Source organism: Magallana gigas, chromosome 1 (genome assembly GCF_963853765.1).
Source record: "Magallana gigas chromosome 1, xbMagGiga1.1, whole genome shotgun sequence".
Taxonomy (NCBI): Eukaryota; Metazoa; Mollusca; class Bivalvia; order Ostreida; family Ostreidae; genus Magallana; species Magallana gigas.
In genome coordinates, this window is record NC_088853.1 from 7,475,839 (window position 1) to 7,547,927 (window position 72,089).

General features: G+C 32.9%; 3 protein-coding genes and 2 long non-coding RNA genes across 6 annotated transcripts; 2 read left to right on the forward strand and 3 right to left on the reverse strand.

Annotated features, from left to right (window-relative positions):
- The first annotated feature begins 1,407 nt into the window (after positions 1–1,407).
- Positions 1,408–3,402, forward strand: LOC117685276 (uncharacterized). Its single transcript, XM_066077125.1, has 5 exons — positions 1,408–1,558; positions 1,884–2,036; positions 2,220–2,388; positions 2,682–2,978; positions 3,106–3,402. The coding sequence occupies exons 3-5, from the start codon at positions 2,288–2,290 to the stop codon at positions 3,380–3,382; spliced, it is 675 nt and encodes a 224-aa protein (XP_065933197.1). The 5' UTR covers positions 1,408–1,558; positions 1,884–2,036; positions 2,220–2,287; the 3' UTR covers positions 3,383–3,402.
- A 1,337-nt stretch (positions 3,403–4,739) lies between these two features.
- LOC136273120 (uncharacterized) lies at positions 4,740–5,338 on the reverse strand. The gene is made up of 3 exons (XR_010711310.1): positions 5,197–5,338; positions 4,982–5,056; positions 4,740–4,890 (listed from the first exon to the last, which is right to left on the reverse strand). It is a non-coding gene; the product is annotated as an uncharacterized lncRNA (long non-coding RNA).
- Positions 5,339–8,163: 2,825 nt separating this feature from the next.
- On the forward strand, positions 8,164–18,509 carry LOC105346810 (uncharacterized). 2 transcript variants are annotated; one of them, XM_066082016.1, is made up of 6 exons: positions 8,164–8,358; positions 8,784–8,837; positions 9,244–9,276; positions 9,643–9,829; positions 10,403–10,748; positions 18,374–18,509. In XM_066082016.1, the coding sequence occupies exons 1-5, from the start codon at positions 8,268–8,270 to the stop codon at positions 10,746–10,748; spliced, it is 711 nt and encodes a 236-aa protein (XP_065938088.1). In that variant the 5' UTR covers positions 8,164–8,267; the 3' UTR covers positions 18,374–18,509. The 2 variants fall into 2 exon arrangements, with proteins under 2 accessions (XP_065938088.1, XP_034302388.2); XM_034446497.2 differs by lacking the exon at positions 18,374–18,509 and adding an exon at positions 10,995–11,042 and having other exon boundaries at positions 8,165–8,358.
- Positions 18,510–45,635: 27,126 nt separating this feature from the next.
- Positions 45,636–47,127, reverse strand: LOC136269740 (cylicin-1-like). Its single transcript, XM_066084915.1, has 2 exons — positions 47,037–47,127; positions 45,636–46,333 (listed from the first exon to the last, which is right to left on the reverse strand). The coding sequence occupies exons 1-2, from the start codon at positions 47,125–47,127 to the stop codon at positions 45,636–45,638; spliced, it is 789 nt and encodes a 262-aa protein (XP_065940987.1).
- A 586-nt stretch (positions 47,128–47,713) lies between these two features.
- On the reverse strand, positions 47,714–55,650 carry LOC117687696 (uncharacterized). The gene is made up of 3 exons (XR_010711311.1): positions 55,397–55,650; positions 55,109–55,301; positions 47,714–47,905 (listed from the first exon to the last, which is right to left on the reverse strand). It is a non-coding gene; the product is annotated as an uncharacterized lncRNA (long non-coding RNA).
- Between the last annotated feature and the right edge of the window lie 16,439 nt (positions 55,651–72,089).

A 72,089-nucleotide genomic window follows, 5' to 3' on the forward strand; every position in this document is an offset into this window, starting at 1 on the left:
AAATGAAAAGACCTGCGTGGTATTATAAATTTCACTACTTTTATTTTGTTATTAATACAATTTATACAAAATATTTGCTATAATAAAATGATGATTATATGTGACGCGTCATGAGACTTTGGGTCCAAATGCGGCAATTGCAAAACAAAGAATTGACGTCATAAACATCGCACGTTTTAAACAAGCCGCCGATTGTTTACCCCCCAATTTATTTTTTCGCCGGAACAGAAATATATTGCTGTTTCTAAATTTTAGCCATGCGAAATAAAACCATTGCATATCGAGATGTAATTAATGCCTTTTTAGACCGCATTATATTGCTTAAATACAATGAAATGAAAGCGAAAGTAGCTGTCGATGTTATCTCCCTTTTCATAAACGTAACTTCCGCTGTCAATGTAAACTATCTCCTGCTCGTTATTTTACCCATCGTGAAATGTGTTCGTAATGTCATCATGCGTCAAAGCAGCGTGTTTTCGAGTGCCAGTACGATCCCCCATCAATTATAGACCAGGACGACGATTTCAACGACGAACTGTCGCATGTGAATGATTTGTTTTTCGGAAATGTGGAATTCAATGTCGGCGCCGAGTGCTCACCTGTAACTAGTGTTTCTGATGAAAGTGACTGTGATAGTGAAGATGTGTGTAATGATCTGAATTACAACGATAATATTGACTTTGAAATTTGATCCTGACAAAAGAGAGGCACAGTGTGTGCATGATTTCTATGGAAACACGTGTGGATGCAGTAGACTCTATGGTAAGCCATGTAGCTCCGTTGTTTACAGAAATGTGCTGAATGATTACAGAAATATGTGTTTAGAGACAGACAAATCAGAATTAGATATGCTGATAAAGGTGCAGCTCTTCTATTACAGGAATAATTCTTCAGAAACATCTGCCAAGAAAAAAAGACAAAGGAAAGGGAAAGGGTGAGACAAGTTTATCATTTTAGTGGAATCCAGGTGTGTCGAGAGACATTTGCTTTAGCCCATGGGATAATTAGGAAAACAATTGATTCCATTGCTAGATCCCTTGATCAAGATGGTTTTAGTGCTAGAATTCATGGTAACAAAGGTAAATCCCCTAAACATGCCTTAACAATGGAGGATGTGAAGAGAGTCAAACAGTTTCTTATTAGTTATGCCAACAAATATGGATTTCCCCTACCTGGCAGACTACCAAATTTCAGAAATGAGAAAACTAATTTACTGCTTTCTGACAAAACCAAAGCAGAAGTTCACCAGGAATATTTGACACTTCCTGATGAGATGTCATTGAGCAAAATATGTTTATCTCAATTCAAAAGAGTAGGGCTTGAGCAGTGCCCCCATATTTTGATCATGAAGCCTGCCACAGACCTCTGTCACACTTGCCAGTCCTTTTCGTCAACTCTTCATGCAGCGGCAATTTGAACGAAGAGGAAAAAGAGGATATTTTATCAAAATATCAAGAGCATGTTGGACATGTCAAAGAACAGAGGGACCATTACAGGGATCAGTGTGCTGAGGCCAAATCAACATTTGCCCAACTCGCTCCAGAGCAAAAAATAAGAGGTATTGCATATTCATTCTAAAGTAGGATCATGCATAATTAAATGTATGTGTGAAATCCCTAAATCATATTTGTAAAATATACACATGAATTATTAAGAATTAGTCAATATCACTATGTATGTATAATGACAATTTATATTATAAACTTATTTTAACTAAAATATAAGCTATATATAATTACAATGATTAATGTTGAAGTGTAATATGTTCATTTAAACTCTACAAATAAATTAACTCAATTTTTTATATTTGTTATTGAAACATTGCACAATGAGTTTAGTTCTGAAGAAAAACTAGCTTTTAATATTTTGTTTCTTTTTCTTAGGCCAGCCACCCTGCACATTGCAGTCTGGGTTTCATTATAGCTTTGACTATGCACAACAAGTGCATTATCCTCACTATGCACAACAAGTTGGGCCATTGTTTTTTAAAACACCTAGAAAATGTCAATGCTTTGGCATCTGCTGTGAGGGATCAGGTACATGACTAAAATTCTTATCAATTATCTTTAAAAATACACACTATGAGAATACATAATTATGTATTATGAGATAAAAGATATCTGCCGAGGTCTACTTTTTTGATTAGAATTATTGCAAATTACATAGTGAAATAATTACTTTTATTTTTTCTAAATTGAATGTAATGTTTATACGTTTAGGCACCCATATATTTTATCTTGTGGATGCAGCTCAGCACTCAAATAAAGGCGCAAACACTGTGACCAGTATGCTGCATCACCATTTCATGTACCATGGTCTTGGTGAAACAGATGTGAAGCTTCACATGGATAATTGTAGTAGGCAAAACAAGAATAACACAGTCATCGGGTAAATATCTCATAGAGAAATGTAAATTAAAAAAACTTACACTAGTTAAGTTTTGTGTCAAATATAAGTTTGGTTTAAGTTTCCATTAAATATATATGTACTGTATTTGATAATGTCAATAAAACTGATTATAAGCCCCCCCCCCCCCTTTCAATGGTAATTTTAAGGTTCAAATGAATAGATCAGAAACCTTTAACTTGGAAAGAAAATTTTCAGTTTTTGTTTATAATAATGCATTACGTGTCCTCTATACCTAGAATGATTTTGCATGCTTATGATATTTTTGGCAATAGATATGGTATGTGGAGAGTGATGACAGGTCTCCATGAGTCAGTGGAATTTTCTATGATGGAAGCTGGCCACGCCAAGTTTAACCCAGATTGGCATTTTGGGTTATGGAAAGTCACATGGAGGCATGTTGAAACCTTAGCCGAAATTGCTGCCAGCGTTTGGAAATCCTCCAGGAATAGCCACCATGTCCCGCAGTTGGTGGATGATCCTGTTGCTCCTCTCCTCTTTTATGACTGGGCAACCTTCTTCAAGAGGATCTTTAAACCAATGCCCAGTTTGAAATCATATCATCATTTTAGGTAATTTTATAAATTGATTAATCTAAAGTTAAACATAATATATATCATTAAATGATTTGTATCCAAAGAGGGTTTTTTCTATAACCTAATTTGTGGGTAATTGGAGGAATTGCTTTGAATGTTTTAGAATGGACAAAGATCATCCTGGTATGGTGTTTGTAAGGGAGTATGGAACAAGTCAGGAAGTGGAAGTCAACATCCTCAAAGCTGGTGCAGCAGTTGACCCTACTGTTCTCCCATTAGTGATTCCTCCATCAGGGCTTAATGCACACAGACTGTGGTACCTATTCAATGAGGTCGCTCCCTATTGTGTCAACAAGGAAAGCTGTCCAAAGCCAACTGTGCCAAAACCCCTCATCAAGATAGACTTACCATCACCGACCAGGAAATGCAGTAAAATGTAAACTGACTGGACACAAGAAAACATCGTGTAGAACATAAATTAAGCATAAATTACATGGGTAAATCCATGTAAATTGTGGTGATATTTCAATTTCACTTAAATTTGTATTTGTTCAACTTCTTTTCATATTTTTTACAATATTGATTGATGATTATTGATTGGATAATTGAATGGAATGATGGATGGATGGACGAATGATTGATTGATTGAATGAATGATTGTTTAATTGATTGATTGATTAAAACATGATATATAATTGTTACAAAGTTTTATTTCTTGATATATTTTTTAAAAGAGGTTTAAGTGAAAACCTGGCATTTTTAAAACCTGAATTTCTTTTTCCAGTGATATTCATTTTACTATGACCAGTTGTTTCATAGAATGCTAATAATAATAATAATATATTGCACACTGTACTGAATGTTTCTGGTTACAACTGGTTTAGATGGGTAAATGCATGATATAACTAACATAAAGACTGCAAAACAACAATGAATGCATTTTAAAATGTGTTTCACATGTAACTTTATGTGTTACATGTAATCAAACAGATGCAGAAATTATATACAGAAATGCACAATAAGCTCAAATCCCTAGATACTCCAGCAATCTTTGTGACGTCATATCTCAAAAGCTAGCTTGTATATGAGAGTAAAATTTCATAATATTAAATTTGGACATATAAGGTGTAAGAATAAGCAAAAATCTCATTTTTGAAAATTTCCTCATTTGGACCCAAAATGTCATGGCTGGTCACATATTTTAGCACTTCTTTTCATATATCAAGAGTTAACCAATTAATATTAACCTTTTTGTTGTAATTTAACCTGTTGATCATAAAAATGAAATAGGAATAGAGCATATCTGATATGTTTGTATCTACCCCCTCTTTACACAAATACACAGGGAATTTATGCACTTTCCCTTCTAGTGACCCTGAACTTGCCCAAATGAACTTGGTTTAGACTTACATTTTACTCTAAGGTAAGCTGCATACACAATTTTTGTTTTGTGTGAAGTGACTGATTTTGATACTCCATCATAAGAAAGAGCTATGGATGGGACACAATTGCACTGACAGAGTGACCCATAGACAAACAGACGGACAAGGTAGTTCTTATATACACACTCCCTCCCCCTTCCCATAAAAAGAGAACTTGGTAGGCGGTATAACTATTTGTCACATACAAGTATAATGGAGAGTTGTTTTTTTTTTAATTTTAATGCTAGAGAATTATACATACATTCACCTACTGTAAATCCTGAACAAATTTTTACACATACAGACTTTTAAGTTAACAACTCAAGTGAAATAAACATAAAGTGAACATGAAAAATTTGGACAACAGATAGCAGTCAAACACTATTTTTTATCAAATGATTACACACCTTTCTCCTAAATTGATTCCTGAGCTCTGTGAATTTGTGTAATGAATGGGAGACCATTTCCTGAAATGCTGCAGGATTGGTTCTCATGTCGTCCATGGCCAGACAAGTGTGAACTTCATTCTGAAATATTTACATTTATACCTACATAAATTAATCACAGATTACATTAAGCGAAAAGCCCCAGAAAACAATCAACCTCTAGAATTTTTACCTTGAAGTCATCACTTTTGACTTCCAGCCATGGGCGACATGAGAACCTACTTCTTAAAGATAGGTTGAACCTCCTCTAAAATACAAAGTCAATCAATTGCATGTAAACACACATCCATGTGTATATTACATAAAAATTATATTAAAAACTTTTATAATGGCATATCAGCAAATGTATTTTATGGTTTTGATATTGACAACAAATTAACTTTGAACCTTGCATGAAGCCGTGTTAATCTTGAATGCTTTACTGGTGGCAGACGCAGGTGACTTGCCCCTCAGCTCTGCCAATTCTCTTCGCAAAAGGGCCACATCACCTGTGAGCTTGTCTAATTTTCTAACTGCAAATATAATATGCTATATATGTATATATAATGAACAAAAATGGCATTTTTATTGAGTAACATGGCATGTTTTAGCTTCAATGTTTAGCAATATATATATATATATATATATATATATATATATATATATATATATATATATATATATATATATATATATATATATATATATATATATATACCTGCATTTGGTAGACCGATTGTATTATTTTATCTTTATTAGGGAGACCAGTAGATTAGGGAGACATATTTTGGTCTCCGTATTATTTTGACCTTGTCTAAAATGTAATTCGCTTATCTTTAAATGAATGAACGGTGTTTCTTTGCCTAAAATGCATCAATGTGTCTATTATTTGACATCAAATAGTTGCCTTTTGTCTATATTTTTTCGTAAAAAGGAATTCAATCTGCCTCCATCGTATAATTAGCAATGACTATTTTTCTGCATTTAGGAGACCAATGAAAACTTGCAATATTGCAAAAAATCTAACATATATAATTTGTTTAGCCTTTAATTATTCTAAATGAACTTGTTTTCAAAATACTTTTTCACTTTTTATGTATAAAGCCTAACTAGAAAAAAAGTCGTTAATTTCTTGACCATGTTTGAACATTTGGCAAGTGCTCTCCGCCATTTGTTCCGAGTACTCTCGGAACGTCTCGGGTTAAAACAATGGACCTTTTAACGCCAGCGTGTTGCCTTTTAGGAATCAAAGCCATTTTATGGTAAGTACTTTTGATAATCCTACTACAATTGAACAAAGTAATGTTTTTATGAAGTTTTTTTTTTAAATATTCAAATAAAATAGGGCGATAATGTGTGCAACTTGACTATTTTACACCAAATGTTGATTAATCTTCGAGGACATTCGAAACGAAGTTAACAATAAAAGCATGATTTTCATTTCCACTGTACGTTTGATGTAATATGTAATTCAAGGATTTATCAGTACCTTCTCCAGAGCAAAAGTCGTCCCCATTCCCAATTGGAAATAAGTTCACTTCAGCAGCTGTCCAAATTATGATCCCAATTAGTATAGCAGTATTTTTCCCCAACTGGTAAATAGTTCTTATGTTTATTTCTTATCAAAAAATACTTCGTAAAATAACCAGAATGTCCATAAATGTTCAGTATTAAAAAATGATTAAACCCATTTAGCAAAACTGCAGTCATAAAAGTTTCCAAACACGCTGTAAACATCGCCAACTTTTAATCCGATTTTCCTCTGTTTTTCTAAAACATCGTTATTTTGTGGTATACAGTACAGTACTGTAAATGGTACATGTTTTTTTTTACACACACTAGACTGATATAAAAGTAAAAGGTAAATGTTATGAAATATTTCAAACAGAAAAATACATTCTCAATTTAAAAGGGGATGTTGATAAATTCTTAATAATGTAATACTTTTATGACCAGTGTTGAAGGTGTTTATTTCAGGGAAAAAGACTTGTTCTAATAACTAAATATAGGAATATTATACATATATCTATATTGTGAAGTTAATTAGATTCTATTCAATTAAAGTCTAGCTCTTTGATTTTCCATTATGATAATAAATTCAGAAATCATGATGTATGCAACATATGATTTCTCCCAACTGCATGAAATTGTCGATACAATTTTCCCAATTCCAAAAAAATTGGCATTTTCGAAATAAAAAAAGGCTGAAAAATCCCTGTAATTATATAGCTAGTTTATTGAAAATGGACAGAAAAGTTAACCGAAGAATGTCGCTTTATGTAAATAGATCGACATGAAGAATTTTCTATATTACAGTTATATGTACCAGTAATATTGTTTTAAATTAATTATGTACGTAATGTAGATTACTGATATATGTACATGTACCCCTTGTTACCTAAATGAATTAAAAGCAAATTAAGATCAGTTGCTCTTTTTCACTTGTATAGTGGAAAGATAGCCGACTATTCTATGTACGAGTTGACTTATTATAGGTAAGATAGTCCGAGGCGTGTTCAACAGAGCGAACGCTCGCGATCGGATATGAATGCGAACGGAGTTGGTTAACTGAACGCACTGCAAGCGCTCGCTAAAATCCAAAATGGCTGACAATGCATAGGTTTTTGTTTTTGACATTTACAATTTTCGTTTTATAACACAGGTATTTGATAATCCGGAATATTCGATCGTTTAGGGTTTCATTATATATGCATTGTGTACATTTACGACAACAGGAAAAGCTGCATACGAAGTAGTAATCTCAGCGAGATTCGTCGAGACTGAAAAAATTTTGACGGACGTCTCTTCGGAAGAGACGTCCGTCAAAAATTTTTTAGTCTCGACGAATCTCGCTGAGATTAACGAAGTAGTAATGAAATTGTGGGAGAAAAACAGACTTTCGACAATCTGACCCATTAACTGTGATTCAAAAAGTTATTCAGTGCTACAAACAAGGGGTTTCCTTGTCGTAAGTCACTATCGTCTGCTACCGCATCATGAATAAGATGGATAAGTATTGTAATGAAACTTTATATCAATTTGCTGTTTGTGAAGGTCTTTTCTTCACACTTTCTGACTGCAAGAATCACAGCTGCACTAGGCCTAGTTCTCAACATAAACATGCAATAAACATTATAGAAGAGTCCTGGTTAATAAGTTTTTTGTTTTTTAAGAAATGATTCTCAATTATAAACAATGATTGACATTCTACAATTATAATAGCATAGTAAATATATTAAAGTTTTTGTTGTTTTTGCAAATATGTAAGGGTTGAAAAATAATGAAATGACAATAAACCTACCTAACTCATTTCATATTTATTGTTAATTATCACAAACCATTGAAAAAAATGACCAAAGAATATTTTTTATTTTAATAAAGCAAAGGCAGACATTCTGTCTGTTTTTTCTACAAGGTTACATTACTATATAATTATAGAACCAATTAATCTATTTCAATTTGATTTTTTTTTCAAAGGTATGTTAAATTTTAATACTGTGTTGATATGTTTCATATACCCATATAGAGATACATGTCCCAGTGAGTCAACTAAAACTTGTGAAGATCAAGGTAATGCTGAAACTATTAATGAATGCTAGGTGAAACATAACTGGTCTGGTAACTGAAAATGAAAAAAAACAATGATTCCCCCTCTTTTTTTAAAGATACTTGCCAGTGAATACATTTATTTTAATGAAATAACTCTTATTTATCATCTTTTATTTATACTAGCTGAATATATTACTGTTATATTTTTTTATTATTATTAAGACATGTTACAGCTAGTCATTTGCTTTAAAGAGGCATATATGGTCATAATCTGAGCTACAAATTTTCTTAATTATTTTATGATTATAAACAAGTTTAAAATGCTTTGCAGAAAAATTCTGCATTGTATATCGCTTGTAGCTGAAAAAAAATTTTGTAGCCCATTGTCATTTTTTTTTAGCTAAAAATGTGATCATATCCCTTTGAAATATCAGATCATTTTTCAGAATCCTCTGTAAATGACCACAACCAAGATGAAGTGTTAGCTGAAAAGCAAGGAGGTATTTTTAAAAGAAAAAGTTAACTGCAAACAAATTTATGAATGTTAATTGGATTGCACGGGACTGTGATAGATTAGGTAGTGGAAAATGATTGATATAAAGTAAACTTAAAATTTTGTTGTTATTAAAGATGTACATATTATGTATACATGTATTTTAAGAAAGTTTTGATAAATAATTATGATGATTATTTGAGGGTGATCCTTTTTTAAAAGTTGAATTATATTTTGTGTACCAGGTACATGTATTAAATGCATACCTTCATAACCAGCAATTCATTATATAATTATGTAATTGTCAAGTAATAATTGTATGGGGAGTGTGAGTAGCTCACTTTTTTTTCATTTTCTTTTAACCAAATACACTATGACTAATGTGAATGAATTATAAACACTCTTTTCAACAGCACAGCCACCAGAAGGATCTGAGAAACCTGAAGGTTGTTCACTTTTTGGTCTATATAATGTTTTCTTTTAAATAATTAAAATCTTTTGACTTTGATTTGTATTTAATTTTCTCTTTGTTTGAGTTGAAGTGATTGAAAAATATTAATATTTACATAAGTATTCTTTTGGATATTAGTCAATAAATAAATTTTTCGTCTAATTTTCACAAGTTATTATATTTGGGAAAAGAAATATTGAAAGATGATGGTATTTGTCAATAAATGAATGATAATAATACCCGGTATTGATTTTAGTATTAAGAATTATTTTTTAATCTAGTTTGAAAAGCAATATAATAAATTATTCTGAAAGATCAACAAGCTTAATTTTGAATTAATTGCAGACAATTCCTTTTTTAGATCCAAAATGGAGCCATGAGGCAGTGCTTTTATTAATAAGTTTAAAGACCGAGTTTTCGGGTATGTTTTCGTCAAACATAATAACACAAAAACAGGCATGGAAGAGGATTTCGGAGGAAATTTGCAACAAAGGATATCATTTCAGTGGAGATGTATGCGACCGGAAATTCAGATCATTGAAAATGAGGTTTACAGTTGAATATATTGCAATGCACCTTGAAAAAAGTTTTAAGGCGGGGGAGCATATGATCATTGCTCTGTCCAGGCCATATCCTGTCCTTATGCTATCTAATCATTTAGGGTCTTGTTTCATTAAGTGTTAAGTAGATTTATTTTTCAAATTGCACACATACAAAGACTCAAAGCCTATCATGGCTTTATGTCAAAAGTAAAAGCCAAGATCATTATTTATGGCTCAAATATTAGTCTGATATTTTCCCCATGAGCTATATAGGTGGTTTTACCCTACCTGTCAGTGTTAATTATGACATGCTGAATCCCAACATTTACAATTCACACACACACACACATGCCGGTATATAATAAGTTACATGGATTGAAGTTGACCTAATATGATTTATTCATGGTAGGTTAATTTCATATGGAGCTTACTAGGTTCGTTCTCACCCCATATGGAATTTATTGACCATGTACATGTATATATCATATTAAATCAACTACAAACCATGTAATGATTATATCTTTCTGACTACCTTACAGAGTATATAAATGTTTAGGTATAAATATATATTATTTTTAGGTATAAAATTATAAAAGAAAGAAATAATAAAACTGGAAACAGTCGCCAATCCTGGCAGTATTTTGACGAGATGGATAAAATGCTGCACGGCGATCCTGCTGTCCAACCGGTAACGGTAGCATCGAGCTTGACTATGGCAGCTTCTACCTCCAGCACAACACCAATGCCCCAGAAACCAACTCCTAAGAAACGAAAAAATGACAAAGAGCCAGCCTGGATGGAAAATTACAGAGGTGAATTGAAGAAAATGCACCAGGAGAGGATAGAGCTGGACAAAGAGAGATTAAATCTTGAGGAGAGAAGGGTGCAAGCTCTAGAACGTCTTGCTGATGCATTTAATAAATAGGTAAAATAATAGGCACTCAATTGTAGTTTAATTAACAAAAGATATTGTGTAATTTCAAAGTCAGAATGATTAAGAAATACCACTGTCTATTTGCTTTCATTAAGTTAATTATTTCATTACTTAATTCTCTTTCTCTCTCTCTCTCTATAAAGTTATAATTTATATCACTTACATAACAATAGGTACAATTAAAATGAATTGAGGAAATTCATTATGGTATTAAACTGTCCTACCTTTGTATTTTAGAATACAGTTGAAAATTCCCAGTCTAAATTGTGCTACCAAGATATGAACTACATGTATAATTAAACTGCATCTATAGTTTATTTTAAAATTCAGTTTCTCATATGTTAATTGTGATTTGACAGTTTGTTTCGATCATCATTCATTTTCTTCTATTTTAAGTACCTGAAATATTCAACTTGTACATTAAGAGCCTGTTTTACTTAATTCATTTATATTGTACAGAAAACTATATTTCTTATTTGTTTCATTGTAAAAGATGCAAAGTGTAATTGTATGTGAAAGATGATAGAAAGAGACTGAAAATTTGAACGCCGCGTATATAAATCTGATGTATTTGATTTATATTCAATTGAATGTTTTAAATATCTTATATACTGTTAAATAAATATACTGTAATGCATACAGTTAAGAAATATATTAAGCAATTGACACATTAATATTCAGGATGCCTGTACAGTGTATGTACTGAAGTTAAACTATGATGATATTGATAGAATTTAGAATTCAGAGTTTAGATAAAATAATTAATTTATAATAAACAATCATAAAACTTGTTTGTATTTCACATATGATTAATAATACTGACAGACATAGTTATCCAAATAATCGTTATGAACAAGTTGAAATATGGTAGATACTACATGTACATACCAGTAATTCTTGATGTAGTTCTTGTTATTACTGTAACAGTCAGTAACACATATATATATAATTGCCACAGTCAATAAAAATATATACAACTAGAGCCGAGCTCGTTGCAAAGCAACGAGTAGGTCTTCCGTCGCAACTCCATGTCGCGAAAGGATTGTCCATCAGTCTGATTAAAATACCTCCTTCTCCTGACACTTGTCAGAGCCTGACAGACCCTGTATTGATAAAAGGTCATCTTTACATGACAATTTCTTCTTACGAATTAGAGCTTTAGAAAATTGATTGGAACTCTTCAAATGGAGACCCAAATTTTTTTATTCATACCTGTTTTCTATGTAACCTTTAGATTGAGTACTGCACTACTCATTAAACAGATAAAGGCATATCTTTGCTAAGTAGGTGTTTATTTAATTTGTATGCAAATGTGGAGGTCAAGTGGGTATAGTCTGTTATTGATACAGGTCTATCAGAACCTGGCGAGTGTAAGGAGAAGGGAAATGGTTTTTAATTATACTGGATTATCAATATGATAATAGTAAGTTCAAGAAATCGAAAACGAGACTCAATTTCAAAGTATTATTTTCATACCAGGCAAGTTCTTCGTTTAACTTACTTCAAGTTTAGGATAACTTTAAAAAGTACATCATTTATGTACATGTATATAATTAATTTAATTATAATATAAGTGTGGATGTGGCGGTGGGGGAAATGACCCAAAAATCAATTTTCTAAGCGTTAACTTAAGGGAAATTTTGGTTGAGAGAAAGGGGGCATTGCTCCCACTGGACCATCTAAAAGGTACTGTTAGCAAGCTCACAAATGATATCCCCGCTAAGACAGAAGTCATTACTCACGTATTTCTCTATTAGAGAATAATGGATGGTTCGTTTTCTTTAAGTAGTGAGTCAGACAAGGCAGGGTATATTTACAGGTCACAAGTAATCTTTATGACAAACTCTAGCTTTTACTCATTTCCATTAATACAAGATATGACACATGTTTAATATGACTTTGAACTTGCGCAACTGACCGTGGGTCAAGTTCATGACACATCATCGGTCATCAGGAATCTTTACATGAAATAGAAACTCCCAATGTTTCTCCTTAAATGACTTAGGAACAAATCATCACACACTCTCAGGTCATAAGCAATCTTTGTGTGAAGTAAGAAATTCCAAAGTGGACCGGAAACAAATTTTGCACTTTTCCTGCCAGTGACCTTTACTTTGACAAATGACCTTGGGTTTAGGTCATGATGCTTCGTCAGGTTATGAGTATTATTGGTATGAAGTAAGAACACTTCCAATGTTTCTCCATCAGAAAGATATAGACCGGACACGACGTACGGACGGACAAGGTGATTTTAATTTAACCCCCCCCCCCCCTCAGTTTATTTTCGTGGGGTTTAAAAATCTTTTTCGTCCGTTTTGTGCGGCACAAAAAAGACCTATATTTTTCAATTATTTCTATCATATCTCATATAAATATACATGTAAATGTATGATTTGTATGCACATTTGAGTTCTTCTCATCATCGTCGGAAAGGATAAGAAACCCTTGGGGTCCAATAATGTTTTTTCATGGGCATTTGTCAATTTGCATCACTAAATGATTTCCAAGCGGTAATAAGCTATCAAAGCTATTGAGATGTTACATGTAGATATTGAATTTCTATAGATTTAAATTTAAGGTTAGGAAAAAAAAACACTTTTTTATACAGTAAAAAAAAAATCTTAAATAGCTTTATGTACGCGTACACATAAATAAGAAGATGTAGCAAAAGCTATAAAGACTTTATTTCTTCTGTTCTAGACTTTTTCAGAGTTAACAAGCTACAAGTTAACAATCTCCCATTTTGACAAGCTAGATTAGAAATAAAATATTCAGCTGAGTTTTAATCTGCATTACAACCTCATATTACACAGCTTCAATGATTTTTTTTATCAATGTGCATATAACAATAAGTAAAATCCCCAAGAACAACTATCTATCGCAATTAAATGCATACATTTTTGGGAGGCAGAAAAGTCGCTATATTATAGTCTGCAAGTCAATTGAACTACTACAATTATTTCAAAGAAATAAGAAACTGTCGACACTTGCAGTACTCTGATGATTTAATGACGATCGACCGACTTTATTGCTTAATGTAGTCGTATATCATTACTTCTAATCCTGAGAACACATTTTATTCAATATTTGACTTAAAACTGTTAACTTATAAAACCAGAGACATAAATAACTTATTAAGTTATTTAAGTCTCTGATAGTATATATTTTATTCTGTTCATAACTATAGAAGTTTAGCGTGTTCAACAGGTTAATTTTTTAGCCACATTCTCAGATTACGATATCGCACCTTTAATGTGAGGTTGATTGACATCGAATATTTAAAAACTTATTGTTTAACAATTGACCGCTGCATTGAAAGCATCCTTCCAAATGTTACTCAATTATTTATCAATTGCTGATCTGCAGCCCGGGGGCAATATTTTAGGCTATGAGCGCTGACGCGACACGAGATTTTCGGTCGCACGTGGAGCGGATTCATTTGACTTAGCATAGACTGACCGAATAAACACACGGGTGGGAAGGTGACATACATTGAGGAGAAAAATGTACACATGTTAAGTAGTCGCCAAAAATGGGTCTTCGCCACATTTTGAAAAAAAAAAATTCCTTGCACTGTGATAAAATCTAAACAAATCTTGTTTAAAAACACATGTGAACATTCTAAAAATAATCACTAAATCCCTCAGTTCTGGGCAATTCTTTTATCGTGTCAGCCTCTACCGCCAATTGCAACTTCTCGGGCCTTTCTGGCAAGCTCGGAAAAACACTTCGAATGTATTACCTAGGCGTCCATGACGACCCCCCTTTTTTAAAACTTGATATAATTACAACACATTTTATGATCTGTTGAGATGTGAGCTATACTTCATTAAAGGTATCAATATACACTAAAATATAACACAGAAACGACATACAAAACTTCTTGCCGATACTTATTTTAATGGGAAGCGACTCCATTTTGTATAATATTCTAACATCCGGTGATGTTAATACATTCGAGGTGTTTTTCCAAACTTGCCAGAAAGGCCAGAGAAGTTGCAATTGCCTCTACCGCATGTGTTAATTTGATATTTGATTTTTTTATCCTGCCTTGAACGCTTGGAGACTGTTTCATTTTCTTAATTCGGCTAAATAATGCTTCCAATTTTGAGCGCGCTCTCTCTCTCTCTCTCCCTCTCTCTCATTTTATGTGCAACCTTATGAAGACGTCAACTACTTTCTACGATATCTATAAAACCTCTCAGCAGTATTTAGCGGAAATATTCGTGGGTAAATAAAAACAATCTTAAATTGAAACACAAGTCAATCTTACATGTACCGGTCAAAATCTCGAATAAACAAATAGTTGGAATCGTACAAAATATCAATAAACATGCACGTGTGATAAAGTACATGCAGAAGAACACGAGCTACCGCGGATCACTTGTCCACTCGCGCGGGATCTCCTTGGCTATGTTCTAGGGGTGATCATTTGAAGGTTTAATCTTTGTGGTTTTTCGTTGTTTATCTATAACATTATTAGTACATGTATAGTTTTTAGAACATTTTAGAATTACAAATTCACTATTGATTTATGTCTGATGATGTTTCTGATTTGGAACAATATCGCTTTTATCAATTTTTAGAGGGGCTTCTCAATTCACATTCTAATGTTTCATTCAATAAATTGAAGGTGAACAAAAAGAACATAAAATTGAAACAGTTCTTGTATATATAGCTTGTTATTAGATAACCGCTGACCTCTAGGTAGTGCAGCCGCGACCGATTTCCTCGGCCGCGGATGAGGGATCGGATAACTTACGTAAAGTTAAAACACACATAAAGAGCTCAGAACCCAGGAAAATTTACAATGTTTGCAGTATGATGAATAAACTCTAATTAATATAAGTTTTTTCCCCCTTTAATCCCACAGTTGATCTATCTGTCTGATACTGCTTCAGTTCGAGTTTATGATTAAACAGAACGATTTCTTATTCTATCGTTTAATTCAAATTAAGAAGAGTAAGCTTTAATGTCATTGTGTTCGATTCTTGTGTTTGCTGCTAAGTAAAATCACATATGACAGACGCGATTCTTGTGTATTAGATAACCGCTGACCGCTAGGTAGTCCAGCCGCGACCTTGGCGATCCATTTTTATCGGCCGCGGGCGAGATGGATTATGTAATGACGCACACAACTAAGAATTTAGGTCGATTTGAAATGCTTGCAGTAAAATGACTCAAATCTATTTCATGGAAGTTATTTTTTTTCAAAATCTAGTTTATGTATCTCACTAGATAAGAAAAAGAACGTTTATATTTTCTCGTTTTTGTTTTTCTTAACGGTTGTCCACTATAGGACCTAAACAGAGGTTACTCCAAAAAAAAAGGCTGTAAGAAAAACATGTACACGTATACTTTTTAGACACTTTTTCAAATGAATCAAAGCATGGAACACTTTCAGCTGTTAATATATGTACGTTTTTCGCACGAAGACGATTCGCTTACTTGCCAAATGAATACAGGTACATGTTAACAAGACAATCTTTTTACACTCATAATACGCATTACCGGTACAAAATAGTTTTGTAACGACATTGATAACACAATAATAAACAACTTTTCTATCGACAGCTATAGCGAAATATTAACCATTTTTGAGTTATAAAGCGAAGACTTTTAAGGGCTCTAGACCCCTAATTTAAGGGGCCAGCCCTTTTTCAATGGTTCAAGTGAAAGCCCTTGACATTTTGCACATATTTTGTTCTATATGTGTTTAGAGAAAATTTTAAACTAAAGAGCTACATAACAAAAACACAACAAAAAATCAGCATTTTTTGAAACACAAATTCAAATTAATTTTTTGAAACTTTAAAGGAGGAAAATTGTAAAAACAAAACTCGGAGGACAACGTTCAAACTCTCTATTTTGAAGATTTGTGACTTTGTAACACAGGCTGTGAGCGGTTTCAGAGCCTTTGCGTGCACAAGAATGCCTATATTTTGGGGAAAAAGGGGAATAACTCGGTACCGGAAGTGTCGATATCAACGATGTTCCACAGATATTGAGAAATAGTAACTACGAATAAGCTCTGCAAATTTGAACTTTATAGGACAACAAACAAGCAAGATATTTGAGTTTTAAAAAACGTCTAGAAGAAAAAAAAGAATAAAAAGAATTACCAACAGAATCAGTACAAGGTCTTCCGTTGAAAACGGAAGACCTTAATTATTAATTAATATCTTGGTTTTGATATTGTAAAACAGATGTTAAATTTAATTAATTTAATTACAGGAACACTGTTCAACAAAAAACAAAGCGCATATAATACATACACCACAAATTTGTATCAATCCCTCTCTCTTTTTCTCTCTCTCTCTCATTATGGATATAAAGTATTTTAAAAGTCTCTCTCTCCTCTCATTCTCTCTCTCTTTCTCTCTCTCAATAAAAAGTATACTTTAAAAAGACCTTAAAACCTCTTCAACCTTACCATGAAATTCCATATGTTGATGTTCGAGATACTCGGTAGATTTAGGGTTAGTTATAAAAGCCATTACAGTTTTTTTAAAGATATGAGGCATAACTGAGAGACAGACAAACAAAAAAAGCGATGCATTTCTCTGCAGGTGACACTATATAAATAGTGCCTGTTTTGGAGGGTAACAGTTGAAATTTCAACTCTTACCCTCCTAAAAAGGCACTATTTATTTTATTATACTGAATGTCTTAATTTTAAAGAAAACTTAACAGCTTTTATATCTGTATGTCATGAATTCTATATGGCGAACCGTACGTGCATAGTGTACGCGCATGTAACAATTTGTTTTGTTATACTTTCATGTTAAATACTGAAATCTGATTGGTTAAGACGCAGTTCATAATACTTTCTATTACCCTCAGCGTTAGCAATGCACTTAGCAACGGGTAACATTAAAAATTGTTACATGCGCGAAAACTATGCGCGTACGGTTTTGCTGTAGAATTCACGTTATTCCTTTAAAAAAGCAGTAAAATTTTCTTTAAAATTAAGACATTCAGTATAACAAAAAAAATAGTGCCTGTTTGGGAGGATAACAGTTGAAATAGACACCCCTCAAAAACCATTGTCAACCTCCGCTTCGCGTCGGTTGACAATGGTTTTCTCGGGGTGTCAATTTCAACTGTTACCCTCCCAAACAGGCACTAATTATATAGTGTTACACGTTGCCAAGTGTGTTGCTAACGCTGAGGGTAATAGAACGGATTACCAACTGCGTCTTAACCAATCAGATTTCAGTATTTAACATGAAAGTATAATAAAATGTAATACGTACTATTTTTAAGGAATTATTTTTTGAGTACGGTATTATAATGAAGATCAAATATGGTTGGGGGTCAAATACAATAGATAAAGATATTTTACTTACCGGTAATACACTGTACTGTGTATGCATTCATTGAAATTTTACCGGTAGGTACATGTACAATATAAAAGAACTGTATGTAACTACAGTTAAACAAATGGAAGCTTGAATGTATGAGCATCTAGCTCTTGTTATTGTGCAAACACTGGTTGTACAGTAATTTCTATTAAATACAATTATAACACATAAATAAACTCAAACTGGTCTTTCAAGCTAATAAGTGCATAATCTCCTGTCGTTTACATTGACCAGACACACTTTCTGTTTCAGCAAGATCGTACTCAAAGGTGTCACCTACCTGATCTGTTTCAACTTCTACATCTGTGTCATCAATGTTCTCGTGCATAATGATGAAATTATGTAATGCACAACATGCAACAATTAAGTTGGGAATTTCCTCAACCTTATGCATATCTAAAAATTTCAGTTTTCTGAATTTGCCTTTCAATAACCCAAAACATCTTTCTATATCTACACGTGTAGAGCTGTGGGCATTGTTGAAACCTTTTTCCTCTAAAGAGAGATGGCCATTGTCTCTAAATGGTGTCAAGACAGATGCTGACAATGGGTATGCCGAGTCTCCAAGGAGATGAAATTTTGGAGGGAGTTCCTGAAGAGCATCATACAGGGGGCTATTTTTGAAGACCCGAGCATCATGGACAGATCCAGGATAGGCAGAGAAGACATCCAAGAACATCAATTCACTGTCACAAACTGCTTGAAGATGCATGGCTGGATATCCTTTCCTGCATATGTATGAATCGCGGTAGCTTGATGGTCCACTTAACGGAACATATGTTCCATCTAGAGCTCCCACAACGCATGGAAATCCTGCTCTTCCAAGAAAACCCTCTGCTGTGCTGTTGTATTGTTGCTCGTTTCTTGGCCAAGAAATGAGTTGTTGGAGGATAAGATAGTCTCTAAACACTGCATTAAATTTTGCAACATAATAGTGGAGAGTCCCTTTACTCACTCCAAATCTGTCTGCAACACTCCTGAAAGTTTCAGTATTTCCGACATACCATATGCAGGCCAAAGTGCGTCTTTCCATGGATATGTTCTTGATCTTTTGCATATAAGGCCCTATGAGTACTAAAAGTTCCTAAAATAATATAGGGTGTATATATATATATATATATATATATATATATATATATATATATATATATATATATATATATATATATATATATATATATATATATATATATATATATAAAAACTGTGTAGAGTTACATGTATATCAAACATTTGACATATTAGAACTTCATAAAATTATGATTAGATTATATGTCATTTAGGTTTTCAAAATCAAACAAAGTTTAAGGTGGTATGGGACACCTGCATATTGTGGCGTACTTCTAATCAAAATAAACAATAAGATCAAATATAATTTTATAAAAGTGTTCATTCCCGATATTGTTAACTAAAAGCATAGCACAATAGTTTAGAGCGTTCACTACAAATCTGTAAATATTGAAAATTTTAAATCGATCAGAGTATTTTGAAAATAATGTACTTTTATCCACACGAATATCATCAGGCCCGGGTCCCATACCACCTTAAGAGTAAGCAAATGTGGTTTATTTGAAACAAAATTAAGACTTGAAAGGTAATGGTTAGGATGGCAATGGAAACCTCCCATATGAAATACACTACTGTTGAACAAGTAAGCAGTGGAGGGATTTGAACCCACGGGTCCCCATATCAGACTGTTAGCAACATGTATAGGTTTACGGTACATGTAAAGATAAAAGCTATTACTTAGCAAAGAAAACATGTTCTTGCATGTATACATAAATATGATAAAGTCAGAAAGTAAAAACCACCACCAAATCTGAACAATTAATAACTTATCTTCATAGCAGGCCTCAGTTGGATTTTACAAGTTATATATTTCTCTTGTACATACATGTCATTTGATCACCCCAAATCAAACCTAAAAAAAAATTCTTCTCTCTCTCTTCTGAAAATAATCTTGTGGATCAATTTTTGTCAAAATTAAAATAAAAAATGATGATTGAGTCCATTCTTTGCAACATACATCATGTAGAGTTATTACACTAATAATGAAATTAAAACAGAGAATTACAATGCACATGTAGTATGTTGCATCAATATATTTACCGGGTATATTTATGTCATGATCATCCTAAAAAATTAATTTATACAAATGTCAGTCATTGATCAAAAAGGCACACTAAAATTCAGTGCAAACAGTTTGATCTCTCCACTTCAACATTCATACAAGCTTAAGGGTCAGTGATTGCAATAATATTGCAAAAATATTCAGTAATCACAAATCCTCAGTGAGTAATGTAATCAGGGTTATTATCTCAGAAAAATTGGTGAATGTCCCAACTATTAATCTCTCTATATAAAACCACATGTAAAAAAAAATGTAAATTATCTGTTAGGCATCACTGATTCCCTTTTGAAGAAGAGCTCTATATAAATATAGGAAAATCCCCAAATAAAAAAAAAAGGTATGGATTATTTTTTTTCTTCTAAATAATATTGTATTATTCATATATCATATCTTAAATTTAGGTAGATTTGATGGTTAATTTGTTGACCACCCAGCCCTCCAGTGTTTTGACAATGCCTACAAACAAAAGGAAACAACAATCAATTATATTTGGATACCTCAAAAGAAGTACGACTCATTCTGAAATGTGCCTTAAACATAGGGTCACTGTACGTTGGGACGGTTTCCTCCACATAATTCTGCACACGTCCTGTGCCAAGAGTATCAGTTGTTGTTGACATTCTGGTGTACTGTAGTGGCAGAAACTCAATTGCATTTTGCAAATAATCAGATGACAAACTTCTGGAGGATTCGGTTTCACGTCCCAGTTCATCCATCAATATTTGAAATATTGTAGATTGTTTACTGGAAAATCTGAAAGACAGTCTCAGAACTGATGATCTCACACACAATTTCATGTGACAAAGGCTATATGGTAACAGTATATGTTATAGTGTATACTATATGTATACTCTGTCCCAAGATATTTTGGATTCACATTTGGCTTAATTGCTTGATATTTATAAATACCTCAGGATTCAAACGATGTTCATTCAAAAGTATGAAAAATTTCCAAGATTTCTCAGTCAAAACGCCCCTGTTAGCTTATCAGGTTTCAATACAATGCTAAAAAATGTGATGTCTACGGAGATTTTGTATTGCAGCAAGCCCGGATGATAACGTTGAAATATTGCGCGATGTATTCCGAGTGTATTCCGAATGGAGAAAAGATGTAAACATTCCCCATTATAAATCTCCGTAAGGAATCTGTTTTCGTTCCTGTGAATTTTTCCGAGTGAAAGATGATAATGTGTCAATGAAATTATCTTGGAAAATATCCCTTTCAACTATTTCAATTGCACTTCTTTCACAGGTAAGTGTACTTTTATTAAAAATCGCCCAAATGTGTTGCATAAATATCTTGGGACAGACTATAGTAATATTCATTCAGAAACTCATAATCATTCATACTTTAAAATGATACATTTGTAACGATTATAATTTAAGTAGGCCTAGTAAACATGTGTTTAAAACACTGATCATCAACTTGGAAGAATTCTATTCTGCTTAGATTCTGAACAAGAATTTAATATATTCTATAAACACAAAATAAATTGCTGAAGTAAAAAGGTTGAATGAATTTGCACTATATTTACTGCAATGAAATGAAAGAGAATAAATATATTGAGTAAAAACATATACACCTACATTATGTATATAGTTATAGTAATTCTTAGGAGTACTGTAGTGATTGTCAGCTTGATAGAGGTTACCATAATATTATTCTTTAACATATACCCTGTAACCCTTACTATACTTGTTTATATGTGTAACCAGAGACATAAATAACAGTTATTTATGTCTCTGGTGTAACGTTGATATTTTACAATGTAGTATGGCACGAGTTGACATATATGGCAAGGAATGAGGAAATATGTAATATGCAATATCTATAAAAAGACTTAATTTTTATAACTGAGCATTTCTGAAGTGTAAATTAAGAGATATTACAGCAGGATGGCAGCTGGATGGATAGTAAACAATGGACCTACTTGGAACTTATGGAGTTTTCTTCCGACGCCATCCTTCTTTGAATTGGAAGCAGACGATAATAAGATGTGACAGACAAACCACTTATTTGATATTCTGTATGTTAAAAAACTATGAACAGGGACAAAAAGTGGTTAAAATGTCACTTCTCTACACAGTTGCTTGGGAAAATACACTGAAAACTCTTCGCAAGGCAAATCCTGTAAACAAAAGAACTAAAACAAAAACCGTTAACGTCTTAGTTGATGATTTCCGGAAACAAATACATATCATAACTAACCATATCCGTATTTCGGCCAAAATATTGTGTGCAATTTTCATTTCACAAAATTTCGCCGCCATCTTGGATTCAAGGGCGAACAACGTTGAGAGTGTGTTAGCGAGTGCTCGCGATCGCTCTCGCTAACGTGATCGTTCAGAAGCGAGCGCTCCCGAACGGTGGCGAGCGCTCGCGCTGTTGAACGCGATTCAGGCCTCCATGTTTACAACCGGGATGCTCACCCCACATTTACAATTGTGACCCACATTTACAAATCTGACATCATAGTGTCACTCTCGTTTGGCTTTTCGGATATTATCAGGTTTGTAAAATTTTTGGCTTTTGATGATTAATAATAATGTAAACAATGTGTCTGCAGATTCCCGTTGGGCTGAGTGTGATCTGTTGACCAGGCAAAACATGTATGTCTTGATTACACAGCGTTGTGCACAATGTGCTCTCAAGAACATTCAATCCAGAAGCATGACCAATGTAGCAACACTTTTAAAACTACTTTTTGATACTTGTATTAATTTTAATGTTTATGCGCACCCGGGGCGCCCTTCCCCCTGTAATTGTTGATTTATTAGAATAACATGACATGTTTCATACATGATAGCATTAGAAATGGTCGATGGTTGTAAATATTTTGTTGTTTACCAATTTAATGTATGTTCTCACTAGAACATGCACATATGATATATGGTAGACTATTATCACATTCAACTAACTCTCTCTCTCTCTCTCTCTCTCTCTCTCTCTCTCTCTACAGCAGCGATTCATCTTATGACCTTTAAAAATCATGCACCTGCACTCTTGCGAGTATACAAAATGTTGTAAAATGTTCGTACTATATATTGTTCGTGCATTGCACTGCGATGATTTGGATCGCATTCAGTCGCTTCTGAATAGTGTGCATGTCCACAATTTTTAAGGAGACTTGATGCAAGCACTAAAACGCATGCAACAAATGCGAGACCTCATGCAATATATGAGAGAGCTCGTGCGAATCTAAAACATTCCGATCGCAAAGAGTTGTAAAGTGCTCGTACGCCAATTGTGAATGGGGCTTAATGTAGATGTTTATGAATCCAAAAGTTTTCTTTGCATATAAACAATGCTTTCACACAGGTGCTTGTGGTTTTAATGTAGGTTTTGGAGTTATTAACACAACCAGTCATGTCAGTGGAGATTTTCTCCTGCAGGAAAAACATTAAAAGGACAGGATGGGGAGGAGAGATTGAAGACAAGCACAGAAAACAAAATATTTATCTATAAATATAATGGAAAAGAACTTTGGTAATACGATTTATACATATCTACATGAAGCTGGAGGTATGTAGCTCCTGATGTGAAAAAAAAAATTGAAGCAACGTTTATCCAAATTTTTTTTTCAGACCAGGAGATACAGACCTGCAGCTAAATGTAATATTTTAACATTTATGTATGGCAGTAATGTTTCTAGAAATAACTATAAACAATTCTAATTAAGTCAAGCAAAAATACCAGCAATTATATGCTTCTTATTTAAGGTTTGATTTCTTTTTATGTACACTGTAGTATTGATGCTGTCAGGAGTGAACAACCATACATGTATCTGCCAGTTTGTAAATGATGGCAAGGACGATGCAAACTCCACCATAAACTCAGAGTGTTTAATGGAAGGGAATACCTATGATTGTTTGCTAAGAGAGACATTGTGGTTGGGGCAGAGATACTTCATGTATATGACTATGGTTGTGATGGGAAAAGCTTGCGGTGGCGCAGCAAGGTAGGAAAATGGTTGGATTAATTATACACAAAAAATAATTATTAAGAGAGAGTTTAGTGATTTACAATCAGGCTTTGGATATCTTGTTATCTGGCTTTGGTTTTGTTTTTGCATTTTTTCGTACATTGATTTGTTTTAAACTAATCTAAAAAATAGGTTTTTCTCAAGAATTTAAAAAGTATCAGAATAGATAATTTATATGTTTTTATTGAAAAACAAGCCTAAAACTTCTGTTAGTGTTGTTAAATAGGTTAAAAATCGTGATCAATTAATCAGCAGAATTGGTTGTCTCTTGCCATCTGATGATCGGTCAATAATCGAATCGGTAACAAATTATATTAAATTCAATAATATGGGGCACTAAATTTTATGCTATGTATAATCTAAAATATATAAGTGCTATTTTCACTTCCTTTTAAAAGCTTATAAGACTTTTGCTGTATTTTTATTAGGTAGAATGTTACACATCTTTTGAGATTGAAGAAAACCCCCAGCTCACAACAGTTTTCATTTCATTCAATACAGATTAGAAAACAAAATAACAAAATGATAGGTATAATATTAATGTAATAAACCCAGACTGAGTATAATTGATTATAAAATCTAAAATCGATTATGATAAATCGACAACCTTTTCAACTGATCATTGATTGAAATTCAATCATCGTGACAACACTACCCCCTGTTCATGTACATGTTTTTACCGGTACTAGTTTTGATTGATTTCAGAAAAGGCTGTGATCCTTTTGATTTTGGTAATGGTTTTGTTAGGTTTTATTTCACTTTATTTTGTTTATAGTTGTTTGATTTTCTTTCAATTTTAACATTATATACGGTTCTTGTGCTGACTTGAATAGATTTATTTTGTTTTCATTATCAAGCACTATTAAATTAAAAGCTTGAAAGAGGTGTCCAGTTGTGCAGTGGACAATGCACCTGCTTATCACCACTGCGACCCAAGTTTAATTCCCATGATCGACAGTTGTTGTATATGATAGGGTACATTGGTCGCCTGCTTGGACACGTGGGTTTTCTCCAGTCACCCCAACTTCTTCCCACATCATGACCCACTCGCGCTAACATCCATGCCAACAAAAAGCTATTAATATAAGTCAGTGTGCATTGTGAATCTGTCACTAATGTGGAGAGTCTCCTTTGCAGAACAAAATTGTTTTTTGTTAGATAAATTACAAAATCTGTTTCTGTAGTAAATATGTATATTTTGCAAATTGTTTGCAGAATGTACTTCTTGAAAAATATACATTTACATAGAATTATCAGATTTGGTAGGTTAGTTAATTTAAGCATCAATCTGAATTGGAATTCATTTTTCACTGAATATTGGTACAGTCTTGTTTTTGTACCATGGCTGAAAAGTTTGATTTAGTCAGTGGTCTGTTGTCAGATTTATAAAAAAGAAACATCAATTACCAAATGTGGTAAACTAATAATTGATGAATGTTTATGAAAGAAAATTTTCTATATTGTTTTAATTTCTTTCAGTTCCCTCTGATGTGGATTCTGACCCATTTAGTGTATCAAACTACTCGCCAAGTTCTGATTCTGAATCAGATGAAAATAAGAAGGTTTTGGGTAATGTTATTATTTAAAGAATAATTTTGCATCTGCAGTCCATTTTCACTTTGCAAAAAATACCTGAAAGAACAAGAGGCTGAGAGCCCAGTCATTTTAATTCAGACTAAAGTAAATCCATTTATATTAACTAGATATACTTTGAAATGTAGTTGTGTATAACAATCTACATGTTGATCTGGTCTCCCTAATGCTGTGATAATGCATTAGATTTACATGATATGAGTGGAATGTACTGGATGTAATATATTTGTAACAGTTATATTTATTTTGTTTAATCATTAGGAATAAAATTTGCAATGATTTAAAAAAGTAAACGTAGAAGCTTGTATTTACAATACAATATATTGGTATTTTTACAGAGTCCACCCCAAATTCATTGAGAGCTAGCCGCAACACAATGGAAAAACAGGGCATCTTGACCCTCAGAGAAAACAGTGAGCATTTTGAAGCAGGTAAATGAATTAAATTCAATGTTGCAATGTTATTATGTTTTTAAGCAAGAAACATTAATACAGTCAGTTGGGTAGCTAGACCTGAAACGAAGTGCATGAATAAAATGGCAGGGGGTGTGGGGGCCACCATGAGGCCCCCAGTGGGTCCAGGACAAAGCCCAGGGGGCGAAAGCCCCTGGAAGCTCATGGATTCTGACGATTTTTAACACCAAAAATTAAAGCAGAAATTGAAAGGAATGCTTACTATTAAAGCCTATTTTTAGGCAGTTAAAATTGTTTTGGCTATAGTTTAGGCATAAAATAAAATCACAAAACTTATTAAAAGTTAAAAGAAGAAATTTTTTTTGACATTTGCCTTTGACCCACTCAAAGCTTTTATTCTTAAGTTCATTTTCACATAGTTTATGGTAATGAATATCTCAATAAAGCTGTGATATTCTATCGGGGAAATTTAAAATGTGTAAAACTAAGTTCAACTGTAAAATAAATAGTTGCCTTTTTAGGTACATGCATTGTGTACTGTTTCTTTGATATGGTACTTTAAGACCATATTGTGTGGCTATATTTGGTGCTTAATACGTCTTTGTTTAGCATTGATTTCGGATAAAGTAGGACCGAGTGACGGAAACGGGCTGATGGAATAACTAAGTATGGACCTTAATACTTGAATTCTTTTTTTATATATTTTTTTTCTTTATTTATTTTTTTACTGATTTTTCCCCCAAATGATGTGCATGCTCAGGCATATAAGCATACATGGTAGCTACGCCACTGGCAGTGTACAATTTACTACTCAAGTCTAAGATTGCTCGTGATCTTGGGGCTTGGTCTCCCTAATGCTGTGATAATGCATTTGATTTCCATGATATGAGTGGAATGTAATGGGTGTAATATATTTGTTATACTTATAAGTACATGTATCAAGTCATTAGGAATAAGTTTTGCAAAGAGATAAAGAAGTAAACTTAGAAGCATGTATTTATGATACAATATATTGGTACTTTTTTACAGAGCCCACCCCAGTTTCATTGAGATCTAGCTGCAACACAATGGAAAAACAGGACAGCTTGATCCTAAGGTAAAGCAGTGAGCGGAGGTTGACAATGGTTTTCGAGGGGTGTCAATTTCAATAGATACCCTCCCAAACAGGCACTATTCATTTTATTTTACTGAATGTCTTATTTCTACAGAAAATTTTACTGCTTTTATTTAGAAATGAAGTAAATTCTATGACAAACCGTACGCTCATAATTTAAGCGCATGTAACAGTTCGTTGTGTTACCAATTGCCAAGTGTGTTGCTAACGCTGAAGGTAATAGAACGGATTACCAACTGCATCTAAACCAATCAGATTTCAGTATTTAACATTTAACATGAAAGTATAATAAAATTGTTTGTCTGGTCTCCCTAATGCTGTGATAATGCATTAGATTTCCATGATATTAGTGGAATGTAGTGGATGTAATATATTTGTTATATTTATTTTTATTAATCATTAGGAATAAACTTAGCAATGATATAAAGAAGTAAACTTAGAGACTTGAAATTGCAATACAATATATTGGTACTTTTTACAGAGTCCACCCAAAATTCATTGAGATCTAGCCGCAACACAAAGGGAAAACGGGACATCTTGACCCACAGAGAATACACTGAGTATTTTGAACAAGGTAAATGAATTAAACTAAATGTTGCAATGTTATTATGTGATCCTGGGGCTTGGTCTCCTTAATGCTGGGATAATGTATTTGATTTCCATCATATGAGTGGAATGTAATGGATGTACCGGTAATATATTTGTAATATTTATTTTAATTAGTCATAAGGAATAAAATTTGCAATAATTTAAAAAGTAAATGTTGAAGCTTGTATTTAAAATACAATATATTAGTACTTTTATACAGAGTCCACCACATATTTATTGAGAGCTAGCCGCAACGCAATGGAAAAACAGGACATCTTGAACCTCAGAGAAAACAGTGAGCATTTTGAACAAAGTAAATGAATTAGAATCAAAGTTGCAACGTTATTATGTATAACAATTAACATGTTTGTCTGGTCTCCCTAATGCTGTGATAATGCATTTGATTTCCATGATATGAGTGGAATGTAATGGATGTAATAAATTCTCCTATATGTAATAATATTCCTAAATATAAATACACTGTGTTAGAGTAAAATCCCAAGAGATCCGAATATCAACATGGTGTGTAATTTTGAAGCGAGCAAAAAAGTGTTGATTCCTTCAATAATATGAATTAAATATTTAGATGAAAAGTATTTACAGCCTCAGAATGGTTTGTTATGAATAATTTGACTGTTATTTTCAATACAACTTCATTATTTTTCTCAAAAATCGATTCGGAGCGATTCTGCAATTTTCTGCTACATTACGGGTATATGGGAGGCATTCCTGTCAGATTATTATAACTAAGCAGAGTATAGTGAAATTAATAGCATTATTGTAGGCTTAAAGCTTGGTTATGTAATTGTAAACAATACGGTGCGTCGATGTAGTGAATGTCCGATATCATATGCAATGTCAACCCGTGCACGCACGGGTCAAAGTCTAGTAAGAATAATTAATTTTGACTTGTGACAGAAAGTAATCATTTTAAGATTGATAAAGCCACAAAAGGGGCAACTGTTTCTTTAAAAAATTTCTTGTTTTAAACTTTATTTATGCAATAACGATTCTTTGATCTTTTGCAGTTCCATACCATTGTTTTCCCTCTCTCAGTTCCTGTGATGAAAGAAGTCAACTTGATAGGTTTGTTTCAATCTATTTTGTGAATGTTTTTCTTGTTTGATAATAGGATAGTCATACATATGTAGCTGCAACAATGTAGCCCTCTCCGATTTTTTATAACTGATGTTTACTCCCCCCCCCCCAAAAAAAAAAAAAAAAAAAAAAAAAAAAAACAGGAGAGGGCTACATTATTGCAGCTAGGTGTTAGGCTTCTGGCTTTTGAATGACAATGTATAGATGGAGTTATTTCCTTGTGACTTGTGACAGAAGCTGTAGTGCACAATTCCATTTGACTTTCAAGAAATGTTCAGATAGTAATGAAAATGTAAAGTGTTTAATTACATTTGCTGAGTACCACTTTCAATACTGTAAAAGGGATTATTTACATGTAAGGGAAAATTTACACTTAAGCTTAAAACTGGGTAAAATACCCCCACATTTGCATATGGGCAGTGCTTTAGTGTGGTAAATGACTGTGTATGTATTTCTTTTTTTTTTCTTCATTAAATAATTTTTGTATTTGTATACATTTTTGAAATTTTATCTAAAAGGGTGAGTGTCGGAGTTACATGTGCACAATCCTAAAGGTCCAAGTACAGCACCTGAATCACATGTGACTGAAGAAGATTTGATGTCCAAACCCTGCGAGAGTGGAAATGCAAATGCATCGGATGTTACACCACAAGGTGATCAGTCTTTTTTTTAATTTGTGTGAATCTGTGTGTGGTAGTGGTGGGGGGGGGGGGGGGGTAATAGAAGTCATATTATTGAAATGATAAAAACTTTTCTCAATAATTTTCTTTCTTTATTTAAGATGACAATGGTACATTGATTTGCATCGTTTAATAATTAAAACCCATCCATAATGTTTTCTCTTTTCATTACGTTTTATGCATGCCTGTCCTTAGTATTTGCAAAGTAAGATATTCATGATATTGTTATTACAGAGTGCTTCTTTGAGATCGAAGATGATAATGGAACTAAAGTTCTTGCAAGCCCAGTTGCAGCCAAGAAGACTAAAAGCAGCTCAGGTGATATATCTTTGTTGCTTGGTCTATCTATCCACAATTTGATGAATTAGCAATTTTTAGGTCACCTGAGTTTATTGCAATCCGTTTTCGTCCGTTATCGTGCATCGTGCCTTAACAATTTTACATTTTTAACTTCTTCTTAAAAACTACAGGGCTGATTATTACCATTTTTGATATGAGGCATCTCTATGGTGAGAGGAATCTAAATTGTAAAATTCATGGCTCTACTACCCCCGGGGCGCCACATGTGGGGCCAAATTTGCAAAAAAAGAGCCAAATTTTAAAAAATATTCTTCTCTATTCCCACACATGTTAGGAAAAAACTGGTTGCATAGTTATAATGTCAAAGAAGCCTTCTACATAAATTGTGAAATTCATGGCCCCTGGGTCAGGGGTTCAGGCTCTAGAATGGGGCCAGTATGGCCATATATTATATATGTATTTAATCTTAGAAAATCTTCTTCTCTACCCCATATATATTTGTTAAAACTAAATGCATGATTATGATGTCCATATTGTGAAATTCATGACCCCTGGGTCAGTGGTTCAGGCTCTAGGGTGGGGCCAATATGGTCATATAGTAAAAATGTATTAAATCTTAGAAAATCTTCTTTTCTACTCCCATATAAATATATATATATATCTGGTCATAAAGTCCATGAAGCCCTCTACCAAAATTGTGAAATTTATGACCCCCGGGTCAGGGGTTCAGGCTCTAGGATGGGGCCAATATGGCCATATAGTAAAATGTTTTAAATCTTAAAAAATCTTCTTCTCTACTCCCACACATGTGGGCAAAAAACTGAATACATGGTTACGATGTCCACTAACTCCTCTACCTAAATTGTAAAATTCATGGCCCCTGGGTCAGGGGTTCAGGACATGAGGGGGGAGGCAATATAGTGTTAATGCATATAATGTTATAACATTTTCTTCTCTATACTCACACATCTGTATAAAAAACTGACCTATAATTATGTTTACCAGGAAGTCCTCTACTGAAATTTTAATTTTCATGTCCCCTGGAGTATGGGTTTTAACTCTAGGGCAGGGCCAAAATGGATGTATAGGTGTTATTGCATATAATGTTAAAAAATTATCCTTTTTACTCCCACACACCTGAAAGGAAACTGAATTCATGATTTTGTAGACCCGATCTTTTAAGTTTTTTGCCAAAATTGTAGGTTTCACAGTTCTTTTTGAAAGATTTCAGGCAGGGAGGTGGCCGTCATTACAAATTTATAATTTTTCTACTCCAGAATAAAACCTAATTAATTAAATGCATATATGAGACTCCTCGACAAGTTTGTGTATGGGTTATATGCTACTCAGGTGACCGTTACAGGAATAGAAACAAATTTCTCATGGAGATTTATAATGTGAAATGTTTACATCTTTTCACCATTCGGAACCCACTTGAAATACCTCATACAATTTTTCAATTATGTCATCCAGGCTATTTCATGGCCGATGCAATGCAAAATCCCTATAGGCTTTCTATTTTGGGTTGTGTATTGAAGCCTAAAGCGGTAGAGGGGGCATTTCAAAACAGATAATCTTGACATATAAGTGGATGAATGTAGTTCGAGCATGAATGTATTTATGAAAATCAAAATATTCAGCAAGAAGTAGTGGAAGCAAAAACCATACAGAGTATGGTATGCCTTGAATCTATACATAGGTATTATCCTTTTTACATGAATATGTAACAATATAATAATTCTGATTGTTCATATTATTTTTAAAATCTTTTCAAGGTAAAATCCAGGAGTTTTTGGAAAAACATGAAATGTATTCATTGGAACGGCTTGATGAGAGGACCAAATTTTTGAAGATTAGATCTAAAATCTTCAACGAGAGAAAAACAACAAGACTTAGGACATTTAAAAAATTAAATGAAATGAAATCAATGAAAAAGCAAACATGAATCTCATCATTTTACATATAATGTAACTGTAATGTAACAACAAGACGTAGGGCATGTATGATAATTTATTTTTAGCTCACCGAGACGAAGTTTGGGGGGAACTTATGCTATACTGCTGGCGTTGGCGTCTGGACCTGGTAAAAGTTTTTGTTGCAGGTCCTTTATCTTAGTTATTGCTTGTCCTATCTTCACCAAACTTGCATGGATGATGCATCTGGACCTTTTTATGAACTTGAAAAACTTGGATGCTGAATCTGGGCAATGAATTTTAGATGCTGGATTTAAGGTTTCTGGAACAGGTTAAAGTTTTTGGTGCAGGTGGCCTTTGATAGCAATTTCTATATTACTACTGATCCAAACTTGCATGGATGATGCATCTTAAGATACTGATGCACCTGAAAGGCTTGTATGCTGAATCTTAGCCATAGGTTTCGGATGCTGGATGAGGTTATGTTTTTTGGAACAGGTCATATATTAAATTTATTTAGTACTATTTCAAACTTGCATAGTTGATTTAACTATAATATAAATGAATTGCAAAGGTAGCTTCAGATGCAGAGCCTGATCTTCATAATCAAGGATGCTAAAAATATATCTTAGTAATGACTGGTCCTAACTTAACCAAACTTGAATTGATGATGCGTCTTATGATACTGATGCATCTGGCAGGCTTGAATGCCGAATCTGAGTCATAGGTTTTGGATGCTGGATGAGGTTTAGTTATTTTGGAACAGGTCACATGATTTATAGACAATAGCTTGCATAGTTAATTTAACTATAATATAAATGAATCATAGAGGTTGCTTCAGTTTCAGATCCTGATCTCTATTATCAAGGATGTTTAAAAAGAATATCCTACCTCACTCTAACCTGATTGATAGATGTGTTTGTTGTTAAATGATATAACATGATTCATATGATATAGTATTGTCAGATTTGATACACTATTGTTTTATATGATACAATGTTATATCATATATTATATTATAAAAAGTAAGTAGGATATTGTATCAATATTTTTGTGCATTATGATATGATATTGTATCATTATATTGTAATGTAAAGTATTTTTTATTATGATGCAATGTTGTATAAAATGATAATGTATTATATACTATTTTATCACATGCTATTGTTTCATATAATATTGCCATATTTAATATGGTATAATATGATACAATATTGTATTGTAATATATAATATCTTATCACATGATATGATATTGTATAAAATGATATTGGTTTATATAATATATTATTTTATCACATGAAATAGTATTATTTGATATTGGAATATATAATATTGTAACATATGATACGATATTGTATAAAGTGATATTGTATTATATAATATATTACTGTATCACATGATATTGTATCATATGATTTGATACAATGTTGAATCAAGTTATATTGTATCTTATGATACAATATCATATTATGTATCAAATATGATATAATATCATACAATATCATACTTAAGTATACAATATAATATAATGTGTTACAAAATTGTGATGTATTATGTGATATGACATTGTATCATATATTATGATATTATATTATGTGATCAAATGCAATAATGTATTTAACGTGACACTATGTCATATCATATGTTACAATATCATATTGCATCATTATTTATTACAGTATTTTATTTTTATTATTATATGTGTGTATCTTATATTAATATATGAAATGAACATATGATTATTATCCAATTTTTCAACATATGATATAGTAATATGATATTGTTTCGAAACAGTATCCATAGATATCCAAGATCATTAACTATGATTTTCAGGTAATATGATAAAGGTGGTCTCATAAAGGTGATGCTTTATAAAGGTGATGCCTCGTCTCGGTGCTTTGTAATCTCTGATTACCTTTGTTTCTTATAAGGCAAGAAAGTGACCCCTAAACGTGATATGTATTGCAGACGACATCCTAATGTCTTTATGGTTGAAAATTTTGAATTTTTTTTTAGCTGCATAATCCTGTTCGTCCTTTAATATTTTTTATGCCCTGCATTTGATCAGTCATTTTTGCTCCCAGAGTAACTTTTAAACTTTGTCAATTTCTTACATGTGTACTTATTATCAATGTTATTCATTAACATTTATTAATGAATGGTTCATTCAATACGTGATCTTTGATCACCTTTTTTTATTGTTATATATGAATTATGAAGAATATTAAGTAAATCAATTTTAAAAGCTTTATTTTCTTGAAATGTATCAAATTTGAAATATGAAGGTTGAAAATAGATTATGAATATTTTGATTTCATAAATTTACAGATCCTTACATATATGATTTTGTTGCACAGAAAAAAATGAAACTGTTGTAATTGAACTGCAAGTTCACCAAAATAATGGACATGTTATGTACACTGAATTATGAATGGAAATGATTGCTCTATTAATAAATTTGAAATGATTAATTGTTTAAACTTTCAAAATTGAACTAATGTTTACACCCTGGTCCATAAATTATAAATGAAATCTATTTGAAATTAGTTTTGATGATTAGTAAAGTTTGTTCATGAACTTGAAATTTTTTTTTTTTCATTTATTAATGTGAAATTCTAAAACACATTAGGATACATGTAGAATGGATTGAATTGAGAAGATAATCTTCAGTAGGGACGCAAATTTAAAATGCTACATATTTTCCCCATTTTCGCAAATTTCGTGACATGCGAAAAAAAACCGGACAGTAAAAATTAAAGGGCTTGCAAATCACGAATGTTATGGTTAAAAAAAAGAATGGTCTACCTAAACCCTAATTAAGTAATATTAATAAAAATGTATTATCGGTATCCCATAGCCGCATAAGACAGTAGCAAAATATTAGAGGGACAATATAGTATATTTTTAAGGGCTAATAGTAATGAAAAATTAAAACAGATGTGAGATTATTGCCATTCCACAGACCTCTAAATGGCCATCTATGAATATTAAAAGTCCACACCATCAACTATGTGAGATATTAACAAAGCTTACATATACATGCACATGTACACAGTGACCTTGCATTATATCTTAATTCTATGTTGCGTGGCGATAAAAAATGATAGAGCACTTGCAAATCATGAAAATTATGGGAAAAAAGAATGGTCTACTTAAGCCATAAAAAATATATATGAAAATATATGCACGGTCTCCTTAAGCCTTATGAGAGAGTAACAAAATATTAAGGAGACCATTTTTGCTGTATTTTTTTAAGGACAAGATATATTGAAAAAGTAAAACACATGTAAAGTTATTTGAATCTTGAAGACCTCTAAATGACTATTTGCAATAAAAAATATGCACATATAAAAATTTTGTATATTGTCTCCCTAAACTACATTTTAGGGTATGGTCTCCTCAATGCCTAAATCAGATTTATATATATATATATATATATATATATAAACCTAAGCTAATGCATGCATTTAGGACGACTATCAGTGGTTACAACTGACACAATTTCATAAAATGCATTTGGTGGCCATATTAGTTTGATCGCACTAATATTCCTAAATATAAATGGTATGATATATAATAGGATAGGATTAGATAGAGATTAATTGCTGGATATAATGCAGCATAGAAGATATATAATATGAATTGTATTGTCAACTTTCACGATAGCAGCACTGTTTATGTAGTTTTTTTCCTGAATGCCAACGAAATACAATGGAAGGATAAATCCCGAGGCAATCCGAATAAATCGTTTATCTTGCGTTCACATATCATTCACCGTGCGTTCACCGTTCAATTTGCATTCCGTTTGCACTTTGCATTCGCTCATCGTTCAACGTTTATAAGGGCGCACCAAATTCCGTTCAGCGTGCGCTCATCGTTCGCGTGGGGAAGTAGAACGCTTCAGGGACTTATATATTGTCAGTATTATTAATAATATCTCTGAAAAACCACTAATAACAATAATAACAGAGAAATATAGCCCCCCCCCCCCCCCCCCCCGGATTAGGATTTTCGGGATTTAGCAAAGTAACATTTTTCAATTTGAATTTAATTTTTTTTGCTTATCAAGATTGTTTGGATGAATCTGCCCCCCCCCCCCCCCCCCAACTTTGAAAAACGATGCTACGTGCTTGCATTTTAGGCATTTTTGTACGATAAAATACGGGTTAAAACCTAAACAAGAGTATATATAGTCATTTAGGGTTGATAAGAAAATACAAATACAAAACCAACTGTTCGTATATAGATAATACAATGCAAGAAAACAAACAGTTTTCATACGATTTCTTTTTTGTTTCTCTTACAGGGTGTTGACCTCATGACGTCACAGTTCATCTCATCTTGATTAAAAAATGTTCAGGTGTGAAATCAGGGTTTCCCCATCTATCTCGAAAAATACCTTTTCAATCACGGTAAGAGGATGATGGGTTTTTTTCCACAGAGATCTTAAAAATTGCAAAAACTGACAAGCATTGCAGGTATCTTCTTACTTTTGACCCATGAGACGTGAATGTCAAGATTAATTTTGTTTGAGGGTTTCACGGAAATCCTAGCAATTGAATTATTGTTTTTGTCATCTTCCAGACTTGGAAACGTAGAGAAGAATTTCTAAAATTTGAAAAATGTATACTAAATGACCATATTTTTCCCGCCTTAGGGTCTGAAACCCTTACCAAGGGACAATGAATTTCACAATAATGGTAAAAGACTTAATGGTCATCATAACTATGCATTTAGTTTTTTCTCAATTATATATGGGAATAGAAAACACGATATCAAAAATACGCGTTCACTATATGGTCATTATGGCCCCGCCATAGAGCTTGACCCCTGACTCAGGGGCCATGAGTTTAGATAGAGGTTTCATGGATATCAATACATGAATTTATTTTTCCCCCTATTGTGGAAGTAAAGAAGATGAGTTTTGATTTTTTTGACCCCACTTTTAAAGGTCATAGGTAGGTAAGGTCAATTTTTTTGAGTCTGCCCTTAAGGGCCCTGGTGTGGTTAGGTCAAACATTTCAAATTTTGATTTCTCTTTTCCTAAATAATGCTTTAAACCCAAAAATGGCAACTCTCTTTGATTTCCTGCAAATCAACGAAATCAGCTGCTGTTCCATGCTCTAAATTGTTAATTAGATATATCATTATTGGTGAGTGTTCTGTGGACTTTATCTCAGATTTCTTTTTGCCTCAATTTTCTGGATTGAATTTTTACCGATTTGTATATTGCGCCAAAACTTTTCCCAAACTTTTTTTCGGACCCCTCGCGCGTTACCGTTAAGTCAATGTCATTCGGAACACGGGAAGAGTTGTCGTTCGTAGCATAGATGTCGCTGTGCAACTAACTTCCGTAGCGTCTACTTGGAACGTTTCAAAATATTGTGGTCGCGAGTGAAAAATGTTTATTCGTGGGATATATTATGATTCAGCATCCTAATTTATTTAAGTTTTCAGATAGAAGGATGTGTGTGGAAATGAGAAAAATAGTAACACCTAAGGTATAGCGATTTTTGATGTAGTTATCGTTTGAATTTCCCAGGTGGACCTCAATGTAAACAAACGAGAGTTGCTTACCTTCTCCGTTTAAATATATAGAGGAAACGAGTGTGAATATAAAATGCAACAGAGTCGTTATATTTCTTTTATTTTTCGACTGGAGACATATATAAGGGGCCGTTAACGATAATTGATAAAAGAAATTAAAAAAAAAATAATTAAAAAAAAATAAAATAGAAAGGGGAGCAAGTACTTAAAATCCCCCAACCCTAACACCTAACTTAAACAGGGACCTCAAAAAGATAGACGAGACGGGGACTCAGGAGAAAGGTAGATAGCGAAACCAGCTGTCTCTCTCCCTCTCACTGTTTGGAGAAAAGTAGCTAGCGAAATCAGCCGTCTCCCTCGTCAAATAAGGACTTACACGACTTTTTATATGGGACAGAACAATAGACAACTGTCATTAAAGTTATTGGCTATCGTATAAAGTGGGCGTTACCAAACTAATAGAATAAATCACATCGGGATCGGAATACTAATAATAACAAATATAAAACGAAATCCCGATCTACCCCACTTATCTTTTAATTTATAACAACAAATGCTATAACTTAACATTTTGATGTCCGTTATATCTTACACTCTAAAAAATAAGCGTTATGTCGTTCTCGCTGTACTACAAAATATGACGTCATATGCTTCACAATTAAGTTAAGTCATTGAAGGCTATCATGCAGTTTTTTAGCGAAAAAAAAATAAATGTCACACATTAACGGAAAATGATAAATGAATATTTTGTTTAACATGTCTATTAGTAGAATAATATCTATATAGTCCTATTTTCATTATTGAGATAAGTATACATGGTATAAAGAGGCACCCTCCGTATAAATATCGTATGTCTAAAAGCTGAGTACCTAGTAAATAGATCACTTCATTGTAAGGGCTACACTTATCTGATGCTGACAAACTTTTACATGTGCATTTGAAATATGCTACGTAACTTAAAAACTTCTACGAACCTTGTAAAATCTTACAAACTAATTATTTTTTTTAATGAATTAAGCCTGTGATCTTCAAAATTATTCAAGATATGCATTATAAATTACGGATTTTACTCAAAAATAATCTTATCGTAAGAAGTTCGCAACGTTTTTTTAAATCTACGATATACCATCAAGTTATTTTATAATTCATGTGTGAATTTGGACCTGATTAAGCCCTTGCAATATTGAATTTTTTATTTCAATATTTGTCATGAATTCCTATAAGGACCCTTTTTGCAGGTATTTTAATCCCCTTACCAGTAGGAAAGAAAATGAAGACCAGACTCTTGGAGCTAAGATGTTGAATTTTTCAAAGCAGGTGTATCAGCTGAGTGAGAAGGTGAAGGAGCAGCATTTAGACCACCGGTCTGTCTGTTTGAAAGAAGTCAGTGAGGTGGTTGACCATCCACAGTTAGATGAAGAAAGGCTGCGGGAACTGATCTGTGGAAGTTACCAGTTGCGACTCTCCTCCAGCTTTGCCCAAGGACACATTGAATGCAATTGTGCTATCTATGTGCATAATGAAAAGATTTTTTTGTGTATTCGTATGCAAAGCAGGCACACATAATCTAAGACAAACCAACTCTGGATGAAATGAGGACAGGGGATATTATTGCATGGTATTGTAAATGTAGAGCTAATGTGCTGGTTGTTGGTATGTGCGACCATACAGCGTCCATTGTTTAATATTTGGGTTTGTTAATTGTATTAGGGTACGTGACTGGGGCGAGTTTGTTGAGGATGCAATTTGAGATTCATTTGAAAGTAACAGTGACAGCCTAAGCGATGAAAGTACAGTAGAAGAGTAGTCTCCCCCTTCCTACTCAAGCCCAGGGTAGATCATTTATTAACCTCGCAACTTAACATGTAACAGTCATCATTAACCGTCTTTTGAGGTTCAATAATACCTGACGATATAATGTAAATTAAATGAATATGTAAAGCTTTTAAGAACAAGAGGCCAAAAAGCCGAAACGTCACCTGAGTAGCATATAACACATGCATACATGAACTTGCCGAAAAGTCTCATATATGTATTTAATTATGGTTCATTCTGGCGTAGAAAAAGTATGAATTTGTAATGATGACAACCACTCTGCCTGAAACCTTTCAAAAAGGACTTTTAAACATATAATTTTAGCGAAAAAATCATAATAGAGTGCATGACCTGATGTTGAAAAGATGCAGGATCCTGAAAGAAAATAATTTTCCTATATATTTTTATAACTTTCAGGATAAGTTCAATGTGTATAGTTCATATATAAACTAAAACAAGGTGGCTAGTATGCATGTTTATCTAAAACAACCCCTAATTCCACAAGGGCATACAGGTATTTTCCCTGTGGGCAATTACACCAAAAAAGCTTTAAAAGCCATCATGAGTTATTCACTGCCTTGATCCAGCTTTTGAACATTCAACCTTTATTTAGAGTGAATCACCATCTGGCATTTATACCAAATTCATTTCTCATATTTTCGTGATGTAAGTTAGCCAATTATTACCTAACTATTAACGAGTCTATTTGTTAATTTAAAAAAAAAATCAAAAAACTGTTTTTTTTCGAATGATAAAAATACTTTAATAACTCTTTAATAAAGAAGCAAGGGAAGATATAACGCAAGTTACAGTTTACCCCCTTTGAACTCTGAACTTTGAACATACGCATTTCTTTCACTAAATATCCTGAGCATAATTAAATAATAATTAATTAAAGGGGAAGGAAAGTCAAAAACATAATTTATTTATTTTAATAAAGTGAATTATCACATGTGGTCATGCTTTTTTGAAAATAAAATACGTAATTAAGCTTTAATGAACGTTTGAAGTTGGAGAAATCGTATTTACTGGAGGCTGACATGATGTAGAACTCTTTTGTATTAAAAACCAAAAAATTAAATTATTTTGACGTCACACCATCTATTCCGGTTTGGTTTACATATACAAATGAATGTACACAGTGCTCTGAATATACTATTAACGCAGGTTTATACCTTTCTGTTACTCAAATAATCGACTAAGCAAAATTGATAATGTTTGAGTTCACACGTCAATCTAAAGAGTAAATACATGTATCATTGTATGCATAAATATATGCATTTTTATAAGTAAATGACAGCTGTTAATCTGCTATCATTCAAAGTTGAAAACAACCTCGATTTAATTTTTTATTCCAAGTCAAGTTCTTCGCTAACTGAATAAATGTTATAATTGTAATCGAAATGTTTAAAATCCATTCTTTAAAGTCGGAATTATCATGTCGAAATAACGACGGCAGACATTTTCTATGATACTTGGCATCTGTTGACAATTTCCACATTTACGCGGAGATTTCTCCGACACTAACCTCCATTTGACGTTAGTTTGTAGTTTGCAAAGGTAAAAGAACGGTCTCAAATCAATATTGTTTCAAATTTTCCAGAACTTGTCATTTAGAGCGAATATCATGATGTTATGTTGATAAGACAAACCGGAATAGATGGTGTGACGTCATAGATTAAAGTTCAATGGCAGTCCCCATGGCGGCGGGAAATTTAAATTAAGCGATCGAGTTTCTGGATTTATTCATTGTTCCGGGGTTTTTAATGAAAATAAATACGATTTACAATTATAGTAGATGATAATTGATTAATTTATTGTACAACATATTTTTAAGTTCCTTCCCCTTTAAATTATAAGTATATTTGACAGAGGTAAAAATTGATAAAAATATAGATGACGTCATCATATTTGACCTTTTGATATGTTGGTATGTATTTCGTACTACCTTAAGCATGAAATGAAAGTCCTTTATCTTCTTTATGAATATTATTATACATATTACTTAGTAATAGTAAGATCATATGAAGAGAAATCTTCGTAATGAAAAATGGGCGGAGCGGAGCGAAGATTTCTCTTCATATGATCTTACTGTCTTGGAACAGAACCCAGCCAATCAAGTCAAAGTCTTGGAAATAAACTTCTCCCACATGACTGTCTTAATTGTGTCACGGTTGAATAAAGTACAAAGTTCATTGAACAAAGTGAACACAATTTTCGTGCAATTCGAACACGTTCTTTTTTATCATGGACGTTCGACCAAGCCAGGCTAGTGTAGAAATGGATTTAAAGGACGTTGATTTTGATTTACTGGGGGGCTGGGGAGATAATAATAAAACAATTGTATTTGTACTACATGTATATAGCTTTGAGGGTGGGGGATAAACTATATAAAGTAACGCCCATTTACTGCTTCTTCATATCGAACGGACCAATCAAAAACTCTTTAGTATTTCAGAAATAGACAGATTCTTCGCCATTAAGAATGAATTCTTTATGAGAATCGGAGACATTTGATTGGCTTCAAAAATTGGGCTATGTTCTAAATAAAAACAGAACTTTTATCGCTTACCTGTTTGTTTAAGTACTTGAGTACACTCCGCGTACGATTTAATGCACAGGTAAATAAGTTACTTCGTTCTAAAGATTTTCGGTTTCATGTATTGAATATACGTTTCGACTATCACGTTTGTCGATAAATTTAATAATAAAATATTCATTTTCTTAAATTTCGTTTTATTTTTTTCTTAAGTATGGATTGTATGGGATAGGATAGTTTAAGATAGAATAGAGCTATTTTGCAGGATAGGATGCAGGATACAGAATATGATAGGGTTGTTCTGTCAACATTTACGATAACAGCACTGTATCACTTTTTGCCATCTTTTCTTTCGGAAAATATATAGTATAGACTGTAATGTTCTGAGTCTCTCATATTTTGCCTTTATTCCGAAATAAAATTATTGACCTAAGTTATTTCTTTTTTGTATTCTTAAACGGAGTAAATGGTATAGATTGTATCAAATTTCTTCATATTTCACCTGTATTACATAAATAATTTATAGATAATGTAATATCACTATCAGCCATATTCTCTTAATTATAGAATAAGTGGTAAAATTGTAACAGTTTTGTTAATGAATTTTACCTTTATTCCGTAATAAATCAATTCGAAAACAAATATAAACTTTCATATCTTTGTACGTGTAAATGTGATAAAACGTATGTTGAGAACTAATAGGAAGATAAAACAAGAGGCCCATGGGCCACATCGCTCACCTGAACAGCAGTTCCTTGTAACATTACATTTCGTAGCATATGCTTTTTCTATTTTAAACATTGAACCCCTTTCTGGGGACCCAGTTATGGTCCGAGGTTTATGGTTGGCTTGAACAACATAAATAGTAACATAGGAATGAAAATGTGAAGCACTGCGGTGGGACCGCACGTACACAACCTGAAAAACTGAACATAGCAGAGTTCCACTTCAAGAGGAATAACTCTCAGACTGTACAGAACACAAGAAAGATAACTCTTGGTTCCACTACATTAGAGTTTACACAATTTGAGGATCCTTGCATAGTAATCTCACTAACTGTAGCATAATAGTTCTCGAGAAAAACTTTTTAAAAACATTTTCAATATATCTTTCTATGTTAAACTTTGAACCCCTCTTGGGGCCACAGTATTAGTCCAGTGCTAAAGTTTTAATTATTTGGAATCTACATTATTTAAGGATGCTTGCCTAGTTATCACACAAGCTGAAGCATTATAGTTCCCTAGAAAAAGATTTTTCAACATGTTCCCTATATATTTCTATGCTAAACTTTGAACACCTCTTGGGGTCCCAGTATTAGATTGAGATCACGGCTTTTATAATTTCGAATCTACACAATTTGAGGGTGCTGACGTAGTTATCTGACAAATTGATGCATTGTAATTCTCGAAAAGAAGATTTTTAAACATTTTCCATATATACCGGTACTTCTGCATTTAACTTTAAACCCATCTTGGGTCTCTAGTATTAGTCCAGGGGTCACTATTTTAAAACTGTCGAACCTTCATTATCCAAGGTTGTATGCATGATAGTAATCTCACAAATTGAAGCATTGTAGTTCTCGAGAAGAAGATTTTTTAACATGTTACCTTTATATTTCTTTAATAAATTTTGACCCCATCTTGGGGCCCCAGTATTGGTCCGGGGGTCACGATTTTACCAATTAGGAATCTACATAATCGAAGGTTTAAATTTTGAACCCCTCTTGGTGCCCATCAATTGTCCGGGAGTTACAATTTTTTGAATCTACATTATTTAAGGATGTACATGTATGCATAGTAATATCTCAAACAGTTGCACTATAATTCTTGAGAAGAAGATTTTAAAACATTTTCCTACATATGTTAAAATCTAAACCCCTACTGGGGCCCCACTTTTTGTTCGGGGGTCACGATTTTTACAATCTTCACTATGTATACAACCTTTTGTGTATGTATTGGCATTTTTGGTGAAGTGGTTCTTGAGAAGAAAATTTTTAAACATTTTTCATATGTAGTTCTATGTTAAACTTTGAAGCCCGCCTGGGGCCCCAGTTTTGGTCCGAGGGTCACGATTTCTACAATTTAGAATCTTCATTATACATACAAGCTTTTGTGTAAATATTGGCATTTCTGGTGCAGTGGTTCTTGAGAAGAAGATTTTTATAAACATTTTCCTAAGGTATTTCTACGTTAAACTTTGAACCCCGCCTGGGGTCCCAGTCTTGGTCCGAGCGGCACGATTTTTACAATTTAAAATCTTCACTAAATATACAAGCTTTTGTGTAAATATTGGCATTTCTGGTGCAGTGGTTCTTGAGGAGAAGATTTTTAAACATTTTCCTATGTATTTCTATGTTAAACTTTGAACCCCGCCTGGGGCCCCAGTTTTGGTCCGAGGGTCACCATTTTTACAATTTAGAATCTTCATTATACATACAAGCTTTTGTGTAAATATTGGCATTTCTGGTGCAGTGGTTCTTGAGAAGAAGATTTTTATAAACATTTTCCTAAGGTATTTCTACGTTAAACTTTGAACCCCGCCTGGGGTCCCAGTCTTGGTCCGAGCGGCACGATTTTTACAATTTAAAATCTTCACTAAATATACAAGCTTTTGTGTAAATATTGGCATTTCTGGTGCAGTGGTTCTTGAGGAGAAGATTTTTAAACATTTTCCTATGTATTTCTATGTTAAACTTTGAAGCCCGCCTGGGGCCCCAGTTTTGGTCCGAGGGTCACGATTTCTACAATTTAGAATCTTCAATATACATACAAGCTTTTGTGTAAATATTGGCATTTCTGGTGCAGTGGTTCTTGAGAAGAAGATTTTTATAAACATTTTCCTAAGGTATTTCTACGTTAAACTTTGAACCCCGCCTGGGGTCCCAGTCTTGGTCCGAGCGGCACGATTTTTACAATTTAAAATCTTCACTATGCATACAAGCTTTTGTGTAAATATTGGCATTTCTGGTGCAGTGGTTCTTGAGAAGAAGATTTTAAAAAAAAATTCCTATGTATTTCTATGTTAAACTTTGAACCCCGCCTGGGGCCCCAGTTTTAGTCCGAAGGTCACGATTTTTACAATTTAGAATCTTCACTATATATACAAGTTTTTGTGTAAATATTGGCATTTCTGGTGCAGTGGTTCTTGAGAAGAACATTTTTTCAACATTTTCCATATGTTGTTCTAAGTTAAACTTTGAACCCCGCCTGGGGCCCCAGTTTTGGTCCGAGGGTCACCATTTTTACAATTTAGAATCTTCACTATATATAAAAGCTTTTGTGTAAATATTGGCATTTCTGGTGCCGTGGTTCTTGAGAAGAAGATTTTTAAAGACATGCACCCTAAACTTACTGTTTCGCAATTATCTCCCTTTTGAAAAGGGCTGTGCATAAGGATGCTTTGTACCAAGTTTGGTTAAATTTGGCCCAGTGGTTTTTGAGAAGAAGTTGAAAATGTGAAAAGTTTACAGACGGACGGACAGACAGACGGACGGACGGACGGACGGACGACGGACAACGGGTGATCAGAAAAGCTCACTTGAACCTTCGGTTCAGGTGAGCTAACAAGTTATTTTCTAAATATATGAAGTAATAGTTCAAGCATTCTAAAATAATCTTCATCTAATTACACAATTATTATTTAAATGATATTAATATTTCACAGTAAAAATTATAAGACTACAATATATTGACTAAAATATAAATCAGTTGGTTTAATGTATAATTTGTATTTCTTTGAAAAATTGTCATTAATAATTAAAAATACAAATAGGCCTTCTGTTTCCATGACGGGTTCTTTTTAGTTTTGGCTGTGATTTCTGAAAGCAATGATTTTTTGAAAATTAATTTGAAATGTTTCCTTTGCTTGCTTATTGTCTTCCACTTTTCCTTTGTCTGCGTCAGCCTGTTTATTATCTTCCCTCTTTCCTTTGTCTGCGTCAGCCTGTTTATTATCTTCCTTTTTTCCTTTGTCTGCGTCAGCCTGTTTATTATCTTCCTTTTTTCCTTTGTCTGCGTCAGCCTGTTGAATGTCTTCCACTTTTCCTTTGTCTGCGTCAGCCTGTTTATTATCTTCCTTTTTTCCTTTGTCGGCGTCAGCCTGTTTAATGTCTTCCACATTTCCTTTGTCTGCGTCAGCCTGTTTAATGTCTTCCACTTTTCCTTTGTCTGCGTCAGCCTGTTTATTATCTTCCTTTGTTCCTCTGTCTGCGTCAGCCTGTTTAATGTCTTTCACTTTTCCTTTGTCTGCGTCAGCCTGTTTAATGTCTTCCACCTTTCCTATGTCTGCGTCAGCCTGTTTATTATCTTCCTTCTTTCCTTTGTCTGCGTCAGCCTGTTTATTATCTTCCTTCTTTCCTTTGTCTGCGTCAGCCTGTTTAGTATCTTCCTTTTTTCCTTTGTCTGCGTCAGACTGTTTATTATCTTCCTTTTTTCCTTTGTCTGCGTCAACCTGTTCAGTGTGTTCCACTTTTCCTCCTTTGCAGCCTCTCCAGGAACCTAATATGCGCAGTATATATGACTTTGTTTATTAAATGCCTGATCTATGACATGTTTCATGCATGCATATGATTATGACTCAATTTGTTAACGATATAATTTGTATGCTATGATTCTTTCCTCTAAATTAAAATCACGAAAAAGGAATTGTTACATAACGACACATTCATTCATATCTTGAATTAACTTACGCTTTGGCGACCTGCATAAGTTGATCAATTGGATAAGTCGCACTATCAGGCTAAAAGGGGACGGTATTCGCTCTTCGTAGTCAGTAATTACGGTGTACCTCAAAAAATGCCACAGTTTCTCAGAGTTTGTTTGCACTCTTTCAAATGTGTAGCTGAAATGATAATAGTCTTAAACATTTAGTCTTACTACCATGGTATTTATTAATATCAAATAGTCCTCAACATTCCAGATTTATAATACAGGCTTTCCATCGGATGCAAATGTGGAATTGCTTTGATCAGGTTATGTTCTGTAGAAGGTCATAATATGTATTTGTGCAAGTATGGGAACATTAAACTGAACTGAACTTTATTTATTTTACAACGATTGATAAACAAGTTCTACAACTTATATTAATATCTCTCGTTGGCACGGATGTTAGCGCGAGGGGGTCATTGGTGTGGGAAGAAGCCGGAGTACCCGGAGAGAACCCACGTGTCCAAGCGGGCGACCGCCATACCCTATCACATACAACCTCTGTCGATCACGGGGATCGAACTCGGGTCGCAGCGGTGAAAAGCGAGTGCATTGTCCACTACGCTACCTGGACTGTCTGGGAACATTGTATAAAACAGATTCATTTTTTTAAACTTGATTTTTGGATATTGATGGCAATTGTTTGTGTTTTTTGTTTTTAATTTTGATTTGAACTTGAATTTGGCTTCAACGATGTTTGCTTTGAATAATGACGTGTATAAGGCACACTTGTTTAAACTTTGTGCATTAAAATTATTTTTTTGAGAAACAAATTCTTTATAATAAAATAAATATTTAGAGGATATTCATAGTGACAAATTTTGAAAAACCATGCAAGATATCAAAAGAATCTTTATATCTAACATGCCGACATTTAATCCCATAAACAATCTTTAACACTGTCGAAAATTAGTGTTGCTTTTCCTGTTTTTTATGGTTTCTTGTCCGATCCTGATGTCGATTTGTCAGAAAAATATGATGATAACAATAATCATATATTGTGCATATGCACGTTTTTGTTTTAGAACTCACATTTGAAACATATTAATAAAGTAATAGGTCAGCACGAAAGTATGACAATATTGTATATGATCTGAATAGTCAAGATATCTATCTGGCAAGTGATGACAGAACTATGCCAACAAAGAAATTAAAACTGTCACTGTCTAAATAGCTTGAAATAAAACCAAATGTTTTGCTCTTGCCTGAACATGGCGATAACAAGGTTGACCAACAGGAGATTGGAGAACAACAGATAGATCGCCGCTACAGCTTGTACAGTCCAGTCTTCTTGTGGACATCGATTAAGTGAGAAATCCGCCATCCTTACCGATGTTGCATTAGAACAGTCCATCTGGTTACTACCTATATAGCACAACAACAATAAATAACGGTTGATCATCATTTTTAATTATCAAAAAATGCGCGTTGATTTGGATTAATGCAGTATACACGTGTAGGATAAAATAATGTTTTAAATGTAAGTGGATGTCATGTGTATTATACAGAAACGTTTTCCAAAACTTGCATTTAACATATTTTCTTTTATAATGTACTTGCTCTGCAAATTCGTCCGTCTGACTTCACGTATTCAGATTATATTTCCCATTCCTTATCTGGCTCATAATATACCCACAAAGTGCGGTTGGATAAAGGATTTACAATGACTTGTAAACAAGTTTCTAAATCAAGGTCATATCAAACCTTTTATATCTTTAATCCGGACTGTAGAACTTCTATACCTCGTTAAATCATGCTTATACTTCACATTAATAAAGCTTGTAGAAAGAAGGTGTGAAGTAACATTATGGTTTTCTTTTATGTCAAATATATACACGTGTAGGATAAAATAATGTTTTAAATGTAAGTGGATGTCATGTGTATTATACAGAAACGTTTTCCAAAACTTGCATTTAACATATTTTCTTTTATAATGTACTTGCTCTGCAAATTCGTCCGTCTGACTTCACGTATTCAGATTATATTTCCCATTCCTTATCTGGCTCATAATATACCCACAAAGTGTGTATAATTCATTTATGATTCATCCAATCTAAGACTGGTAATACATAAGGGTTTTTGCATTATTAGGAATGAAATAACACATGTCGATTGTATATCATTTAAGGTAATTGCACATACGTCACAAAACAACGTATGACGTAATTCACGCATTATTACGTCCTGTCCGTGCCCGATCTTTACTCTATACGTTTAGCAACGAACATAAATATATTTATTAAAAAAGTAATTTTAGAACTAAATTGAACGTTGAAGAAAACTTATCTCATTTTTTAGAACAGTCTTTTAAACCAGTAAAATTACATAAATATAGGTTTTGTCTGAAAAGCATATCAGGTAATTAGCATTTTCTGCGTATGTGACTGCAATTTCTAAAATACCTATCTTAATTTAGAATACTTACCAATGTTAAAAAAAAATAATAAAAATTTTATGGGATTTAAATAACACAGATTGCTTAACTTTTTTTCAAATCTTGTTTTTTATTTAACTAATAGCTAACTATACTTTTTAGAGGGATGAAATGATAAAATTATGCAAAATTTAATATTTACCGACCTTTTTTTCTTCCAAAAATATTTATTTTAATGAATGTTACCAAAAGTACGTCCATTGTGATCTTTAAAAAACAGGTCCATTGGGTAATTTTATTTTCCATTGATTATCAGCCTTGAGGGGTAAACATTATTATTTCAAAGAATTCTGTAAGTGAATAAAATTATAAAAGATTAAACTCTCTAAAATTCGTTTTATTTTATCTCATTTATATAAAAAAAATCTGTTTTTTAATAAATAAGCACGTTTATCATCAAGTATTGTTTTGAAAAATACATTTGTTAATTGGACATAGGATATCAGTCAAAAAATGATTTCTGAAAGTCATATTTGAGGCTTAGGCTAACATTCTTAATGTAAGAAGTGCCATTTTCGCAATCGGTTATGTTTTAAGCAACGGGTCTTAGCTTTTATTGTACCGATGGACTAGCGAAATGGGCAAAATTTATGAAGGATATACTGTGGAATCATTTAAATTCGTGGGGGCCAATTTTCGTGGAGTGTGACTTTTTTGCTCGTTCGTGGGGATGCACTTTCGTGGATGCGTCAGTTACTGTTTCAGTAACAAAGATAACTCTATCTAAAATTGTTTTCGTTGAGGATTTAAATTCGTGGGTGAGGGATACCCATGAATACCACGAAAATTGAGCCACCACGAATTCTAATGATTCTACAGTATTCCCAGATACATGTTTGAGAAATTTAACAAAAATAAGTACGCAGCAATGTTAAGGCGTCCCGATGCTAAACTACGACTGGAAAACGATAATATTTGAATCATTGCTAAAATACTTTGACCGACAGTATTTCTTAAAATATATGTTACATTTATTGACACCGACGTTAAACATCATATTTGATGCATTTTTGTGACATCATATGTACTTTATAATCACGTGGCGGGCGAATCCTGATATTGCAAATAATCTATTTTATTCGCATCGGCGCAGGTGATTAATGACAATAAATCATCCATATTTTCAAGAAAAATCCTTTGGTATGTCATATGCTTTGAAAATCTTGCTTGGGAAAGAAATATATATTTCGTTTATGGAAGATATTGTTGAAACATTCCACAAAATCATCAAAATAATGCACATCTTTACTAATCAAAAGCGATTTACAAAAAAGGGTTAATCCGTGGTTTCCCAAGCACAATTTACACTGGTATTTATATTCTCTACCAATTTTACGTAAAATATTCTAAAATTGTGTTTCCATCTGCGCCAAGTTGGTTTTACATGCATTAAAACTCCTTCATTCAGTTTTGTAACACAAAGCAGGGACTCCAAACCACTAGTTTATAAATAGTCTTTTACTTAAAACGAAGCTTTTAAACTGCCGATTATTTGATACTGCATTTTAATATGAATGCATTATGTACGTCTAGCATTAACCGCAGCATCTATGTAAATTAAACATGCGATATTATACAGGTTTGATACATGTGTATAATTCACTTTTAACGTTAAGATACAATCCCTGAGAACTCTATAGAGGAATGCAGATCGTGACGTCAAAGTTAATTATGACGTCATATCGTATGAAGTACAGACAAGTGACGTTCTACATATCGCTGTAGAATCCGTCGGGAAGCCTTAACGTAGCTCGCGGGTTTGCTGACGTCACAATAGGATTCGACGTGACCGTCAAAGCAAACTCATACTTTCTTTTAAAAATAACAAATGATCTTTAGAAAAATAAAATAAAATTGTTCAAAAAGCTTTATTGCAGTTTAAACAAACATTTATAATTATCAAGAGCCAAAAATTTAGAGACGTGGCAAACATTGTCGCATTTAGTTGTATAAGGTATGCGTGTGCGTTGGAACTATTTCATCTAAAATCATGTTTAGACTAGTATATTGTAATAAATTAAACCGTAAACTTTGCTCGTTTTACAATAATAAATTCTGTATTTTCAAATACCGATCTACTATTAAAATTATATTGGCTTAAGCTAGTTATCGTATAGTTACGATGACAAACTTATTAATACGTCAATAGTTGAATGGTAATTATTTTTGCATTGAATGATTGACTCATTGAGTTTCATGAGAGGTAAAGTAGCCAAGTTTCTTCTCATCACAACCTTACCTTAATTGCATTTATGCATTTGAAAACGTTCATTATAATGTTAACTAGATTTGCATGTTGTAATATGTGTTAATCAGCTAGTCTTGTCAACCAGCGCATCTCTGACGCAGGGAATTGATGACGTCGGGCTAACGTCGTGATGAAAATATAGGTTTTTGTAAAAAAAAATTAAATCTTAAAAGTCGTTTTGCGAAAAATTGGCCGAGAACACATATTGATTATTTTTTTAGGAAATGGAATTGATTCAAAATTATCTCATCTGTTATTGTCTTGAACAAAATTAAATTCGTCTAGATCGTTTAAAAGTTTCGAGCATAGTTTTGAAATGCAGTTTTCTACTAAGATATGCATTTTACTATATATTTCATCAGTTTATCAGCGACACCGTGTTTGAATCACAATACCATTATTACCACTCAGACGAATCTCAAATAAATTTTAGAAATAAAACTCTGAAACCTATCGATCACGCGGAAAAAATGTCAGGGTAGGTTTTCTCACAAGCAGTAAACCCGCGAGCTACCTTAATATACTCGCGTAGGCATTTTATTATGTAATGGGGTATGGAACATTACGCAGCACTGTTAAGGCTTGCTATGAAAATATCAGCGGATTTAAATGTTCATAAAACGATGCATATATTATAACAAAATATTTATGTAAAGTTATTATATTATGATATAAATGTGATATTAAATGAAAAAGTACAGTAAATTGCTACTTGTATGACACTTAGTGTGGTCCCCTGAATCGATGGTCACGTGATATGTGTCGATAATTCTCCCGACTGGAGGTCATAAATAAATTTTAATATTATATCAATATATAAGGACATACACTTGTTTGAATTAAAAAATTAAATGTTAATTAAATTCTATTATTCTGGTAGATTCTGAAAAGTGCTCCTGCTTTGTATAGAGTTCATCTTTTGTTAGAATAAATATCAAAGAAATGAGCTCCGGTTTGAATTTATATGACCTTCGCTTAATATTTTACGTACTGAATAATTCTGTAGATTTCATTGAAGCAGCAGCACTTTTTAATAAATTTAACATTCCCTTAATATATACCCAAAAGATCAAAATGATCTGTTAAGTGTATGCCCTTGTAAAAAGTGGATTTAGATAGGCTTCCCGATGTCAACCACATCGAACTTGTACATTAAACACTCTGAAAAAGAAATAATACACGCTTTAAAAATAACTACATGCCGGATCAAAACAAGCAAAGTAGATAGTATGTAATGGTATTATAATTGTTTTATGATTATGATCCGTTCATTTATCAAATGTATTTTCTCTTGTTAAAAAAATGATTGATCCGCCTCTCTCTACACATAATAGGTGCGTTCAGAGTTAACCATGCAGATTGTTACCAACGGCAAGTTCGGTCACCAATGTCTACAATTGGTTACCAGTGGTAGCAATTGGTTACCAATGTTGACCATTGGTGTACTTTCAATTTCAAACGAGGTCACCAAATCTACTGGCAGCCTAGAGCTTGGGCAAGTTTGGTAGGTGACGCCATTATGCCTATTCAACATGGCGGGATATAAGATGCCTATGGATACTGATGTAAATAAAGACTTTAGAATAAGATATATGCATATCTTATTGAATGAATATTTTGAAGACAATCTAAGACAACCGAGGGCTTCTAAAGCCCGTTTCTATACCCAGAAACATTTTAGTATTATAGAAAGTATGTGATAGAGAACCGGCATTTTGAAATTCGAGCTTGGACTTTCGGTAAGACGTTACTATTTCTTGCATCAAATCAAGTTAAAAGGATGTTGATATAGAGTGAAATATGCACAGATTGCGTAGAAATTGCTTTATAGATTTCAAAGATCCATGGCCAACAAAGAAATTATTGATAGGCCTAAATCACATTGCTGTTTGGGACAACTACCCAAAGTCCAAGCTCTTGTTAAAGAATTGATTCTATTTATATACATTCTTGCTGGCGTTAAATATTTATTATCAATTTTGCAATTAATCTTTACTTTCTTTGTATTAATGATGGATTGGAAGTCATTTTGTAGTCTTCTTTATATAATTGGGAATTCAACAAAATTGTCATCAAAGTTGTGTAATGACTTTTTAAGCATAATAAATCACTTAATGAAGCTGTTTTAAAGGGGAAGAGTCACACTTCACAGAGGAAAGGTATTTTGTTTTGTTTTCAACTGTTTTATATGTCCAAATTGTTACAATTGGTAACCAAGTGTAACCAAAGGCTACCATTTGCTTGAATTTGACAAAAAATCGTTCATTGTACTACCTCTACAAATTGCTACAAATGGCAGCACTTGGTGACCAATGACCACCATAGTTCACAGATGGCAACCAAATGCTACCAGCGGTAGATTTCAATTTCACCAACGGTACAACTCTGAACGCACCTATAATGCGTCAAAATTTTCAATATGACGTCACATCGACAAGTGCACTGCGATCAGTCAGTTATTTATATTTATCGTTGTTGGACTTATTTGACTACTAAGTTGCACGCATAGGTAATTTTTAATGTAGTTTAATGTTTTCGTGCCCATAACAATTGTAAATTACTTTATTTTTTAGCATTTTTGACGACTTGTTGTTTGGTGTGATGTCATAGATAATATTTCCCATACTTTCTGGTCGGCGCGACCACAAAGTAATCCTCAACAGTGCTGCGTAATTTTAATGCATAAAAAAGAAATCATTATAAAACAAACTCTTATGCATATCGAAAGCATATGTTTCTTTTACTTAGGGTCTACACTGGACAAAATTGCTAACGCACCATTTGAAATAAAAAAAATATTTACATCCTAGAATTTTTAAAGATATATTTAATGTTTAAATAAGTCACCTAAATTATAAGTAAGACAATTAAATATCCAAACGGATAAATGGATGCAATGTTAACCAAAGCGTGACTCTTCTTTAAAAATGCTCAAATCGTGCTCACACTTCTTTTGGAAAGATAAATCTTTAGTTTCTTTTTTGTGATCTTATTATTGATGCATGCATTACTAAAACATCACAAAAACCCGACGGGGTATGGTGCGTTTGATCGCAAAAGAGCGTGGCAGGACAGTTGGTCTGGTCTCTGCAGAATGCTCCTTTAGTGAGGTTAGAAAAAATGTTAATAATTGTACAATTACCGGTGATATTTGCTAAAACATGACAAAGCATGCTTATCAAATAAAAAAATGTCGTTTAAGGTAGCCAAAGTGTTTAAAAGGCACCACACGTCAAATGCAAGGTTGTACCGGAAATTTGCGCAAACCGGAAGTGCGTGGGACCGAGCAAGAATTTCAAAGCGTCGCGTAAATACTAGGCGGAAAGACAGACAGATCCCATTTATACGAGCAAATGGAGCCCATACCTGATATTGATACGTGAATCAAAAAATTAATGGGGGGTACCAATGTTTCATAAACTGTACTCAAAGCAACTGGTAAATAAGATTACAACAAATGATGTTTCATTTTCTGTATTATTATAAACTGTTAAAATAACATACTAATCAATCTTTGTTGCATTCAGATCTAAAACAATCAAAGAAGTTGTAGGTGGTGCGTTAGCAATTTTGCCTAGTGTATACATCTAACATTGTAATACCGCCAGGTATAAACGTCACGAGTATAACGCAGCTGTTACGGAAAAAAGGTCGTTGCTTTGTAAGGAACTCGTTTCTAGTTTTATTATTGGTTTAACAATAAGAAACAAGGACGTTTTGAATTGTTTGCGACATACATGTTTGAGATAAATAACAAAGTATTACTGAATTGTAAAAAAATAATGATAAAAAGAATAGCAATGGTCTTTGAATTAAACAAAACTATTGTTTTTTAAATCTAATGAAAAAAAAGAAATGAATTAAAAATCTTTATGCTTTTTGTTACCGTCAAGACTGTCAAGATTCAATTATCCGTACAACTGCCAGTACGGGTAGTATATGATGGTCCATATTCTCCATCTAGTCAAATCATCACCCCACATTGTTTGGTGATCGGGCCAGAGGTTGGCATGGTAATAGATCCCCACCCCTAACACCACAAATACAGCTATAAAGAGGAATCTCAGTAGATCTTTGAGCTGTTATAAAGTATAGTAGAAAATGAATAACGTTAAATTGTGTTCAAGTGGTGTCATTTCATTATTATATGGGGGGATAAAATGCCAAAAAATACCATTTCTTTAATCATTATTATTGTTGGTCCCATTGTTCTGTGAATCAGAAACACTTCTAAGAATCTCAAATACATGACCAGCAGAGACAAAGCAAATACATGTCTGGCGTCAGTGTGAGTTTCATCTTCATAGAAGTGTCGTAGAAACAAGGCTGTTATAAGTAATCCATGAGAAAGCAGATCCACCGCATTCCAAAAGTCGTATATCTGTCTTTTCATTCTGGAGTATATTTTTAAGTAGGAACGACCTTGTGTCTGCGGACAACCCTAGTATTTAAGAAAACGTTATGATAGATATAAAAGAAAACAATTTTGAATGCAATATACTAGACTTAAAATCCATGACTATGCAAATGGTGTAACTTGTAAAAAAATGACGTATACATTATTATTTTTTTAATAGTTATCATTTTTATAATAACAAGACTACAAGGTTAGCTTTGCAGTCATATTAAATAAATATGACACAAGTTTCTTTAAAGTCATAATTAATTATTATTCATTTTATCCTAATCCCCAAGCTTTGTGGTATATATAAATTTGGAGAGGAGGTTGTTACATTTGCGTGGTTGTAAAGTTATCTTATTCTTAGCAAAAACTCAACACAAATGTTTTACAGTTTAATTATTTAGATTCATGTAGTAACATTCATTTTTATATAAGCATACATAAACGATCCGTATGTATTATTAGCTGCAGATCTAGCGATCGGTAGTCTGTTCTGATGGACAATTCTAGTTGCTTGTTGTATGTCAACCCATAGTTGTAGATATGCAGCTATTTTCAATATGAAAACACAAATTCACGCGATAAATGTGCGATATCTGTCAAAGCCTCTTCTGAATTTCGGACTAGCTCTACTCTAAGTAATGCACGGCTATGTTAAGGCTGTCCGATTAATTTCACAGCGATATGTAGAAAGTCACTTGTCTGTACTTCATAAGATATGACGTCATATATAACTTTGACGTCACGATCTGCATTCCTTTCGATCGTTCTTAGGAAATGTATCGTAACAAAATACGTGAAATTCATTGTGCATAATATAAAACTGCTTCATTCCTTTACACAGACACGGTTATAAATACAAGTGATACTAAATTCAATATCACCGATATAGAGTATTAAAAAATCAACAGTTTTAAAGCTTCGTAATAGGTAAATAACTATTCATAAACTAATGGTTTTGAGACTCCCCCTGCTACGTGTAATCTAATGAATAGTGATATGTATATGCATATAAAAAACGGCTTGGCGCAAGTGAAAGATAAACACTATCTTAGTATATTTTAAGTGAAATCGGGAGAGAAAATAAGTGCCAATGTGAATCTTGCAGGGGGAAACCTACCGATTTACCCCATTTTGTGTAAATCAAGCCTAAAAGGTAAAAAAGTGCCTAATTTCGATGGCGGTGCGAAATGTTTTGACAATATATCAAATAAACACAAACCAAATATTTATATGAACCCCCAGCAAGAACTGCAAAATATTTTTGATTAAATGACATTATTCACTTGTGCCGATGCGATTTTTATAGATTATTTACCGTGTTAGAATACACCCGTCACGTGCTTAAGAAAAATATATGACGTCACAAAAATACATCAAATATAGTGTTGGATGTCACTGTTAATTTATGTAATAAAAGTTTAAAGGAAACTTGCTCGGTTAAAGTATTTTTCGATAATTAAAATAGTATCATTTTTCGATATATATTTAGCTTCGGACAGCCTTAACATAGCTGCGTGCGGGATAATTTGACCGAAATCGATGTAAATCGGATGATTTTCATATCTAACCCGCTTCAATTTTAAACTATTGGCAAAATTCTAACCCTCCAATATTACGTTTTGGTTTTTTGTTTACCTTCACTAGATTTAAATCCCCAAAAAATGTCAATTTGTTAATTTGAACTGCATACGGTATCGATCTATTTCAAGTCGTACATAAAATTTCAGGAAATGTCTATTGTCAATTCCTGTTTTGAGTTCGTTTTTTAACGAAATAAAAAAAAAATATTCAATCAACTGACTTTGAAATTATTAGGATTTGTTCTTTTACGATAGCAAAGAAGTGTACAAAGTTTGATGAATATTCATCAGAGGGTTTTCTTTGCCAGTGAGCTGATAATGGACAATCATACGTATGCATACATACGCACATACATTTATATACATACACACATGTACATACACACACACGCACAGCAGCGGTGTTATATCCACCTCGCAAAAAGTTGCGCGAGGGCATAATAGAGAGGTTAAGCATTTAAGCGTGTACGTCTACGGGTACGTGTAGAGCTACAAGTCTGTTTACACGTACACGTACTAAAATTTGGTTATATGTAAGTGTACACGTACGTGTAAAATAATTAGATTCAATGTTTTGAACATGTTCACTTCACTCTCATTGTTTATGAAATAATTCTATGACTATGATGAAACCAAAAGCATAGTTGTCCTAAATTTATCGTCTGCTTTATATTACACAACATTTCATGTACACTTAGTCTATATTCTTATCAAAAACTGCTTCAGGTTTTCATCTACGTGTACTTTTGATTCTACACGTTTTGTACAACTTGTAGAATAACGCGGTACACGGAAAATGTGACGTAATACACATACAATTAGGGGATTCCCCTAATTACACGTACTCGTACACGTACACGTTGAAATGCTTAACCTCTCTAATAAATCGGGCACGGAAAGCCGACTCTCTTGAACTTTGTGCAATTTATCTTCTTTCACAGAAGCTGAAAACTGGGTTAAAGCATCATTGGGTAGTACGAATGGAAGATAGATTTAATCATGAGTGAGGAAAAATTGCTTTTACACAGGAAGAAAACAGAACAATAAAATCTTTAATCTCCCCAAAGCCAATAAGTTTGAAAAGCTGAAACTTTCCTGGAAACATCTTCAGGAAGTACTTTTTTTTCAAATTATGAACCCTGATGAAAGATCTGTTGAAATTAAGGAATTTAATTATCTCCCTCTCCAAAAAAAAAACCAAACAAACAAACAAAAAAAACAAAAAAACAACAACAACAAACAAAAAAACAAATGGGTAGATAAGCTAACTGGCATGGCATATCTTCCGGCAATAAAGATTCAAGTTTCTTCAAACCATGATCACCAGGTGTAGGGTATGGCAACGATTTGAAGGGAGTTAAATTTTTACATAGGAATAAACAACGCAGACTCTTTAGCTTTTCTGCTCAAAAATCATCTGGCGTGAAAGGCTTGGTTCAAATTTATTTCTTATAAAATGAATGACACATGCTTCCAATGGAAACAAGTTTGTTTAGTCAAGCAAACTTTTTGAAAAGCTATTACTTGTTGAACATGGAGACTAAGAAGCTGCTTACTATTTGATTGTTTAATACTGCTTTAGCTGCAGAACTGTAGCTCTTTGGAAATATTCAGATTAAAAGACCCCAGCGATACTGTCCAGGACATTAAAAAAAATTGCTTTTTACTGTTTCAGTACAATCTTTTTATCCTAGTATAAGATTAACAATATTTATTTAGTAACAATACATTTCCAGACATATTACATGTATAATGTTCCATGGTATTTTTTTCGATGATATTTTCTAAAAATGAATGCATACATCACAGATTGGCGATGTTGAGGAGCAGTTGTGTTTCCTAAACACATTATAATGATACAAACTCATACATATAGTGAAAGCTGTTCCTATTTTAATAAGGGGCTATGAGGCCCTCTCCAATTAATATAATTTCATAGCCAGATTATAAATTATGTATAACGACACATTTAGGACATAGCTTTGACAAAAGACCAAAAACGGTACTTTGCTTTGCAACGAGTCATGCCATAGTTTTCATTCTACATTTTTGGTATGTTAATTTTACAAAAAAAAGGTTCATACCAAAACGTCAAGATGCCATTGGTTTTTACGGTTTTTGATTTTTTACGTTACACCCGAGTAAAGAAATTTTATACTGAATTTAAAAACTATAATAATTTGATATAAAAACTTACAACGTAGCCGATGATTTCCTCCAGTAAATCGCCTAAGCCCCAAAAATAAACAGAGTATTCCAGAATCCGAGCGGGGCCTTGCTTGTAATATTCGGTGCTAATACTAGTCAGTACAAAGGCGCTGTACATAAACAGGACACAGGTAAACACGATCTAACAAAAAAAATTATTATATCAATTATATACGCTATATACGCATTTTTAAAAAAAAAAAAATTAGGAAACAAAATAAATAATTTATAAAGCACTTAAAATACATAAACAATTTAAATTACTTACGTAATTTATTGCAAACTTAGTCACCGGAGCTTTAATGAAGTCCCCAAAACTGGTCATTGAGGACTGAAGAATAAAATGGGTGTTTTAGTTATCTTTATATATTGACTTTTATCTTTATAAATGAGGCCATTATTAGTTAGCGAACCGTTTGTGTGGGGGTTTTTAATGACAGCATCAAAAATGAATTTAGATAAAAAATTGTTAAACGCAAAACAAAATGTTTTTCAATCAGTATGAGCCAACAGGATCCAGTTAACCCCCCTAGCAAATATTTTCCCTGTAAGGTAGAGTTCTAGCCAACCAAACATGTACATAATTTTTCCGTTCTAGTGTACCTATGACTCAAATTTCAATATTTCCATCTTTTCAAGGTAAATTTACTGCGACAAAAAGTTGGTGAGGGGGGTGGACTTCCTGTTAAATGTTGCATTTGCCTATTTTGTATATTCATATCAGAACAGGGGCACAGTTGTATAACTAGTGAGCTTTGGCTCACATCCAATTCTAGATATCATTTGACGCTATATGAGAGGAGCAATTAAAACTGAATAAAATTTTAAACATGAATAAGCTGAAGATAGAGCTGATCATAATAGTTCCTTGTTTGAAAATTCAGACCGTTATTTTCTAGGGTGTAGTTATACATGCACATGTAGTTTTTTTTAGTCGCTTTTCATTTAACTGAATGGCGTAGACTTATCATGTGTATTGACGCAGATAGATGGCAGTCATTGTTTATACATAAATAACACCTTTTAGCAGATTTAAAATAAATCTAAAAAGGAAAATTCATTATCTTGGTAGGATTTTGAGTCGTTACATGTACTTTTCATTTAAATGTTCTAAAAATTTTCTTTTTAAATTGTTTTTATCTTTGAAAAAAATGAACAGGGCAGCCTTTATACAAGGGATGGATCTTTAATCTAAACAGTGCAAATATTTAACCCAACTTTTTTTATCTTTCTGTGTAATTCTCGATAACTCGCAGTCCATCAGACCGTGGACAATCAAGGATTAGAATTTTCCACAGGGGCCAAGCCCGTTTTAACATTTATTTCAATGTAACCTTAAAGAAAGGGGTACAACTCGTACCCAGATAAAATTTACCGGCTCCATTCAAAAGCCTAAAAATTAATTAATTTTTAAAACATTCGCAATATGCATGTAGTTTTTAGAAATGTGATGTCTGAGATACACTCATGCCGAGTTTTAAGTTGATGGGTCTTAAAGTATAGTCTGCAGCAACATCAGTTTCTTGCAAAGTCGGTCATTGTGATAGCTTATGTTAAACTCATTTTCATTGGTTAATATTCCTGATAGTCCAATCAGAATCAGTCTTTCAACATGGCTGGCGCTGTCAGAATATATATGGTTGCAGAATAAGTGTTCAGTATGTATACTTTTTAATGAATTGTATCGGAGTTTTTGTATGTAAGTGGCGTTCGTTTGATACAAGATTTTAAAAGATGAGTGCGAATGTTTCTCCATTTGTCGAGATGCTGTTGTTGTCATAGGTCAAAACCGACCGTGATCCCTGGACCGGTAAATGTCCGAGTAAAAATTAACAGGCGACTTAGAGAGAATAATGACGTATATCTCCACTATTAATACCCATCAACTTGAAATCAGCTGAGTGTATCTCAGACATCACTTTTCTAAAAACTGCATGCATATTGTGAATGTTTCAAACATTATTAACATTTCTTTGTTTATGGTTACATTGAAATGAATGTTAAAACGGGCTTTGTTCTTGTGGAATTTTGGAGAGTTAGGGACTTTTCCAAGATGACCGAAGAGTTTAAAATTTAGTCAAACAGGATGTTATTTTATTCTAGTGCTAATCTTGAGCATGTGCTTTAACAAGAATTTGAACTTGAGATTGCTGTCAAAAGCAAAGGTTAAACAACATTTCCAAAGCCACAACACCAGAATTATTTTCCACGGCGTAATATTTTTTTTCATTTCTTTCTCATCCTTGGGGCCCATGACATTTTTGCATGTGAAATTGAACAAGTCGGCACTGCTATCCTGAGGAAAAAAATCAGAATGGGTCATTTTTTCAAAATATTGTGTAAAAACTCCCTTAAAATGTATTTTTTTCTTGTGTCTCTCGAACAATAAAAGGCATATTCACTTAACGTTCATTTGCCGTTATGTGTGACAGAAGAACACGTAGGATCGCCCATACGGTAGGTAAATATCTTCGTTGAGAGAGTTACAGATAGACTAGAGACTGTCGACAATAAAAGTCTACGAGACAGTTTGGTCGTGCACCGCTTTTGTTTTAATATGATTACCGTAAACTGTGAGCATTTGTTAAATTCCATCTCATCATGGTTGTTTTTTTTTTTTTTTGTTTTTTTTTTGTTCAAATTGTTTATTTCCGTGCCTTTGTTTATCATCATCGATCATTTGAGTATATTTTTGTTTCTCCTTCATGTGTATGATTTATGAAAATAATATAAATGAAGCTATTATGAGAGTTGTGCAGGTCATTACCGCTAGAAGTTAAAGAATGGTTACCCAAAAAGTGGTTGATGCCAAGTGGTTAGTAACAATGAAATTGTTCGTTCCAAACGTTCGTTGTTACTTAAAAGGTAAATATAAAGGCAAACTAGATCTCGTTACGAGTAACGAGTAAGTCTTCCGTCCGATTTTGTTTTATTTGATACGATGAAATATCGTATATAGATACTCTCTTCCAAATCTGAGATCCTTGTGAAATTTGATTTTTTTGTGTCGAGACCGGAAACGGACGAACGAAAGGGATTCATGAAAATAAAAGCCGTTTTTTTGTGTACATTTTTCTTGTGTACAGCACTGTTTATCATGCTAGATAAATCGCCCAAGAAAGTATCTTAAACTTGTTAAAAACAAGAAATCTTTGAACCCTTCCGGTGAATACCAGAAATGACAAAATAAAAACCCGTTAAACACATCTTCAATCAATTGTCTATCATTCATAAAAGTTCAAGTATCAATCACTTACAGTGACTAAAATCTCACAGGTATCAAATTTGTAAAAAGAATATATACCTAAGATATTTGATATAACTCACCTGATTATTTACCATACATAAGATCGTGTAATAATATACCGGTATTCATTCCATGTAAAAACAAAATAAAGAAAAAAAAATGTTTAGTGTTTCCGGTCCCGACCGGAAGTGACGACGATTTAATAAAAACATGTAAACACGGATACATGCTTAGGGCTATCATTCCACAAAGTTTGGTTGTTCAAGTCATCACCGTTTTTTTTAAATTTCGTGGAGTCATTTTTTTTTTCTCTTGACAAGAAACGGACAAACGGAAATGCTCAGTGAAAATAAAAGTAAGTATTTCTTGAACATTAGACAACCGTACTTTATTGTTTATCAGTTTTACTAAAATTGTCCAAGAAAAAACAGTTAAACATTCAAATAGCTTGATTTTTTTTAATCCTCTCGGTGAGGCCTGGAAGTGACGGTTGACAAAATGAAAGCGGTTCTATCAAATGTCTATTTTCTATATAAGTTTCGTGTATTGATCACTTTCTGAGATCTCGTTGGTAAAACATTCATTTAAAAAAAACGCTTTCTGAGATATTTGAGATATCTCACCGGAAGTAGATTTTTTTTGTTTTTATTTTACATTGGATACATGACATATGTAAGGATTTATACTAACAGTTTAACTCTATTTGAAACAAATTAAATGCAAAAGAAAAAAAAAATATTTCTAAAGTGCCTCCGGTGACGACCGGAATTTATGACCAACAAAACAAAATAGTTTAAAAACATCTACAAATATATTTCTATCATCCTATTAAGTCTGAATGCTCAAGTTTTCATCATTTTTTAGATCTCAATGTCACAAGCGTTTTGTTGCAGTCCAGGAAACAGACGACAGGAAATTAACTTAAAAAAATGAAAATTGTATGCTCGAGATATAATTTTGTTCTATCACTCCTGAAAATTTCAAGAAAATCTATCGAGCCTTCTCTGAGAAATCGTGTGTACAAATAAGGGGAACAAAATTCGTACCTAATTTTTGAGCCATAGTGAGCTCTTGAGATTGGCGCCACTGGTGTAAAACACAAACAATAGGCAACATTTCAGACTATGATCTACCTTTCCTAAAAATTTCTTATTCATATCTCTAAAAGTTTTCGAGATCAAGCGTGCACAAAATGGGTTTTAAAAGTTACAATCAGCGATAAATCAGTACCGGAAGTGACGACGGCAAAAATATTAAAAACAAAATAAATTCAGATCACTTGCAATCATCTGTAGAAAAAATGATTCCAATCGGTTGAATAGTTTTTGAGAAATCGCCTACACAAAATTTGTGGGTAAAAAATTAATAATGACTAGACATGATCTCGTTGGGGGCAACGAGGAGGTCTTCCATGCAATATTTTGAAGAGAATATGACCTTGACTTTGATATTCGTCAACAAAACGATGTTAAAATGGAAGCAGAGTTATAATGCCCTTCTACATCTATAAAGTTTTGAGATGAAACAGATCAAACTTTTTAGATTCTAGTCCCTTGAAATGTTTAATTAAGTACCAATTAAGGAAGCGTTTACGTTCATTGGTAAAGTAAAATGCAAGATGAACAAATTTTCCTTCTATAGCAAATAACAAATTATTCCTTTGTAAAGACCTGCAAAATACTTTAGAACCATTTTACTCCCTAATTTAAGGGACCAGCCCCTTTTCCTAATATTAAATGAAATTATAAGATATATATATATATATATATATATATATATATATATATATATATATATATATATATATATATATATATATATATATATAATTTTTTCTTAATATGATAATCATAAACAAATTTGACTTCTTATTATTAACACATTAATTTCAACAAGTGTTTAGAAATTTGTCACGGTTCTTGAGCTATCTAAGAAAGAACGTTTTAGGGGTCGACCCCTTATCTCCATTTTGGGGCCACATTAGGAAATTTTGATGATTGAATATTGTTTAGAACATCATACTAAGTTGTTTTTTTTCTTAATTGATTTTCAAAATAGTTGTCCTTTTTAAGATATGTGATCAAAGTTTGGGACTTCTGGCACCTTAAGACCCCTAATTACCTAACGTATGAAGTTTTTTTTTATAATGTAAAGTTTAACAAATATGAAATAAAAATCTTTGCTTCTATAATCTTATTACAAAATATTTCTCAGCAAAGTAAACGAAGACTTCAGAGCCCTATTGGCCTCTAATTGGAGGGACCAGCCCTTTTTTCTTGAAATCAAGTGAAAGGTCTTGTGATATTAAACATATTTTGTTCAACAAGTGTTTAGGAGTTTGTTACCATTCTTGAGCTATCTTTGAAAGAGCATTTTAGGGACCGATCCCTTATCTCCTTTTTGGGACCACATTAAGAAATTTTTATGATTGAATATTCTTAAGAACATCGTTCTAAGCATCTTTTATTCTTAATTGATTTTCAAATTATTTGTCCTTTTCGAGATATGAGGGATCAAAGTTTTGGACTTCTGGCCCCTAAAACCCCTAATCACGTAACACATGAGACAGTCTTGATAATAATAAAATAAATACGAGATAAACATTTTTGCTTCTAAAACATATTACAAAATATTTCTCGGTAAAATACTATAAATTAAGAACTTAAAATCCTTCTCAGTCCCTTATTTGAGGGACCAGCCCTTGTTTCTTTATATCAAACGAACGTGTAAATATAAACTTTATTTGCATTTCATTTTTTAACAAAATAATTTTGAGAAAAGAGATATAAAAAGAAACAAGTGAAAAATAGAGACTTTTTGAACCAGACAATAATGAATGTCAAATGGAGCATCTACAATCTCTTATGTATAAATCTCGAAAGTTTAAACTTATCTTTTAAGGTTTAGGAGGAGTTTCAAGGACAAGCTGACCCACTTAAACTCAAAAGCTCAAAAATAGAAGTGACGTCATCAAAATAAAAAAAAAAATATTTAGTTTAAATAAGCATCTATCAGATCTGAAAGTTTCATGAAAATCAATTGAGTCATCTTTGAGAAATCGCCTGCACAAAAATGCGTTAAAAAACCAAGAATAATAATTGGAAAAATAAACAAAGCAATAACAATAAAGTCTTCCGTTGGAAACAGAAAACCTTAACTAGTGATCAACTTTTTTTTGTATTTGAATTGTATCAAATTACCATTTCTACGGAGCGGGTTATTTAAGACCCTTCTGATTAGCAAAAGCGGAGATGATTTGAAAAGGACCCTATTTAAAATGTTTGATCCTGAGGTTTTGAAATTATATTTCTGATCATTATTTATAATATATTTTATTTTTCTCAAGACATTGGTTTACCTTATAGAAAGACTTCGGTGGTAAATTGTTATACCACTTCTTGTTCATATACTTCTGAGAGCAAATGTGGGCTACCACATCATACATCAAATTTTCGTAAGCAAAGGTTATTGGACTGGAGTAAATACCCAAAACAGATGCCTTAATGTTCATGAGTTCGATGGCTTGTTTTGCATTTTCTTCATACATTTTGTCCATCATGTTGAGACAGCGTTGCTCAAAAATTCTGATCAAAACGTATAAATAGGTAAATATAACATTGAATTTAGTAGACATATTACGATATACTTTAGATTTTAAAAAATACTGGTTTCAAAGAATGTCAAAATCATTTTATCTTTTGAAATATTGAAACAAATAAGACATCATGCTTTTTTTAGCCTATAATGTATGATCTATTTAATTTTACTTTGAATGGTCCTCCAGATCTTTTGAAATGACTAACTCTTTGGCATTTCTTGCTCTTTTTGAAAGCTTTTTAAGAACAGCTGAACATACTAAGCCAGTCACTAAAACAAAATCAAGAGAAACACAAATAGGTAGCTAAGTTTTGTTCAAAACAGTCAAACAAACAAAACATTTATATGAACAAATACTGATGAAAACAATTAAATACAAGGCCGCTTACTCCGATCATTTTTAATATGAGTTAACGGATTTCGATTGTAATAAAATGTAAATGTGAATAAAATTGAACAAAATAACTGAATTAATTTCCGTTTTGCTGCGAAAAGTGCTTTGTTTTATAATAACAAGCTATTATCAAAAAGGATTGCATCCTCCGATAATTGACCCAAAAGCAACATCTTTGATAAGCGTTGAGCGACAAAAATTTGTACTTTAAATATGTACGTATTTTAATTCTGATTTTAAAAAATGCAAAATGATGATTTCTGAAGATAAAATATTCCACTGAATGTGAGGTTAATAACGATTCTCAATTAACGCCAGTAAAATTATTATGATTATCTGAATTTTAGAAATATTTTTCTTATTTTTAACCGTCTAATAAGTTTTGAAATTAAAAACGTCGTGTATATTTAATGTTTTCACCAATTATTCAGTGAAATAAAAAAAAAACTCATTTCAATTTACAGTTATTATTGAACAAAAAATACAGCGCCCACAAGATAAGTAATGCAATATATATCATTCATTTTAATTTAATCCTTGTAGAAACACAAAATTTAAGTTCAAATATTAAGAATGTTTATCTTGTCAGAAACAGCATAGGCTTATTTTTTTCAATATGGTTACCTGACTGGCTTACTCTTTTCTTTAAAGAATGATTCACGCGTGCAAAATCTATGATTTAAATGTTTAACCTTGAACATGTAACTCTTACATAATTGGTGTGTGCCTCTGAGCCAACAAATTTCGGCCAGTTCTTTTCTATTGACGAAGATGGCCCAAAGTAAGAGGTTTGCAGAACTCTCATTGTTTTCTTCTGTTTTCTTTCCTTTTTTATCGTCTGGTAGTATAAATTCTAAAAAAGCAAACATATTAGTACCTTAAAATGTGCGTTTGTGTAAAAGGTAAATATTTTGGAAACCCTGATAGAAAAACAAGAGGGCAACAGGTCTTAACGGTTACCTGAGTACCTTAGCCCATACACAAAATTGTGGAGGAGTCTCATAAATGCCTTTAATTGAGTTTTATTAGAAAACTACAATATTGTAATGACATCCATCTCCCTGCCTGAATTTATTTGGAAAGGACTTTTAATCCTATAGTTTAGCACAAGACCTATCGGTTGTTAGAGAGTGTATGACCTACTACTGATTAGTAGCACATATTCCATGTAAAGGATTGTTTCAAGGTATGTTTACATTCAAAAAAGGTTCTATATGTTTTTATCTGTAAACTAAAACAAGGTGGCAAGTATATTACCTAATAATTTACTATTAACACGTCTATTTGTTAAAAAAGAAATAAAAACTGTTATTGTCTCAATGATAAAAATACTTGCATAACTATTTTGATCATACTAGTTTTTGATCTTACTAGTTTTTAATTTTATCATATTTGATAACAATTAAAAAATAAGAACAAGCGAAGGAAGATTACTCCATTAAGAAGTAATCAGGAAGATGACTACATTTACTGTTATAATCCTCCTCCCAAAACTTTCAAATGCTTTCACTTTATCTTTTAGATAATTTTGATGGACAGCTTCATTATTTTACTTTTCTAACAATGGGAATTAACCCATTTATTTCAATCAAATTCCTGAGCAGAATAAAATAATAAGACAAATACATACCCCCCCCCCCCCCTTCCCCACTCATAACCCTTACATGCACGTGACATGAAATACTATTAAAGATAACAGGATCATTTTATTTTCTAAATATGCATTTGTTTTATTCTGTGTTCTATGCCTGTAGAGAAGACGTTTTTTAAACATTACATGCATTAACACTAAATGACCATACACCCCCCCCCCCCCTTACGTGCTCTAGGGCGTAAAGCCCTGTCCCAGGGTAATGAATCACAATTTAGGAAGAGAAGTCCGTGGACATCATTTCCATGCAAATATATATATGGGAGTATAGAAGACGATTTTCTAAGATTTAATACATTTTCCCTATGTGGCCCCACCCTAGAGCCTGACCCCCTGACCCAGGGGCGTTGAATTTCATAATTTTGGTAGAAGGCGTCAATGACATCATAACCATGCGTTAGGTTTTCTTTTTCTCACATGTGTGGGAGGTTGGCTTATTTTGCATATTTTGCCCTCCCTGTGGCCCCTTCAGCAGAAGCAGAGCCAGGAATTTCATAATTTAGATTTCTCTTACCATAGAGATGCTTTAAACCAAAAATGAAAACACTTGGCTTTGTAGTTTTTCGAGAAGAAGTGAAAAATGTTAACACACAGACGAACGACGACAGACGAAGATCAATTGCACTAGGTCAACTGAGCCATTGGTCACCTGACTATTTTTTTTATAGCCATTAGCTGTCTAATAGTTTACGTTTATCTGTATTTATTTAAAGCCAGAATATATACATAGCCTTATATATGTTAGTTTACTTGACAATTTAAGTTGTTTATTGACGAAAAAGAGATTTTAAATTGATTAATCATTATTCCAGCAGTTCCTCTTTAACGATAGGAATTCATTTAGACATGCATGAAAAGCACACAGATATAAATTAATCATGATATACTGTATAACCTATAAAATAAACTGTATATATTGTTTTAAAAAAAATGGCATGCATTGGGTGCACTCAATAGAATTGTTGTTTTGTTGTTTTTTTTTTTAATTAAAATTGCGTAAACCATGAAACACACTACGCTGGGTGACATATTTTTTAATCACAGAAAAAGGAAACAAATAGATGAAGAAACAATTATCAGGGGGTTTTCATGTAATAAAACGTCCCAACAACTAGCCAAATATTTCAAGCTTATCTAAACATCTTATAAACACAAGATTTCTATGTTACAAAGACATAAGCAGATGGAGGGTCAAAAAATCCCCACAAAATGCCCAAAATAAAAGAAAAGTTTTGATGAGTAATATTCTGCTTTAGATATTGCATAGGTATTATTTTTTTTATTGGTGAAAAGAAAATATAAGATTTTACAGAGGTATAAGAAAGAATCACCGCCAGGGAGAATACATTGTTATACTTTACTTCAGTTTTATGAGTTAAAATCAGAAGAATCTAGAATTTTCTAAAAACTATTAGTTTTTAGAAATAATATTCTCAAATTGCACACAGAGCACATGGCTTCCCAAATATTTGTTCATATAATAGTTTAAATAAAATATTAGAAACTTTCTAGATTTTAATGATATGTTGTGTGGGGCAAAACTGTGCTCATATCCAAAAAAGACATTTTATTAAATTAAAAATTGGTATTGTCGCCCGAGAAGACATGTAATATATGTTATATAACATTTTTAAACAAATCAAACTCGGGTTATCAACATATTTATTTAATTCACAAGGCAGAGGCAAACGTTTTTAAAACACTCACGCTTGAGTTTATCACTTTTGTCGTATTTGCCGAATTTTTTTCATCAATTAAACTATCGAGTTCATCTGAATTTAGATGAACAAACCGCAGACATCGACATGTTTAAAATTCGCGGATCTGTTTACGTTTGCTTAGCAACTGGCTCATTGAATTTCGAACCCGACGTAATTAATATGCAGAATTCTTGCACGCGATGGTGATATTACAGTTTCGGGAGGGCAATATAACTATTTCCTGTGAAATATAACTGTTTCCGGTGTGATTCAGCAATTTTCAGGGCATAGTAATAAAATTATCTAATTTGTGACATAACGAGAAAACTTATTCAAAAATGTAATATTATACAAATATTGACTGGGGTTCAGGGCAACATTGATTATATTAGCCCCCGAGGGACGAAATATTGCCCGACGCGAAGCGGAGGGCAATATTTTCGTTCCAAGGGGGCTAATAAAATCAATGTTGCCCGAAAACACAGTCAACATTTGTTTTGTTATATGAAGAAACAAACCAAAATTTAAGAAATTAATTGAAAACATCACCGTAATTTTTTCAGCTCAACAAAGAATTCAATTTTGTGCAAAGTTCATTTCCAAAATATCCTAAGCATCAAACGGCCACTGGTGATATTCCGCCGACCGTAAGAATTAACGTACAGATGTTCTACCTGATTTTACTTCACAGTAATTCGCAAATCCTTATATCCGTAATGATAGCAAACCGTTGCATTGTGCGTCCGTTGTTTACTTGCCTTGACTGACTGTCTATTATGACGTCACCTTGTTTTGGAGTCGCGAAGAGGTATTCGCGTCATCGTGTACGAATCAACAAATCAGAGGCGATTATTTGAAATAGAGGGAGTGTTCTCTAGATATTATTCTTAGCCGGTCAATATCAAAAAAATATCGACCGGTCAATATTTTTTGGACAAGCTAATATTACAATTATTGACTATTCGTCTATATAGAGTTATATAGTGAGAAAATACTACTGAATCTAACAATACCCATTGTTTTATTCGATTAAAATGTAAATATTCAAGGGGCGCAACTCAATTTCATCGCTAGATAGCACCAACGCATTACCGAGTTTTTATCAGAGTGGAACGAAAATCCTTGGCTAGCAAGGATGCCATATCCCGTATCTAATGAAACAGAGACAACTCTGTATTGATAATTGTAATGATTGTATGCATGATGCAGTTCGACGTTGTTTACAGTGACAAATAATTGTATCTGAGAAAAGTATGGTCTGATAACACCATGTAAGTATATTCAATATATTAATCACAAGTTCGTAAACTGTTAAGGTGGAAAAACACACCTGGAAAAAGTAACTCAAATTAACAGGAAATTATTTGATTTTGAAAGATATAACGATAAATAAACTGAACATATGCAAATAAGCAAAAGTTTTGCAGCTTCGGGATAAATAATGAATATCTAAAAAAAATCAAATAAGCGAGTACATGTAACTACAAAAGCCCCTGCAGGATTCGATCTAGGGAGATCATAACCCAGACACTTTATCCACTCGGCAAAGGAGTTAGTTAAATGTTGACATCGGTAAATCCTTTTGATAAAATAAAATGTAATTTAGATCGAAGCCATTTCGGTATGATCTATAATTCCACCTCAAAGCTGACATGAATTCATAAATACGTATTTTTTCCCTTTTATCTCCAACTACCGCCTTATTATTTGTGGATTTCTATTGTTTTGCTAATCGCTACACACCTCCAATATAAGAGCACTATTTATGCTTCACCACATTCCGGTATTTCATTTACCTAAACACGTTACCTTGGACGAAAAGACTTGTAGAAACGCGTTTTGAACAAAAACAATATGACAACAAATCCATTGACATGGAATACTTAATGAATGACAAAACTAGACAGACTGAAATCAAGGCACAGATACTTCAAAAGTCCTCGATAATTGTTTTCCATGTGTATGTTATAGCATCGCACATGCGCAAACCACACACTGTGACAGAACGAGCAATGTCAATGATCGCATGGTTTTTAGAAACGAAGTGTTTTATAGAAATTGATATAAATGATGTTACGTTATTAT

What these genes read in the sequence shown, in the direction of transcription:
- LOC117685276 (XM_066077125.1), top strand. Translation starts at nt 2,288, where the DNA reads ATGCTGCATCACCATTTCATGTACCATGGTCTTGGTGAAACAGATGTG. An exon ending in AAGAATAACACAGTCATCGG is followed by an intron (nt 2,389 to 2,681) that starts GTAAATATCTCA and finishes TTTTGGCAATAG; the next exon opens with ATATGGTATGTGGAGAGTGA. An exon ending in AAATCATATCATCATTTTAG is followed by an intron (nt 2,979 to 3,105) that starts GTAATTTTATAA and finishes TGAATGTTTTAG; the next exon opens with AATGGACAAAGATCATCCTG.
- LOC105346810 (XM_066082016.1), top strand. Translation starts at nt 8,268, where the DNA reads ATGTTAAATTTTAATACTGTGTTGATATGTTTCATATACCCATATAGA. An exon ending in GTTAGCTGAAAAGCAAGGAG is followed by an intron (nt 8,838 to 9,243) that starts GTATTTTTAAAA and finishes TCTTTTCAACAG; the next exon opens with CACAGCCACCAGAAGGATCT. An exon ending in AGGATCTGAGAAACCTGAAG is followed by an intron (nt 9,277 to 9,642) that starts GTTGTTCACTTT and finishes TTCCTTTTTTAG; the next exon opens with ATCCAAAATGGAGCCATGAG.
- LOC136269740 (XM_066084915.1), bottom strand. Translation starts at nt 47,127, where the DNA reads ATGTTCCCAGACAGTCCAGGTAGCGTAGTGGACAATGCACTCGCTTTT. An exon ending in CCCCGTGATCGACAGAGGTT is followed by an intron (nt 46,334 to 47,036) that starts GTATGTGATAGG and finishes TGCGCATATTAG; the next exon opens with GTTCCTGGAGAGGCTGCAAA.